The following is a 72,089-nucleotide window of genomic DNA, read 5'->3' as shown; positions in this document are numbered from 1 at the left end:
TACGACCCCGGCTCGCATCGTTCATCGGAGTATTCAGCATATTTCAGCAGCCGCGTTCGCCGAGAAGCTTCGGAAATGGGGCGTCTTTTCGATGGACAAGCCGACTTCATGCACTTCATGAAACGAGTCGAGGAAGGCGCTGCAGAATACAGCGTACGGAACAGCGACATCCCACGGGCCATCGCTGGCTTGCTATCGGGCCGCGCCGAAGGCTGGAACCGAGCCTACCAGATGCACGCCGTGCCCTGGGAAACTTTCAAGCGGGAGTTCTTGGAGTTTTTCCTCCTTCCACGGTATTATCAGCGCCTGGAGGATGCGATAGGGCCCGCCACCAGCAAGGCGGCGAGCCTTTCAATTTCTATGTGGTAGAACTACGCCTGATGAACTGCTCGTTCGAACAGTAGCTCGAAAAGTTCTACGAGAACCTGCTGCCGGAGTATCAACTCTTCATAAGGCGCCATGAATTCTCCTCGCTGGAAGGGCTGACGCAACTAGCAACCGCTTTCGAAGTTACTCGGGACCGAGGACCCAGTAAGACAAGCAGCACTAGTTTCACCCGCCAGTGGTAGCTACACTACGAGGAGCAGCCCTCCACCCAGCCCTCGCCGACGAGAGCCCATACGACCAGCGACGATGCCGTTCGGCACACCGAATCCAGCTATAACAAACCGGATGATCTCCCAGGAGGCGAAAAAGCCCGTCAACGTGGCCCGAGCTTGTAGTCGCTGCGCGGAGGTGGGACACTTCGTTCGTTAATAACAGAACCCACCAGCCCTATACTGCTGGGACTGAGGGAAACGAGGTGTCCGCACCATTGACTGCTGGCGCCAGTCGGGAAACAGCCCTCGCCCACCCAGCGCTCCCCCACCATTAGATCCACCGCTCCGCTTGACGGGAGGCCGGATCATAGCCACGGTTTCCATCGAGCCCCAGTTCCATCGGAGCACTCGCCACCAACGATCCTCCCCGACACTACCACGGAAATCACAAGGGCCGAAGTCACCATCCAGGAAGGCAAGTACAGCCTCCAGCCACAGTGTGTTCATATGTTTTAAGAACTCTGTACACACCCTTTTCGAAGAGCTGAATTCTGTTGGGTTGCCAGAAAATTCCTTTAAGCTTTTTACGATGTCTGGTACCCTATCCAAACCTTCAAGGTTAGCTCGATTTTCATAGGAAATTTCCTGATTTGGAACCCGTTCGAAATCGAATCCTGTGTTTATGAGCCAATATAAATGGCAAATTAAAAGCACTAAACGTAAACCCTAATGTACACAATTCTGAAAAAAAAACACACAAAATGGGTCTAGTAGATGTAAACGAAGTGGACTCAACCGCTAACGTAATCAACAAAATTGAATCAAAAAATATCGATACCGATTTAACAAACATCTTATTATCAATAATTGCTTTCATTATGAGCGGATTCATTTTGTATAAAGGTTATATGTACCACAACAAGTGCATATCAAAAAGGGCTGTAAACAGAAGCCAGGCTAACGATCTGGATAAGATATAAATTAATAAAACGCAAAAATTTGTTATAAAAATATGTTTAAAAAAAAAATACAAATTATATACAAACATGTATATGTTGACAGTGACATATTAAGAAAGAACTAAATGTTATCAAAAAAAAATTTACCTTATCTTGAATTATTATTATTGAAAACGAAATAAAAATAAATAAAAACTAAAAACGAGCGCGCAAAAAACAGCACTCATGTCCCACTGTGCCAAGAGTAATCACTCACCGAGCTTCGAAGAGGCGAGTATTTATCACAAGAACAACACTATGCCAAACGATTCACCATAGAAATGCTACATATCATAAAAACACCTACAGACATACGGATGAACTACAAAACGGACACTGACAATTGCGCTCATTTATATAGACACTTACTAGGGAAAGAAAAAAAATTAGTTAACAACTTTACGTCACCGGACGCAGACGTGTAAATTAAATGTATGTCAAATGTAAATTGTTTTCTGTTTGTTAAAAATATTAAAATCGTTGTAATTATTTTATAGTTGTCCTGAAGACGGTTGCCGAAGAGCAACCGAAATATATTGACAAAATTACAAAAATTTAAATAATTTTGTGTTTTTTTCAACATCCTGACCTCGACCCGGCTAACAATTAATATATTTATCTTATCTATACTTTCTTATCACTTTCTTTTATTTTTTTTTAAAAACTATTTTATGACTTTCTTTTATAGAAATTAAATCTTAATATGATCAACATAGTTATTTTCCCAATTTTGTTGAAATTGAATCGAATTCTTTTTTTACAAGTTTACCATTAAGTTGAATAAACCAACAATGTATAGATATTCTTGATCAGCATCGGTCTAGCCATGTCCGTCTGTCCGTCCGTTTCTACGCAAACTAGTCTCTCAGTTTTAAAGCTATCTGCTTGAAACTTTCCCAAAAGTTGTTTTTCTATTACAGGTAGTACATAAGACGGAACGGGCCGGATCGGAAGACTAACATAAAGCACCCATAGGAACAATCGGAAACATAAATGAAAAAAATTGATAACTTTGCTGTTTTTTAATTTTTTTTTTAGTTCTTAGACATATATTAATGGTTAATTTTTTCAGAGTTTCGGTTTAAATTTCATCAAAATCGGACGACTATAACATAAAGATCCCATAGAAACAATACAAATATTAGAACAAAAATTTTTTTAATTTAACTTTTTTGGTTTGTAATATTTTTTAGAAATTCTTTTTGAATATTGTGGTAGGCGTTTTTCAACTCTTTATTCTATCACGTCTTAATGCTACAACTCGCTCACATCTAAAGTTTCAGAATGACCTCTCAGAGAGATCCTCTTACAGTTAACACTTTTACTTTTAACATAAGTATCGTATTTTGGTGTTGTATAATTATTATTACTGTGTAAGTATCGGTATAATAATATATGTGTGTTAGTGTGTGTATGAGCCTACTACAATTCGGCCATCCTGTAATACGGATCCCCTGATCCTGCTTTCTTTTGGAAACAATTTTGACAAATTACTCTTATATCTAACATATACTTAGATAGTGTTAAGTTAAATGTATTTTCTTCATTTTTTGAGCACTCCCTACACCCTTGTATGGATTTCGAGAAACTTGAAAACTTTCAACATCCTTTATTTGGAACCTGTCATTGCGAAGCACTTGTATATGGGCCTTTGTTTTTTGGGATCAACTTCCTAGCAACTCCCGCAGTGCTGTCAAAATGTATTACCATTACGTAATCTCCTTTCGTGTAATCCTTTGGCGTTTTCTTTGTCTTATCATAATATGTTTCATTGTATTCATGCGCTTGTTTTTGTTTCTCCATTGCCAGTTCTCGAATCTCGTCCCAATTCTCTACTTGAGCTGTGTTGTTAATTTCTTCTAACTTATCCCTAAGTTCATCAATAATCTACACCAAACAGCGTTGTTAAGTGCAGGTTCAACTTGCTCGATTACATTATCCCAATGTACTATGCTCCTGTTTATGCGTTCCACTTGTCCATTTGCTTGTGGAGAACCTGTCGCTATTTTCAAGTGTTTGATGTTTGTTTCTGTTAAAAATTCACCAAATTCATTAGATGTAAAACAACTGCCTCTATCTGAAACTATACATTTTGGTTTGCTATACGGTTATTATCTTAGATTCGAAATAAACGCAGGACATAGATGATAGCTAGGGTTTCCAGCTCGAAGCTGTGGTATTTTGCCTCGGTCTCTGTATTTCGCTTTGAAAAGTAGAATACGGGATGGAGTTTTCCATCTCCCTTCCTTTGCATTAAAACCGCACCGAAACCCAAGCGCTTGCATCGCAATGTAATTCAACCTCATCTTTATGAATATATATGGCTAAATCAGGTGAATCTATCAGTTTTTTTAGGTTCAAGAAACTGTCTAGTTCTGTTTCTAGGAAAGAAAATTCCTAGTCTTTCCTTAAAGTGTCATACAGTGGCTTAGCTAATGTGGAGAAATCTTTTTTAAACCTCCTAAAAAGCTTTGTACGTTATGTACTTTTTCGGGAATTGGGAAGTTTTTAATTGCATCAATCCCTCTGTCGTCTGCTCGGATTCCTTCTATGGTAATAAAAAGTCCTAGGTACTTTATGTTGGATTGCATTAACTCGCGTTTGTCCATACGAAGCTCTAACTTATTGTTAACCATTCTTATTAAAACTTCTTTTAAAGTCCTTAAATTTTCATCCACGTCTTTGCTGGCTATCATAATATAATCCATGTATATGATTACTTTATTTACAAAGCGTTGGAATACTGCTGATGCATTTTCTATGCCCATACATGACAAACGAAGTATATTTTACTGACTCATCGCTAACGAATACGTTAAAATAACCATTTGAAAATACACTTTTGTTCACTAATTTGTCTAGAAGGTCATCTATTAAAGGCAAAATATAATTGTCCTTTATTAGAACTTTGTTCAATTTTCGATAGTCTATTTATAAACGTAAGTCTCCTGTTTTTTTTCTTTACCAATACAATGGGAGAAGCATATTCTGAATCACTGTTTCTTATTATCCCTTTGTCTAATTATTCGTCTAATAATTTTTGGAGCTGATCCTTTTCAGTAAAAGAAAGTCGCCTTGGTGAACACCTGAAAGGTTTGGATTTGTCTAGTCTTATTTTCATTTCGCATCTTGTCAAAGGAGTATCTGGTCTCTTAACGTTGGCATAATATTCTTCAAACATTTTAACAAATTTACATTTCGTTTCATAGCTTACATCGCACACACAGTTGTAGTCTACAAACTGATCATCAGCCACGTTGATATTTAACATATCTCTTTCAAAACTGTCTTCAATATTTTCTGTTTTCTCACCTCGAGGCAGCTCTCTGTAAAATTGAGAGTCTTTTAAATACGATTTGCATGTTTTCATTTGCCTGTATGTTGACTCATTTATACTAGTTTGCTTATCTCTTTGTTGATCATTTTCCGGTATTACTTGTCTTTTCTAGCAAACTTCTCTCAATAGTTGCCTCTTCTTATAGTTTATTTTCATTAAAATATTCATTTCCTGTCAATTTTTCATTAATCGATTCATTTCCTAAACATTATTCATTAATATTTGCATTTCCTTACCATTTTTCATTATAAATTCATTTTCTAAAAATTTTGCATTAACAGTTGTATTTCCTTAAAATTTTCAATAACAGTTTCGTTTTCTAAAAATTTCTTACTACTAGTTTGCTTATCTCTTTGTTGATCATTTTCCGGTATTACTTGTCTTTTCTAGCAAACTTCTCTCAATAGTTGCCTCTTCTTATAGTTTATTTTCATTAAAATATTCATTTCCTGTCAATTTTTCATTAATCGATTCATTTCCTAAACATTATTCATTAATATTTGCATTTCCTTACCATTTTTCATTATAAATTCATTTTCTAAAAACTTTGCATTAACAGTTGTATTTCCTTACAATTTTTCAATAACAGTTTCGTTTTCTAAACATTTCTTACTACCAGTTTCGTTTCCTAACAGTTTTTCATTAACAGTTGCCTTTCCTAACAGTTTTTCATTAACGATTGCCTTTCCTAACAGTTTTTCATTAACGATTGCATTTCCAAACAGTTTTTCATTGTTAAAAAAATTTTCGCCAGCCGTTTCATTTTGTAAAGATTTTTCCCTAACAGTCTCGCTAAAATTCTCGTTGAAATCGCAGTTGGCTTTTACGGTAGTTGCTAGTTGTTGATCCTTTTTCCCAGGTGGTAGGTTCTAGCCATGGGCATGCAGCCAACGATGAGAATTACCTTTTAATTCGGTAACGAGTAGCATTCGTAGGCAGTCATTATCTAAGTTGTAGATTTGGCCTATGTTCTTATGTTTCCGTCGAAGTCGATAACAGCTTCTTTGGCAAACGAGAGTGAAGCTGCTGATCCAGCCCTGGACGATGGAACTCCCTGTGTGTCATTCCGTGCACCTTCTAGTCAACTTCTGCCTCTGGTACTTGGCCTCGTTGTTCAGGCGGTATCTGCCCTAGACGAGCCATCAACTCGGTTTTAATACCTTGGATTGATAAACCCAATGCTGAAAGCCATCTTTTCAGCTGGACGACTGTAAATGGGTTTAAATTTTCCTCGTTCATGGCGTAGATTTGACCACTTCTGAATTTGTGGTAGGCGTTTATCAACTGATTCTTTATTCTTTTCTTCTCTTTATTCTTACACGTTCACATCTAAAGTTTCAGAATGACCTCTCAGAGAGATCCTCTTACAGTTAGTGTTACTTAACATAGGTTTTACATAACTTTTAACATAAGTATCGTATTTTGGTGTTGTATAATTATTATTACTGTGTAAGTATCGGTATAATAATATATGTGTGTTAGTGTGTGTATGAGCCTACTACAAAATTAAAAAATTAATTCAATTCTTTCGCTAGCATCGAACCGACCTCGAATCCAGTTGTGAGGACGCTTAAGGCGCCTCACATCTTCCACACTTGAATCCCACCATCTTAGCCTTTGAAGGAATTATTATGTTCCAGCCATTTCTCTACGCAATACGAACGCTTACCAGACCGGAGAAAAGCGCGGGAAACTACAGGCGGCCTTTTCTACTCACGTCCAGGTTAGGGACAGGCTTGTAAAATTTAATGATTTTCACGAAGGGGCTTTTCGGGCCAGTGAGGCTTCTGAGTTGCGTTTCCGAGATTTGTTTTCTCTAAGCAACACGGACGACGAGGCCGGCTACGTGTCCTAGCAGCTTGGCGCCCGAACAGGGACGACTCAGGGACGACCTAGGTATCCTGTAGGTAATGCGTTTTTTTTATATCAACCGCATGGCTTAACCGTGGGATTTTGTTTTGATTAGGAGCACCCAAGATTTAAAAACCCTATTTTAAGATTAAAAAGTTCAAATCTGTACTGCCACAACGCCAATCTACTCCGCAACTGCGCCGCCCACCACGAGCATCCCAGCGACCAACTGCGCCATACCCCGAGCCCTTACCCAGCCCGCTCACACCAGGAGCACCCCGGAGGCCAGCTTCGCCGCCCGACTTGCGCCCCCAGCCGCGCCATCTACAGCACTCACCGCGACGAGGACACCATCGCCACGCTCACCGTGGACACCGGATCACCCGCCGCCAGTCGGGAGACCCAGCCACTCCCTCATAATCCAACAGCATCCGCGCGACGCCCACTCAGAGGCCCTACAGCAGCGGACACCCAGCCGCACCGTACACCGGGTCGACCGATGAAAACGTACCTGGAACGGAAAGCGCCGGACGACGCTGAAGACAAATCAGCTTCGTCAACCGCCGGACAGATCGAGGAGGGGAGCTTCTCTGAATCCTACGACGCATCCGCGACCCAAGCCATGGGGGTCAGGTGGATTTCTTACCGGCGAAAGGATGAACTCCAAGCTGTACTCAAGGAGTTCGGCCTGGACACCCACAGCCAGGTGTACGAACTACGACCCCGGCTCGCATCGTTCATCGGAGTATTCAGCATATTTCAGCAGCCGCGTTCGCCGAGAAGCTTCGGAAATGGGGCGTCTTTTTCGATGGACAAGCCGACTTCATGCACTTCATGAAACGAGTCGAGGAAGGCGCTGCAGAATACAGCGTACGGAACAGCGACATCCCACGGGCCATCGCTGGCTTGCTATCGGGCCGCGCCGAAGGCTGGAACCGAGCCTACCAGATGCACGCCGTGCCCTGGGAAACTTTCAAGCGGGAGTTCTTGGAGTTTTTCCTCCTTCCACGGTATTATCAGCGCCTGGAGGATGCGATAGGGCCCGCCACCAGCAAGGCGGCGAGCCTTTCAATTTCTATGTGGTAGAACTACGCCTGATGAACTGCTCGTTCGAACAGTAGCTCGAAAAGTTCTACGAGAACCTGCTGCCGGAGTATCAACTCTTCATAAGGCGCCATGAATTCTCCTCGCTGGAAGGGCTGACGCAACTAGCAACCGCTTTCGAAGTTACTCGGGACCGAGACCCAGTAAGACAAGCAGCACTAGTTTCACCCGCCAGTGGTAGCTACACTACGAGGAGCAGCCCTCCACCCAGCCCTCGCCGACGAGAGCCCATACGACCAGCGACGATGCCGTTCGGCACACCGAATCCAGCTATAACAAACCGGATGATCTCCCAGGAGGCGAAAAAGCCCGTCAACGTGGCCCGAGCTTGTAGTCGCTGCGCGGAGGTGGGACACTTCGTTCGTTAATACCAGAACCCTCCAGTCCTATACTGCTGGGACTGAGGGAAACGAGGTTCCCGCACCATTGACTGCTAGCGCCAGTCGGGAAACAGCCCTCGCCCACCCAGCTCTCCCCCACCATTAGATCCACCGCTCCGCTTGACGGGAGGCCGGATCGTAGCCACGGTTTCCATCGAGCCCCAGGAAAAAGGAACCCTTTTCGGAAGTATCTCGCGGGTCAGGAACGCTTAGCCAGCAATCTTCCCCGGGAATCCCGCAGGGAATCGGGAAGTACCAGCTACCCGCCCAACCGGATACAGAGGACGCTCAGAGGCGTAAGCATTGCCCTCACGGACACCTGGCACAGTCGCGAGTCCTTGCCGGGAAAACCTCTCGACGCGGAAACCCTCCGGTTCCTTCAAGAGGAGCTAAGGCACTTCGACCATCTACTAGGAGCAAAGAATATAGCCGAGCACACCATCGCTCTTCGAGAAGATAAACCGCTGAAACAGCGGTATTATCCCAAGAACCCGGCCATGCAGCGTATCATTAACGAGCAAGTAGACGAACTGCTGCAGGACGGACGAATCGAACCCTCTCGAAGTAGACACAGCGCACCGGTGGTGATGGTCCGAAAGAAGACAGTGGACATGCGGATGTGCGTTGACTATCGTCAACTCAAGCACACTCCATACCCGACGCGTACCCGCTTTCGCGCATCAACCATATCCTGGAACGTCTACGGAACGTCCGGTTCATCTCTACGTTGGACCTCAAAAACGGGTATCGGAAGCCAGTCGGGAATGCACCGCATTCACTGTCCCCGGACGTTGACTCTTCCACTGGAAAGTCATGCCATTTTGACTTCACTCCGCCCCAGCGACATTTCAACGAGCCCTGGACAGCGTCATCAGCCCGATGTGGAGACCCACGCCTTCGCTTATTTAGACGACATCATCGTCATCGGGGCAACGTGGGAGGACCATGCGCGCAATCTGAGGGAAGTCTTCCGGCGCCTTCGAGAAGCGAAAATCGGGGAAACTGCAAGTTCTTTCAAAGGTGATTAGTGTATTTGGGTCACCTGAGGAAGGCTTCAGGACAGACCCCGACAAAATAGCGGCAATCCAGGGGCTGCATCCCCCGACTAACAACAAGGAACTTCGACGCCATCTCGGAATCGCATCTTGGTACAGACGTTTTGTCCAAGTCTTTGCCTCCCTAGAGGACCCGGGAAGAACCCCAACAGTAAGCATTCGATTCACTTAAGGCGCGACTGACGTCCGCCCCTGTATTGGGCTGCCCAAATTTTTTTCCAAACTACAGACGAACGCCAGCGACAAAGGACTTGGCGCGGTCCTCATTCAGAACATTGAGGGCGACGAACGAGTAATCGCCTACGTGAGCCGTCGACTCGAGCGAGCTGAAGAGAACTACTCGACCACTTAAAGGAGTGCCTCGCCATTGTGTGGGCCACCCGAGAGATACGTTGCTATTTGGAGGGTTATAAGTTCAACGTGATCACAGATCACCTGGCTCTCAAATGGTTGAATTCCATTAACAATCCCACGGGACGGATGGCCCGGTGGGCATTGGAACTCCAACAGTACCAGTTCGACGTACTTTACCGGAAGGGTAAATACAACCTAGTCGCCGACGCCCTCTACCGTCAAACACTCGGAAGACTCCAGTTACTCGCGGAACTTAAGTGCCACTGCAAATGGGTACGAAAGATGCAGGAGCAGATCCAAAGACGTCCTGAGAAATTTCGGGAATACTCCCTGTATAATGGACAGCTCTATAGACACATAGGGCATCCCACAGGCGTCAGGGTAGGCAACCCCTGGATGCTGTGCGTACCCCGAGAACAGCGTCAACGCGTACTAGGAGAATGCCACGACCATCCCTCCGCCGGGTTCGCCCAGCATTACTTCTGGCCTGGACTTCATCGGGACGTGGTACGGTATGTCACTAGCTGTCTGACCTGCCAACAGTACAAGGTTAGTCAGCGTAAACCAACCGGCAAGATGCTCACTCGGACTTCCTTGGACCCCTTCACCGGACCCGGCAGGGAAACACCATGCTCCTGGTTTTCATCGATATATTCTCCAAGTGGGTAGAGCACATCCCATTGAAGAAGTCCACTGCCGCCCAACTGGAGCTCAGATTCCGAGAAAGAATCCTCTCTCGCATTGGAGCCCCCAGGAGGTTAATTTGCGACAACGGCACGCAATTCACCAGCCGAAGCTTCCGGGCGTTCTGCCGGAACAACGGTATTCAACTGGAATACACCGCTCCGTACCCCCCCAGCAAAATCCGACGGATTATCAAGATAATGATAGCACAGTATGTGAATCAGGATCATCGGACATGGGACCAGCTACTGCCCGAGATCTCCCTCGCCATCAATCCCAACATCTCAGATAGCACGAAGTTTAGTCCGGCTTACCTAGTACAAGGTCGGGAGCCTAGGTTGCCAGGTGCCCTCTCCGATGCGGTCGCATCCGACTTACATGCGAGCGAGCCAAAAGGCTTCAGGAAGCGTTCCGCACCGCCCTCGAAACCAACCAGATAGCTTCTCAGGAACAAAGTCGACACTAAAACCTAAGGCGACGCGGGTGGCGACCCCAAATAGGTTCACAGGTGCTAGTCCGTCTTCACCATCAGTCCAAGGCCAGCGAGGGCTTTAACGCAAAACTTGCACCGAAGTACGCAGGTCCGTTTAAGGTGGTGAAGTTTCTATCATCGAATGTCGTGCGGCTACAGCAGGTTGACGGCCGGAAGAGGCGTACAGCTGGCATAGACAATCTGAAGGAATATCATCCGCGTGAAGAACAACAAGTCGACTCTACAGAAGGGACGATTCTCAACCCACACTTGATGACATGCCCGATACAACTCTTCCACGGTAGACGTAATTGGCGAACCCATCAACAAGATACCTTTGAGCGGGAAAATTGTATCGAATGGGCTAGTTAAAGATAGTTTGATCTTCGCACTCAGGCTAGGCAAGTTAAGTAACGTAGTACTAGGCTAACTATTTGGGCACCTTTCAGGGACAACCACATTCAAGTGGGAGGACTACGCTGGCGACATCGCCCCAGCTCCAGAGGAAACCGAGCCCGAAAGTGGCCTCAGTGACGACGAAAGAGATGACGTGCTGGACATCCATGCAGGGGACGGCCCAGTCGCCCCCGACTTAGAAGTCCTAAAAAAACACGAACCCGCTGTTGCTGAGGACCCGCAAGACCCAACCCCACCCGGGACTCCAGCACGCACCACCTCACAGTCCACGCCAAAACGCGGCCAAGCAGAGTCCCCGCGGACACCTACCAGTACTGGCCCCTGGAACTGTCGCCACTCGCACTGTCACCCGGGCTCGGACCTTCTCAACGGGAAGCCTCACTCACACCCGGCCGATCCATCCCCTCCGCGGTTTTGGACCGATGCTTGGGACCCCCAGCGCAGGCGGCATCACAAAGCGGGGACGAGGGGATAGACCTCCAGCTATTTCTAACCGGCGGGGAGCGACATGAAGTACTCCAGGCTCTCCAGGAGAACCCAGCGGAGGACCCAGTCCGGGGTGATTCACACTGGATCGAGGCCCCAGCGGACTGCAGGGTGGACACCCCGGATCGCCGTCTGCCCCCCGCTCTCGTCACATCCATCCAGGCTCAGAATCGCCGGCGCGTACGTTATCTTCGCCACATAGACGCCGTTAAATTTGGGGTCAACGTGACCGCTCGTAGAGAAGTCACCGTGGCCCTCCGCCCACTTCTTTAACCACCCCGAAGTAAAAGGTGGGTGTGAGTACGCTTAAGGTGCCTCACATCTTCTCCACTTGAAACCCAGCATCTAAGCCATTGAAGGCATTATTATGTGCCAGCCATTGGAGATCTCACTATATGCTAAGTTTTCAAATATAGATTTAAGCTTAAAACCTAAGTTATCCTAGTTTCAAATACAGGCGCGCGAGGTTGCCAGTGTTGATCAGCAAGATCGGTCAGCTGGCCAGTCGGGTCGAATGCCGACAGTTTCGATAAGTTATTGCAATCACCCGTGAACGAGCGATCGTGCTGTTAAGGGCAAGCTTAGTGCTGTTAATGGCGCGAGCGTGCTGTAAAGCGCAATAGCGTGACGACGTGGAACAGCGATCGGCTGAGATCGCTCTCATTCTTTTGCGGCAGCCGAGCTGAACGGACCACGAGAAAAATAAGCGGAAGGAACCAGCGGGCGGCGACATCAGACCAAGCTCCGAAGTAAGATAAAAAGCAGAGATCAGAGACAGACAATACTGAGTGCGAAGGTTAGGGAGAATAAAAGAGTAAATAAAAGGAAGATAAATTTGTGAAATTAAACCCCCAAGTGCTGGTAATAAAATTCGCGGAGTGTTTTTTCGGGTTGGCCAGGTTGCCGTATTGCGTTCCGAGGTTTATTTTCTCTACGCAACGCGGACCCCACGTGCTACTCCAGGTCGGACAAGTTCTCGTGTTGCGTTTCCGAGGTTTCTTTTCTCTACGCAATACGAACGCTGACCAGACCGGAGAAAAGCGCGGGAAACTATCGCCGGCCTTTTCTACTCACGTCCAGGTTAGGGACAGGCTAGCAAAATTTAGTGAATTTCACGGAGGGGCTTTTCGGGTCAGTGAGGCTTCGCCTTACTCAATTCATCAAATTGATTGAAAACAAGAAAGGAAGCAAACTTCGGCAAGCCGAAGTTCATATACCCTTGCAGCTATTGCAAAAATTCAATATTCTTCAAAACATTAAAATTATGATTGACTTGCGTGTATGTTTACATTGAAGCTATTTGGAGCTTGTTTGATAGTTCCTATGGCAGCTATATGATATCGTTTTTCGATTTTAATAAAATTAAAAGCATAATTCTGAACTGTCAAACTATTAATTAATCATAAAGAATTTCTAAAAAAATATTACAAAATAAGAAAGTTAAATTTTTAAAAAATTTTGTTTTAATATTTTTTGTTTTTCCCATGGGAGCTTTTAGTTATAGTAATCCGATTTCGATGAAATTTAAACCGTAATTCTGAACTATTTAACCATAACTATGTCTCGAAGAACTACAAAAAAAAATAAAAAACACCAAAGTTATACTTTTTTTTATTTTTTTTTCGATTGTTCCTATGGGAGCTATATGCTATAGTCGTCCGATTTTGACGAAATGTAAACCGTAATTCTGAAATATTTAACCATTACTATATGTCAAAGAACTTAAAAAACATATGAAACAGGGCAATTGGTCTGTACGAAGCTCGTTGTATATGATCTTTGTTAGGATTCGGTATCATTACGATTACGAATTTTTTCCAATTTTTGGAGAAAAGCCAAGTGTTATGGTCCCGTTTTACATTTTACAAACGGTTTAAACTGCAAAGTCTGGGAGTTCAATTGGCATTTTTAAAATATTCAAGTCATCGCCTGGAGACTTTTTAGGTTTCAAATACGACTCACGTATGCGCCCGTCGGTCGGTTGGGCGAGTGGTAGACCGTGGGACTTCGCGCAAAACAATATTAGTAAAAATATAAACATATTAAAGGAGAGAGACAAGTTTGCGGAGAAACGGACGGACGGACAGGCGAACGGACAGAAAGACAGGGCTAGGTCGACTCTCCTAGTGATGCTGATCAAGAATCGAAATGTCGAAAAGTCGAAATGTCGAAATGTCTCATTGACTGTGCTGCCTACTTCTGCCTGGAAAAATGTACAGCCTAAATAGTTTACTCAAAAAAAAACACTTTCGATAGCCTTGGACACTTATATGAAATTGCATTACAAAACGTTGACCAGTTTAATGTAGCTATTTCGCCTAATCAGTTGTACTGTGCCGCGTCCTATTGCTTCTATGTTGCTGTTTCCAGCCAATGCAATTCGCTCGTTATACGTATTGGATCGTTCATATAATTAATATATAATATAACTAATATGTATGGTCATGTCAATGTCAATGGGTTCTGGTCGTGGTTGTGGCTTTACAGCCAAAGGTCGAGCCGGAGGAAAGTTTCCTGAAGGTCGTACTGCAGTATATTGTGGGACTGGTGGAGTTTGTTTGTTATTGTAGAACTTGGGTCGTGTTTGATTAAACATATTATTATTTTGTATGGTTGGAACTAAAGGATTTTGATGCTGGTTATTAATGGGGAATGACCACTGTGGCCTGATTGGCTGTGTCTGGTTGCTTGTAAATTTGGTATGTTTTGGGAAGGCACTTTTCTAAATCCGGATTGTTCCCCCTATTAACTGCATGGTTTGCACGGAAAGCTTGGTTCTCTAACTTAAGACAAAGATGTAAAGCTGAATGAAGACCGGTTGCTTCCTGCATACCGAGAATACGAGATAAATCTCCGCGAAGTCCACGCACAAAAGTGTTTAAGGCTTTGCCCCTATACATTTTCATCATGAGTTGTTCTGTTTCCATTCCTAATTCCATACATCCAACCTTATTAAAGATAAGCGAAAGGTGTTTTCAGACTGACTGATGAAATTCCTCTACCGACTGGTAAGCACCCTGGCATAGAGTTGTCATTTGGTATTCAAGAGTGCCTGAATCCCGCTTATCTGCGTAGTGCAAAGTTAGACATTATTTGGGTTGTTGTCGGGGTTGTTGGGTTGCCAGAAAATTCCTTTAAGCTTTTTACGATGTCTGGTACCCTATCCAAACCTTCAAGGTTAGCTCTATTATCATAGGAAATTTCCTGATTTGGAACCCGTGCAAAATCGAATCCTGTGTTTTGAGCTGGTCGAGATACCTGGAGGCAGAACAAGGGCAACGAGGACCCCGGGACGACGAACAACGAGCGTCGAGCGAGCAGCCTATAAGTCGAATTCTTAAGCCTGCGGCAGAGAGGGTAGGGTGGAAGCGTTCGTCTAGAACCTGGCGTTTGACCCAGGGACTGCGTTGGCGGCTTCCGGCGTACGCCTGAACCGTCAAGTAGAACCTGAGCCGACGTCCGTTGCGACCGGCCGGGACAGAGCAAGGGACAGGAGGCAGCGGCTGCGAAAGGCGTACGCCTTGAGAGCACAGTGTCTGTTCACCCTAGTCTGGGAACGGTGACGCATCCCTAATCCCTGTAACCCAGCCGAGCCAAGGGCAGCAGAAGACATCGCAAGCCAAACCGGCGAGGGAGATACCACTTTGCAGCCAGCACGATCCAGCGAGGTGTTCAACGTGGGATGGCGATGACGGAAGAACGTAGTTCTACATTATCAGTACATCACCCCGGCCGAGGGTCAAGTCGGCGAATAAAAGATCACTGTGTACTCCCAATCTTCTGTGCGCTTTTCACTGATCAACAGGGCGGTCACGTATATATAAATTTGGTGGGACGAACACTTACATCTTCTGAGCTAGCCGCACGACATTCGTAGCGAGCAGATAATAAAGAAAACCAGTTCGTTACACAATACTAGTAAAAATATAAACATATTAAAGGAGAGAGACAAGTTTGCGGAGAAACGGACGGACGGACAGACGGACGGACAGAAAGACAGGGCTAGGTCGACTCTCCTAATGATGCTGATCAAGAATCCAAATGTCGAAATGTCGAAATGTCTCATTGACTGTGCTGCCTACTTCTGCCTGGAAAAATGTACAGCCTAAATAGTTTTACTCAAAAAAAAAAACACTTTCGATAGCCTCGGACACTGATATGAAATTGCATTACAAAACGTTGCCCAGTTTAATGTAGCTATTTCGCCTAATCAGTTGTACTGTGCCGCGTCCTATTGCTTCTATGTTGCTGTTTCCAGCCAATGCAATTCGCTCGTTATACGTATTGGATCGTTCATATAATTAATATATAATATAACTAATATGTATGGTCATGTCAATGTCAATGGGTTCTGGTCGTGGTTGTGGCTTTACAGCCAAAGGTCGAGCCGGAGGAAAGTTTCCTGAAGGTCGTACTGCAGTATATTGTGGGACTGGTGGAGTTTGTTTGTTATTGTAGAACTTGGGTCGTGTTTGATTAAACATATTATTATTTTGTATGGTTGGAACTAAAGGATTTTGATGCTGGTTATTAATGGGGAATGACCACTGTGGCCTGATTGGCTGTGTCTGGTTGCTTGTAAATTTGGTATGTTTTGGGAAGGCACTATTCTAAATCCGGATTGTTCCCTCTATTAACTGCATGGTTTGCACGGAAAGCTTGGTTCTCTAACTTAAGACAGAGATGTAAAGCTGAATGAAGACCGGTTGCTTCCTGCATACCGAGAATACGAGATAAATCTCCGCGAAGTCCACGCACAAAAGTGTTTAAGGCTTTGCCCCTATACATTTTCATCATGAGTTGTTCTGTTTCCATTCCTAATTCCATACATCCAACCTTATTAAAGATAAGCGAAAGGTGTTTCAGACTGACTGATGAAATTCCTCTACCGACTGGTATAGAGTTGTCATTTGGTATTCAAGAGTGCCTGAATCCCGCTTATCTGCGTAGTGCAAAGTTAGACATTATTTGGGTTGTTGTCGGGGTTGTTGGGTTGCCAGAAAATTCCTTTAAGCTTTTTACGATGTCTGGTACCCTATCCAAACCTTCAAGGTTAGCTCTATTATCATAGGAAATTTCCTGATTTGGAACCCGTGCAAAATCGAATCCTGTGTTTTGAGATTGTTGTAATAGGATCGGTAATTGCTAAGCAATTGTTGTTAAGAATAACTCTTCTGAAGTTCATATACCCTTGCAGCTGTTGCAAAAATTAAATATTCTTCAAAACACTAAAATTATGATTGACTTGCGTGTAAATTAACCAGCCCGTGAAACCGGCCGCTTATGGAATTAATAAACATTTTTTTCAAAATTCAATTTAAACAATCTTTGCCTTTGCATTTGCCTTTGTCTTTGCCCATGCCTTTGGCTTTGGGGTCCGCTCTTGGTTTCCCTACCAAAATAAACAAACAAAACTTAAAGTAATCATAAGTTTCCACTCGAAGCACAATCAATTGCGTTCTAAGTTCAAACTATTGCGATCCAAGCCCAAACAAATTGCATCGGTAAGCATTTTTGATTTTCAGAATAGGATGCAATGATTTCATCCTAAGCTTATATTCTAAACAAAAGGAAAAGTTCCAGAAGCTCAAGAAAAGCTTCTGGCCGAGGTTCGTTGGATAAGATTTTAGAATTAAGCGGACAGTCCATCTTTGATCAAGAAACAGTTCGGAAGTAAGAAATTCGAATGTGAAAAATAAAGTGTATTGTACTTGTGAAATTAAATAAAAGGTTTAACACCAAGTTACAAAAAATAAAAAATATATTTTTTAACAAATTTAATAGTGATAAAAAAAGTTCTAAAAATTATTAATTATAACAAATTAATATAAAAAAGAAACTGGCGCCGCAAAAACCCAACCATTTTTAGTGGAAAAATGAAAACATCCACAACAAACCGACGACATCGAATGTTGTGAAAGTGATCGTGATTTAAAAATTTAAATGGAAATCAAATGAAATGAAAAAAATTAATTCACAGTACAAGAACACACAACAAAAAACAAATAAATAAAGAACAATAAATCAAAAATAATAATTAAAGAATAATAAACAAAAACACAATTAGTAAAGAAAGTTAAGTAAAACACAAATATATCAACTGGGAAATCCAAGAAGAATAAAAAGAGAAATATTTCATTTAAACAAAGAAGGAAGAAAGCGCTGAAGGGCATTCCCTCGCCAAAATTCAACACGATTACAACTAAAATAACAAAGAAGGAAGGAAGCTGAAGGGCATTCCCTCGCCATCATCAAAGACGACAAGCTTAAAAATTACAAGATCGTAAGAAATAAGAACAATTATATTTTAAGTAAAAATTTAATTTGAAAGATAAATTATATAATACATCCTGGAAGATCTAGAAGATTTGTTGAATCTATTTAATAAATTAGAAATGACCGATACGCCAAGCACAAGTAAAATGGCGAACCAAAAATTAGAAAAGCAAGCCTTTTTGACCAAACAGAGGTAAATTCTATAAAAACGAAATAGAAACACTAAAAGCAGAACTTCAAACGAATGTCAACAAAGTAGAAGATTATAAAGTTGAAGAAGTTGACAATTTGATAAAATGTGAAGAATCCTATGAAATCATTAAATCAGTTTCAGAATTTAAGGGGGAACTTGCAAATTATGTGAGTTGGAGGGAAGCAGCAGAAAACGCTCTGAGTCAGTATATTCGAAAAAGTAAGCGATATTTCGCAGCACTATCTATATTAAGGAACAAGATAACACGAACAGCAAACGATGCTCTAACCATCCACGGAACAGTCCTAAATTTTGATGCTATTTTAGCCACGTTACACGTTTTCGAACAAGAATTAAGTGTTCTTACACAAGAAAAACTAAGTGTACTGGAATATTATAACCAAGTGTACAGGAAACTAACATTACTGACTAACAAAACTATAATGACATATGGGCGTAACAAGCCAATCACTTCAGAAATTAATGATAGACATAGACAGAGTTTTCGTAACTGGCCTTAACGGCCCAATATCATCGACTCTTTATTCCATGATTCCAATTGACTTGCCTAATGCAATGGCGTTTGTACAGGAGATGGAAAGTAATAAAATGAGAGCAAAATTCGCTCACAATTTAATTGGAATGAGTTATAGAAAATATAACTCAAATTATACTAATGGCCCAGAAAAAAATAATAATTCTTTTAATCAAAAGACCACTAATTACAATAATTCAAACTTTTTGAGATACAATCAAAGATCTCCACAAAAATTTAAAATAATCAATGAATCAGAGTTAGAATAATAATAATCAGTGGGGACAAAATAATAATTGGAAGTTTAATAACAATTAGGTACAGCCTGCTCCTGAACCCATGGAGATAGATGAATCAATCCAGTATCAACTTCGTCCTAATAATAATTTTAACAGGGGTAATAACAACAGACAAAATTATAATAATTATTATAATCAAACCATTTGAATTACATCCACAGTTAAAGCGGGAACCAACTGGCTCAATTAACTATGAGAGTAAATAATATAGAAGAGAATAATTTTTTAGATCAGAATCCGGAGTAGGATTACCCTATTTAATGAGAACAGAAAAAAAAATCGAAAGGGAACTTAAAGTTTTAATTGACACAGGAGCAACATCTTGTTACATAAAAAGGAAAATTTATCAAAATAAAAAGAGCTCCCAACATACAAAAGAGTTTTAACCATTAATGGGTTTACAATAGTAAAATATTATCATTTAATAACGACATTTAACACAAGAAATAGAAAGGTTGGAGTCCGACCTACATATAGGTTTTAATCTTTAAAAAAAAAATAGAAGCGGTAATTGATATTCAAAAAGGTACCATTAATTATAACGGAGAAAAAGAAAAATTACTTTACGATGAGGATAATTCATTCAACCAATCCTTCCTTCAAATTATCCTTCCATTGAAAGAATACTTATAAAAAAATACTTTGAAGAGCAAAGTGGAAATAAAACAGATTCACAAATGGTGGAAAAAAGTTTATTTAGTTTGGGATCCAAAAATCCTGAACACTCCGACGTAGAAAAATCCGTCGGCAAAAAATTATATAGTTTTGGAAAAAAAATCCTGAACACGCCGACGAAGAATTTCCGTCAACAAAAAGTTAAAACGTTTGGGAACACAAAACTCTCAACGTGCCGACGTCGAATTATCAGTCAATAAAAAAGTAACAACTTTGGGATCAAAGGATTCCGAAAGAAATAAAATAAATAATATTAAATGTTAAATTCAAATCAAGTAGAAGATTTGGAGAAAATAATAATTGACATAATTAAGAAGGAACACTCTAAAATAAACCTACAAATTCCTTTTAGAACTGATAATCGGGGCGAAATAAATACAAATAACGACAGGGCCATTTATAGTAAACAATATCCCTATGCTTTATCAGTTTCAGATTTCGTTAACAATGAAATCAATAGAATGATAAATGAAAATACTATAAGGCCGAGTAGAAGTCCTTACAATTCACCAGTACTGGTGGTACCCAAAAAAGGTCCAAACGAAGACGGTAGCCCTAAACACAGACTTGTAATAGACTACAAAAAATTAAACCGGATAGATACCCGATGCAAGACCCATCTGTTATATTAGCCAACTTAGGAAAGGCAAAATTTTTTTCCGCAATTGATTTGGAATCAGGATACCATCAAATTCTAATGAAAACTCAGATATTGATAAAACATCTTTTTCTATTAAAAGCGGAAAATTTGAATTTTTACGCATGCCTTTCGGGTTAACCAATGCACCCAAAATTTTCCAGAGAGCAATGGATGATATTCTCAGAGAACAAGTAGGAAAAACATGCCACGTCTACATGAACGATATTATAATTTTTTCAACACACAATCGAGCAACATTTCTCAGATTTAACTGAAATATTAGGCATTTTACAAAGAGCAAATATGAAAATTTCTCTAGAAAAATATAAATTCTTTAAATTAGAAACCTCCTTTCTCGGTTAAATTGTTTCTTTTAATGTAATCAAAACAGATCCTGAAAAAATTTCCACAATTTCAAGGTATCCGTTACCAAAAAATATTAGAGAACTTCGAAGTTTTCTAGGCCTAACTGGCTATTACCAAAAATTTGTCCGTAATTATGCAAAAATTGCAAAACCTCTTACAAAATATTTAGGAGGAGAAAATGGAAATGTTTCTAAAAGAATATCTACAAAAGTTTTAATACAATTAGTTAGACGATTCAGCTATACAAGCTTTTAACGAACTAAAAGAAAATCTAATAGCACAAGTTGAACTAGTTCAACCAGATTATAGTAAAAAGTTCACTTTGACAACAGACGCATCAGACGTAGCTATCGGGGCGGTATTATCACACGATAACAAACCAATTACTTTCATTTCTAAGACACTTAATAAAACCGACCAACTTTATGCCACAAACAAAAAGGAACTGCTAGCTATAGTATGGGCCTTAAAAAATTTGAGAAACTATTTGTACGGAGTAGTTGGTATAGAAATCCAAACGGACCATCAATCTTTGTCTTTCACGATTTCGGACAAAATTATCGAATACAAATAAATAACATTACAAGCAGTGATATAAAACAAACAGAACAGTCAGACTCAGATCACAACACACAGCATTCTGCTGACAGTAGTTTTAAAAATGTAATACAAGAGACCCGTAAACCGTTAAATCAGTTTAAACAACAACTGTAATTAACAACGGGGAGGTTTACAATACATGAGTCATTGGAAGTTTTTGGCAGGACACGACACATAATTGAATATGATACACCTGAAAATTTAATAACTATACTAAAACACCAAACATTACGGTAGGAATTCATTGAACATTAGAGGACTTATATCACATTCAATTACCATTAAAAAATAATTTCACTAACCCATTTCTTTAAGACATAGAAAACAATGAAGATAAAGCCATAATTATAGAAGAAACACACAGTCGAGCTCATAGGGGTCTAGATGAAAATTATAAGCAAATCAGTAGGTTATATTATTGGCCAAACTTATTTAAAAAATTGAAAGAATTTATAAAAAATTGTGTGATTTGTAATGAAAATAAATATAACAGGCACCCCATAAAAATTCCAATCGGGGAAGCCCCTATTCCAACTAATAAAGGAGAAAATTTACATATAGATATTGTTTATGGGGAAAACACCCAAATTGCCACCCTTTAGTTTAGAAATATAAATTAAACGCACGATAGGTTCAATTGAAATTATTTCTTGATTTTTTTAGCTGTGCTCGGAGTTGCAGCGATTTTGTATAACTGACTTGCCGAAAGCTTGACTTCAAATTTGTGTACATGTTTTCGCTGTAGCTCAGCTGAATAGATAACGCAACAAATATAGCGAGATACGAAAAACGAAGAACAAAGCTGCATAACAGCCCTGCGTTTGCAGCGCACACCTATGAGCATTTGACTAGGTGCTGGCGGTCTGCTCTAAACATACTCCCCCCGTTGGAAGAGGCACGGTTTCAACCAAATGGGATTCGATGGGCAGAGCTGCTAGTTTGGTGACGGCCCTTTTGGTAAGACTTGTAGCTGTCCGGACCACAGCTACTCTGACGACGCCGTCCTTTCCGGGTATGACTTCATGGATGCACCCAAGCTGCCATTTCATCGGTGGAAGGTTGTCCTCCTGAAGCAATACAACACGACCGATTTGGATGTTGGATGTTTTGATCCGCCATTTGCTTCGTTCTTGCAACAGGGACAAATACTTTATGCTCCAACAAAGTTTGTCGCATTATCACTCCAATTAGTACGTGGACCGTCTCTGAGGCTAATGAATCTTCTCAAAGCTGCAATGAAAGAATCCGTTGTGAGATCCTGGACGACTTCCAAGTGCGCAGCCTTCGTCGAAAAGCAGACAAAGACGGCGATTTAGCACTTGTGGGGTGCTTTGTTCCGAGCCTCTGACTTGTGATAGAACGGTCCACAATAGTCCACTCCTGTGGTGTGTAAAGCTGGGTTAGGCTGAACTCGATCTGCTGGCAGGCTACCCATCACGGGTTCCCAAGCCACAGGCTTCATCCGAAAGCATCTGACGCATTTGTTGATGACGCTAGCCAATACCTTTGCCGTAAAGCAGTGAGCAACGCCTGTGGCCCTGCGTGGAAGTATTTCTCATGATAATATACAATATCGGATGCTTAGCCTCGTAGTCCAAGCTCGCGTTTTGAAGCCTTCCACCAACACGAAGTAAACCCTCAGAGCAAAGTATTGGCCTCAGAGAAATCAACTTGCTCTTCGGAGGATAAGGCTTGCCTTGGCTAGAACCTCATACTCCACCGCTATGTGAACCTGTTGAATGCTCCTTAGAAGCAGAACGGTTCCGAAGCTGATCTCGTCAACGGTAAGATAGAAAGTTGAAGGTAATGATTTGGCTCTGCAATTTGAAATGAATCGATAAATGTACGTGAAAACACGCTGCAACTTGTCGAATGAGTTGAGAAACTTGCATCCACGCGATACCACATCCGACGGATTCAAGTCTGTTGGAACATGATGCCAAGCCATTCCTTTCGTCATTTCCTGGATTTTCGCGATTCTATTAGACACAAATATGTTGAACGCCCTCGGAGGTTACCGAATCCAAGCCAACACTACAGACAAGTCCGACCAGCAGTGAAAGCTGCAATCAAAACCTATCTCGACGGAAGCCTGCGATTGCATTACGAATCGAGGAAATTTTAGGTTCTGGACGATCGACAAATGAGAGATCACTCCCCCCATGACGAAAGAAGGGGCTCTGGCAGTGTGTCGTCTCAATCCAATCCATTTTAGTGCTCCATAGCTTTTGCAAAAAAATTTTGATTTTGTAACAATGGGTGCTATTAAACCAAGCGCATCATAAAATTTCGCAATTGTTGACAACACAATCTGTTTAGTTGCCCGTTAACTTGATAAAATTTGTGCAAAGTTAAAGCTTTGGCGATAGATGACCCGTCGTGGAATTTAATCAATTGCTCTTTATCGCGATCAGACTCTCCTTCGAGAGCTCTTGCTTCATTCGAACACCATTTTCGGATCGGAAAGTGGCCGCGCGCCAGTAGCTCCTTTACCTGATGACGAATTTCTTTCTTTTGGCTCCTATAGCCAAGATGGCAGCCGACTTGGTTCCATAAGTTACCGTGTTTAGTTTATAAACACTCAATTTATCTGTGGAGTTCTCTCGCCAAATTATACATTGCAAAAAGTCATCAGGGTACGAAACACGAACGCACCGCTGGCATCCCTGAATGCGAGAGACATGTGGCCTAAGTTGAGGTATTCCTGTAAAAATGCCGAATGCTTTCAGATTGGGGTTTTTATTTAGTTTTGATTCCAAACTTTTAAAACGACGACGGGTCAGACAGTAGGGGAATAAAGGCGAACCGAATATGACCATTCTCCAGCCTAATGCAATTTTCTTTGAAATGCTGCTAGCATCGTAAGTCCTCGGCCAGCATCGATGGTTTTTCTGAACTAATGTCTTCAATCTCTTTTTTTTACGTAGATTATAGCAGTTGGAAGCAGCACGTAATTCATTGGCATTGCATTTAAGGTTTGTGGTGCAGAGTGCGTTAGTGGTGATTATGGTGATTAGGTTGTGATAAAGGAGAGCAAGACACTAGTGATGATGAAGTCGATGGTAATGGCTTAGAGCTTATAGATGGGTCGGATGATGGAGATGAAACTGAGGTCGATGGTATGGATGACTCTAGGATAATGTGCAGTAATGCCAACGACAATGTTTACAATGAGTTGACTTACATTGCTGCAAGCTATGGCCTTTGCGTAAACAGTTGAGGCAAAGGTGCATTTTCTTTGATTCCCTATATCGAAGATTGGGACTCAAGCTAAAAAATCGGGAGTATTTTGGGAAATAATGATCTCTAGCATCGCAAAATAGGCAAATTGGATGGCTTGAGTTAGTTATCAGTACAGCTCGTCATCATTACTAATGACCGTGGTAAAAGTTGCAATAAAGTCCGGCCATTCTGAGTACGATCCTTGAAAACGAGCAATCTCTAGATTTGGCAGTCGAGGTTTCCTAAATCTGAAAGAAAGATCCGCATTGTTTATAATATCAAAGGATGTAGAATTGGCAGCTGTGGAACCCGGCAAATGCAGTTTGCGCAGAGCTGCAAGGGCCCGATTTAGTTTCGCCTTTAAATCCATTAAGATTGCGGAAAATTCAAACCGCGTATCTTTACTAAACTCCGAAAGTCCAGTTTTTCCAGCAAAGTCTGTGCAGAATCGAATTTCAAGTTCATAGAGTTTACCGATTCCAGCCGCGCGAGGACATCAGATTCATCAAACTGCTCAGTAGCTCCAGCAGTTAAGTAATCTTTCATTGCGTTTAACTGCCGCAAAGCGGAACGCACTTTGGCTCGGTAAAACTCGATGTCTCTGGGAGCATCATTTTGAGGCTGAATCGCGTCTCCTGGGTTAACCATTTTTTTTTAATGGTCTGACCGGATTTAGAGGGCAGGAAACACGTTATGCCTATTGCCGTGCAAATGTTAATGCACCGAGCGTCGCCAACAACGTAACGGAACCTTTGACTTTTTTTGTTCTTTTTACCGAAATTTTTAGCCTAGCAACAGCGCATTGACTTGGCAAGGTAATGTATGTGACCATACACATACACGGCTATTTACACATATATGTATGCAATATACGCGTTTAACAACAATTAATTGCGTTTCCTTTTATTTTTAATGTTTGCAGCACAACACAGTTTTGCTTCTTTCACAGCGCGAAAATGCTCAAAAAAAAAAAAACGGCCGGCAGCGCGCACATAAAGTGTTCGTGTGTTTGTGACTGAGATGCAGCAAACGACAGCGAAAATAAGTTATTGCTTAAACGACAATAAACAATGTTAAAAACCGACATGCAGACTCCGATTAAATGAATATCACGTCGGGGTCACCAAAATGTTTATGGGAAAAACAACCAAAATGCCACCCTTAGTTTTGAAATATAAACGCACGATAGGTTCAATTGAAGTTATTTCTTGATTTTATTAGCTGTTTATTAGCTCAGCTGAATAGATACCGCGACAAATGTGGCGAGATAAGAAAAACGAAGAACAAAGCTGCGTAACAGTCCTGCGTTTGCAGCGCACACCTATGAGCATTTGACTAGGTGCTGGCGGTCTGCTCTAAACAGATATATACTACGCGCAAAATTTAACATTTAGTACTTGTATAGACACGTATTCAAAATACCTTGTTGTAAAAGAAATTCAAAATAAGTTAAACATTGAAATTAAGGTAATGGAACTACTTCAACAATTTCCCCAAGCAAAAGTAATTATGACCGATAACGAACCTAGTTTTACCTCAGCCCAATTTAAATCCTTTGCACAAAGCTGTGGAATTACTTTGCATTACGCAGACCCAAGACACAGTACTTCAAACGGACAAGTAGAAAGAGCACACTCGAATCTAACAGAAATAGCTCGCTGCACAAAAGAGGAGTTTAATTTAACTAATTTTTCCGAAATAGTTATTAGAGCCGCTCAAACGAAAAACCATTTGATTTCCTATATAATAAAATTGATCATGAGAATATTCCCATTATCTTGAAAAATACACAATCTAGAATGTTAGAAACACATAATGAGAACAGAAAAGAAAAAGATTATCATGTAGGACAAGTTTTTTATGAAAAGAAACATGGGGAGCAAAACAAACTGAAATCCATAAATAAAAAAAAAATTGGAAAGGAAAATTTGCCTGACAAAATAATAATCAACAATAGAAATAGGATTATTCCTAAAGATAATATAAATATTTAACCATTACTATATGTCAAAGAACTAAACAAAAAATATGAAACAGGGCATTTTTCGAATAGTTTTGTGAGACACGAGTCTTAATTAATTGGTCTGTACGAAGCTCGTTGTTTATGATCTTTGTTAGGTTTCGGTATCATTACGATTACGATTTTTTTTAAAATTTTTGGGAAAAAGCCAAGTGTTATGGTCCCGTTTTACATTTTACAAACGGTTTAAACTGCAAAGTCTGGGAGTTCAATTGGCATTTTTAAAGTATTCAAGTCACCGCCTGGAGACTTTTTAGGTTTCAACTACGACTCACGTAGCGCCCGAGGGGCGCCGTCGGTTGGGCGAGTGGTAGACCGTGGGACTTCGCGCAAAACAATTGTGAGGAGTTGAATAACTCCCCACAAGTTAAGAAGCAAGCAGGGTAAGCGCATGCAAGCAGTGGCCTACCAGTTACCAGTTACGCGGCGAATTCGCCCGTAGTAACGGTTGTGCGGCGAGAGAGAGTGGTGCACTGAGCACTAGACAAGAACAAGGAGAGTCCGAGAGGGACAGCAATACAAGAGAGCGGCGAAGGGCCGTGGACAGAAGGAAGTAACGGGACGGCACCGGACTTTGGACCCTGATATTGGTGCCGTGCGCAGAGGGCGAAAGGTCAAACGGTAAAACCGTGGACTTTGGACCAGGAGGCAAGGAGACGCCGATAATTAGCGGTAAATGGAGGCCTATATAAACCGGCCGAGCGCAGAAAGCTGGATCAGTCGATTTCAACCAAGTCAACAAGTAACAGTCATCAAGTGAACCAGTAACCAGTGGAACAACGTGTAGGAGCAAGTAAAGCCGTGCGGAGTCATCAGGGAAACAAGATCGCTACGTTGAGACGTTCGGGACTTAGAGCTAAAGTCCCCGAATTGAGACACCGGTAGCTGAGGTCCTTACGGCATCACACGGCTAAGTCCAGGCGCTTTGTCACAACTTCTGTCGCGATTTGAGCTTGGCATCCCACCCGGCGTGTCCGGCAGAGTTGAACAAATAGAGTCCTTCGGCAAAGAACCGTGGGTTCAGAAGGAAAGTTGTCTAGAAGTAGCTGGTTGCCTACAAGGACTGCATTGGCGAACTCCGGCGTATGCCTGATCGCCCTGCAGGAGCTGAACAAGGTCCTGGTGCGACTGGCCCGGAAGGACGCGCGTTTGTTCAGCTGGTGTCTCAAAAGGCGTATGCGTTGAGAGCACAGCGGTCCACCGCTAGAGTCCCAGACGGCAGCTTACCGAGTCGCCGACAAGGAGCGGAGCTGGTCGAGATACCTGGAGGCAGAACAAGGGCAACGAGGACCCCAGGACGACGAACAACGAGCGTCGAGCGAGCAGCCTATAAGTCGAATTCTTAAGCCTGCGGCAGAGAGGGTAGGGTGGAAGCGTTCGTCTAGAACCTGGCGTTTGACCCAGGGACTGCGTTGGCGGCTTCCGGCGTACGCCTGAACCGTCAAGTAGAAACTGAGCCGACGTCCGGTGCGACCGGCCGGGACAGAGCAAGGGGCAGGAGGCTGCGGCTGCGAAAGGCGTACGCCTTGAGAGCACAAAGCCTGTTCACCCTAGTCTGGGAACGGTGACGCATCCCTAATCCCTGTAACCCAGCCGAGCCAAGGGCAGCAGAAGACATCGCAAGCCAAACCGGCGAGGGAGACACCCGCTCTCGCCGTACAACTAGGGACTTAAGACACTTTCAAACCTTCAGCAGTTTGAGTACGAACGTAGATGCACGCTCCACACGCTCGCATGGAAGCGTCAGCGAAACCATGAATTTTAATCGGGACTTGTGGATCTGTGTCGACGAATCGGGAAACCTTAATTTTAGGCAGCTGCAGAAGCGTCGCTTTAAACGTCTCCCACGATGTAAGCACCTGCATCGGTAGCGACTCGTCCCAATCTAATTTTCGAAGCCACGGTTCCTGCAACAACATCTTTGCCTTTGTGACCAAAGGACACAAGATGCCAAGTGGATCGAAAAGTCGAGCAGTCTCCGAGAAAATTTTTCGCTTTGTCGCGCGAAGATCCAGGAAAGAGTCATCCAACCGAAATTGAAAGTAATCTTTAACCGGTAACCTAACCACGCCAAGGGTCTTAGTTAGGTCTGAGTCTGCCATAAGTGGCATTACAGCGCTATGAGATGCGGATAACTATGGGCAGTTTGAAAACCACTTTGTCAATTCAAAGCCTGCCTCTTGCAAGACCTGAGAAATTTCGTCTCGAAGGCTTTACGTCTTTTGGATGAGTTGCTTGCGCCATCTCTCCTAGCCGCATATGTAACTATGTTTAACTTTAAGATTTTCAGGGACTCAGAGGGATCTCGTCTCCATACTATGAGCTGGAAGTTTCGGTAAGCTTCGTCCACCATCTCTTGGCGATACATCTTTTTGACGTGTGGCAAACTTATGCATTCTAAGCCAAAGCAGAGTCGAGTACAGCTCCTCTTGGATAGATGCAACTATCCAGCCGAGAACTGTCTTTTGTAAAATGGAGAATTCAGTACCCTGCTTTATCTGGCCAATAGATAAAAGTTCAAAGAACGTATCAGCGCCGATTAGAATGTCTATTTTTTTGGCTTGAAGAAGAATGGATCTGCCAACTGAATATTTTCAGGCACGTCGGGGTCACCATGAAAATTTAATACTATTTTGTATTCACGAACGCGAAACTTATGTGACTGCAGTAGGATTCGGCTGATTTATTTGCGTTTATGGGCCAAAGCGTTTCACATATATTTCGAAATATATTATGTTTATTGCACAATTTTGGTTGTTAGTACATGCAAATTTTTATTTCTTGGATAGAATGCTCACCGATTTTTACACGAATGCAAAAAGTTGAAACAAAACACAATTAACAAAACTCCACAGATTAACCTTCAACTTTTAGCACTCTATACCTGGATGGCCGACTCGACAATTGCAACTTCCTTTTTTAAAACCATGTTCCAGCGACAGCAGCAAATTAGGCAATTAAAGTTGCAGCGGCGAAAGAAACGTCTTGGGCAACAGACAAAGGAACCGCGAGCTCTACTGTGATCACGTCGGGGTCACGATGAAAATTTAATACTAGTTTGTTTTAACGGACGCGAAACTTGTGTGACTGCAGAAGGATTCGGATTATTTATTTGCGATAATATCTTGTGTGAAATTTAGCGAAAATGCGACGACGAAAGGGAGTGGTTTCGATAAAGTTCAAATGATCACTAAATTTAATGTTCCAATAATTTCTCTTAGAACCTAACTTATGCGAAGGTGACGAGAGACGGAGAGAATTCGCAAGAGCGAACGGACGAAAGCTTTATTGGCTTTATTATTAAAATAAACGCCTTAAGTGCACAAACAGAAACATTCATTCCTTATCTTAAGAAAATTAAATTATTTTTGAAACGTAATATTCAGAAGAGTTATTCTTAACAACAATTGCTTAGCAATTACCGATCCTATTACAACAATCTCAAAACACAGGATTCGATTTTGCACGGGTTCCAAATCAGGAAATATCCTATGATAATAGAGCTAACCTTGAAGGTTTGGATAGGGTACCAGACATCGTAAAAAGCTTAAAGGAATTTTCTGGCAACCCAACAACCCCGACAACAACCCAAATAATGTCTAACTTTGCACTACGCAGATAAGCGGGATTCAGGCACTCTTGAATACCAAATGACAACTCTATGCCAGGGTGCTTACCAGTCGGTAGAGGAATTTCATCAGTCAGTCTGAAAACACCTTTCGCTTATCTTTAATAAGGTTGGATGTATGGAATTAGGAATGGAAACAGAACAACTCATGATGAAAATGTATAGGGGCAAAGCCTTAAACACTTTTGTGCGTGGACTTCGCGGAGATTTATCTCGTATTCTCGGTATGCAGGAAGCAACCGGTCTTCATTCAGCTTTACATCTTTGTCTTAAGTTAGAGAACCAAGCTTTCCGTGCAAACCATGCAGTTAATAGAGGGAACAATCCGGATTTAGAAAAGTGCCTTCCCAAAACATACCAAATTTACAAGCAACCAGACACAGCCAATCAGGCCACAGTGGTCATTCCCCATTAATAACCAGCATCAAAATCCTTTAGTTCCAACCATACAAAATAATAATATGTTTAATCAAACACGACCCAAGTTCTACAATAACAAACAAACTCCACCAGTCCCACAATATACTGCAGTACGACCTTCAGGAAACTTTCCTCCGGCTCGACCTTTGGCTGTAAAGCCACAACCACGACCAGAACCCATTGACATTGACATGACCATACATATTAGTTATATTATATATTAATTATATGAACGATCCAATACGTATAACGAGCGAATTGCATTGGCTGGAAACAGCAACATAGAAGCAATGGGACGCGGCACAGTACAACTGATTAGGCGAAATAGCTACATTAAACTGGTCAACGTTTTGTAATGCAATTTCATATCAGTGTCCGAGGCTATCGAAAGTGTTTTTTTTTTTTGAGTAAAACTATTTAGGCTGTACATTTTTCCAGGCAGAAGTAGGCAGCACAGTCAATGAGACATTTCGACATTTCGACATTTGGATTCTTGATCAGCATCATTAGGAGAGTCGACCTAGCCCTGTCTTTCTGTCCGTTCGTCTGTCCGTCCGTCCGTTTCTCCGCAAACTTGTCTCTCTCCTTTAATATGTTTATATTTTTACTAGTATTGTGTAACGAACTGGTTTTCTTTATTATCTGCTCGCTACGAATGTCGTGCGGCTAGCTCAGAAGATGTAAGTGTTCGTCCCACCAAATTTATATATACGTGACCGCCCTGTTGATCAGTGAAAAGCGCACAGAAGATTGGGAGTACACAGTGATCTTTTATTCGCCGACTTGACCCTCGGCCGGGGTGATGTACTGATAATGTAGAACTACGTTCTTCCGTCATCGCCTTCCCACGTTGAACGCCTCGCTGGATCGTGCTGGCTGCAAAGTGGTGTCTCCCTCGCCGGTTTGGCTTGCGATGTCTTCTGGTGCCCTTGGCTCGGCTGGGTTACAGGGATTAGGGATGCGTCACCGTTCCCAGACTAGGGTGAACAGACACTGTGCTCTCAAGGCGTACGCCTTTCGCAGCCGCAGCCTCCTGTCCCTTGCTCTGTCCCGGCCGGTCGCACCGGACGTCGGCTCAGTTTCTATTTGACGGTTCAGGCGTACGCCGGAAGCCGCCAACGCAGTCCCTGGGTGAAACGCCAGGTTCTAGACGAACGCTTCCACCCTACCCTCTCTGCCGCAGGCTTAAGAATTCGACGTAAAGGCTGCTCGCTCGACGCTCGTTGTTCGTCATCCTGGGGTCCTCGTTGTCCTTGTTCTGCCTCCAGGTATCTCGACCAGCTCCGCTCCTTGTTGGCGACTCGGTAAGCTGCCGTTCTGGGACTCTAACGGTGGACCGCTGTGCTCTCAACGCATACGCCTTTCAAGACACCAGCTGAACAAACGCGCGTCCTTCCGGGCTATTCGCAGCAGGACCTTGTACAGTTCCTGCAGGACGATGAGGCATACGCCGGAGTTCGCCAATGCAGTCCTTGTAGGCAGGCTCCCCTCCTTGTTGGCGACTCTGTAAGCTGCCGTTCTGGGACTCTAGCGGTGGACTGCTGTGCTCTCAACACATACGCAGCGATCTTGTTTCCTTGATGACTCCGCACGGCTTTACTTGCTCCTTCACGTTGTTCCACTGGTTACTGGTAGAAATCGACTGATCCAGCTTCCTGCGCTCGGCCGGTTTATATAGGCCTCCATTTACCGCTAATTATCAGCGTCTCCTTGTCTCCTGGTCCAAAGTCCACGGTTTTACCGTTCGACCTTTCGCCCTCTGCGCACGGCACCAATATCAGGGTCCAAAGTCCGGTGCCGTCCCGTTACTTCCTTCTGCCCACGGCCCTTCGCCGCTCTCTTGTATTGCTGTCCCTCTCGGACTTTCCTTGTTCTTGTCTGGTGCTCCGTGCACCACTTTCTCTCGCCGCACTACCGTTACTGCGGGCGAATTCGCCGCGCAACTGGTAACTGGTAGGCCACTGCTTGCATGCGCTTACTCTGCTTACTTCTTAATTTGTGGGGAGTTATTCAACTCCTCCCATTCTCCCCCTGGTCACTCTACGTCGTGCTGATCGGTCTCCAGTCGTTATCGGTGTTATCGAAATTCCCTCGTGTGGTCAATCTCCGCCAAATCGATCGGTCTCCAGTGGTTATCGGTTCCGTGACCCAACGTGGCGTTGCCACTTAATGTATCGATGTTCCACGGTGTGACTCCTTGTGCCGATATTTACAGTATTTTGTGACCACCGATCGACACTATCGTCTAGTGCCAATCGGCCGCCATGAATCGAAGTGCCCCCATCCCTTGTTTATAGTGACTTCGCACAATGGTAAGCGCAATTTCCTATCTATTTCATGTTTACTTATTTTTTTTTCCCCCAAAGCTTGGCCCAGTATTGCAGAGTTGACCTTTCCTGCCCTTGGGGCCGGGGTCAATGACCCTGCTCGGCCTGCATTTAGTTGGCAAGTGGTTTGTTTCCCTGCGACCCCGGTTTTCATGTATATCTCTCATTTCAGATTGCCGGATCATCCGTAGTGCATTTCATGTGTGTGTATTTTCCCTTTTTTTTTTTTTTTTAATCGTGGCCGTTTTTGTGTGTGCGCGTCATTTTCGTGTTTTTCCGGCTTGGCATGCTTCTTAATTTAACTACGGCCGTTTATGTGTGTGCGCGTTATTTTCGTGTTTTCCCGGCTTGGCATGCTACGGTAAAGCTCTCGAGCTGTACCGTCTCCCCTCTTTCCTCGGGAAGACAAAGATCTGGTCGTGGTCTTCCTCGATTCGTACAGAGTCTGCCGACGCTACGGATTGTTGTTGGCCTGCGGTCTTTTCGGTTTCTTGTCCTGTGCATCACCTTATTCTTCGCGGCGTATTAACGGATGACTCTGGCTTCATGCCCGACGCAGAATCTGTTTGCCTCGTTGTCTGGGTCACTGTGCCTCCCTGTTTCCTGCGTTCTATATAGACTCTGGTACTTGTGCCCGACGATATAGTCCGCACTTTTTGTCGTTGAATGCTCGTGTGTTCCTGCGGTCTATATAGACTCTGGCTTATGCCTGACGCTATAGGCTGTGCTTTTTGTCGTTGCATGCTCGTGCTACCCTGCGGTCTATATAGACTCTGCCTTATGCCGTTGCATGCTCGTGTTGTCTGTACCGAGTTCTTGTGTTTGTTGCTTAAGATCACTGACGTGGACGGTTCGTTCTTTTTGTGTATCCTTGTGGCGGATTTTACAAATGACCGGTGAGACGAAATCTATTACCGTGTACGGTCCGTCATATTTCGGCGCTAGCTTTGCCGAGAAACCCTCGGCTGCCTTTGACAAATGGTGCTCCTTCGCCCAGACCGTGTCCCCTATTGTTGGATTCCATTGCCTTCTTCGTAGATTGTAATGCCTGACTTGGTCCTGAGCAGCCTTCTCCATGTTCCTGCGCACAATTTCGAAGATCTCCTTCATCTTATTGGCCTTATCTTCAGGTGTTTCCGTCTGTTTTCCTGTGCCTATGGTTTCCCTGTCGTACAGGGCGCTGGGCAGTCGAGGCTCTCGAGCCTGCGTGAGGAAACACGGGGAGTACCCTGTTGACTCCGACGTACTTGAATTTACCGCTAGCATAATCTCCGGCCACTTCTCGTCCCAATTCCTCTGGTTCTGTCCCGCAAACTGCGCTATCATGGTTTTAACTGTCCGGTTTGCTCTTTCCGTCGGATTCTCCTGCGGTGTATATGGTGCTGTGAATTGTTGCTTAATGCCCATTTCGCTGAGAAATTTTTTGAATGCGCGGCTGGCAAACTGAACTCCATTGTCCGTTATTACCACCTTCGGGTCTCCGAACCTAGCGATGACTCTTTCTCGGAACGCCTTTTGAAGTGTTTCTGCCGTTGCTGCTCGCAGTGGCACCAATTCTGTCCACTTTGAGAACCTATCTATCAGCACTAGCAGCATCTGGTTGCCATCTTCGACCTGGGCAATGGTCCGACAAAGTCTGCACATACCGTTGCCCATGGTTTTTCGGGTATTTGCGTCAGCATTTTCCCGGCTGCCTGCATCTGGCCTAGGATTGCAGAGTTGACCTTTCCTGCCCTTGGGGTCGGGGTCAACGACCCTGCTCGGCTCATCGCTTTCTTGCGTCGTTCTGCATTTAGTTGGCAAGTGGTTTGTTTCCCTGCGACCCCGGTTTTCATGTATATCTCTCATTTCAGATTGCCGGATCATCCGTAGTGCATTTCATGTGTGTGTATTTTCCTTCCTTTTTTTTTTTTAATCGTGGCCGTTTATGTGTGTGCGCGTTATTTTCGTGTTTTTCCGGCTTGGCATGCTACGGTAAAGCTCTCAAGCTGTACCGTCTCCCCTCTTACCTCGGGAAAACAAAGATCTGGTCGTGGTCTTCCTCGATTCGTACAGAGTCTGCCGACGCTACGGATTGTTGTTGGCCTGCGGTCTTTTCGGTTTCTTGTCCTGTGCATCAGCTTATTCTTCGCGGCGTATTAACGGATGACTCTGGCTTCATGCCCGACGCAGAATCTGTTTGCCTCGTTGTCTGGGTCACTGTGCCTCCCTGTTTCCTGCGTTCTATATAGACTCTGGTACTTGTGCCCGACGATATAGTCCGCACTTTTTGTCGTTGAATGCTCGTGTGTTCCTGCGGTCTATATAGACTCTGGCTTATGCCTGACGCTATAGGCTGTGCTTTTTGTCGTTGCATGCTCGTGCTACCCTGCGGTCTATATAGACTCTGGCTTATGCCGTTGCATGCTCGTGTTGTCCTTGCTTGTCTGTACCGAGTTCTTTTGTTTGTTGCTTAAGATCACTGACGTGGACGGTTCGTTCTTTTTGTGTATCCTTGTGGCGGATTTTACAAATGACCGGTGAGACGAAATCTATTACCGTGTACGGTCCGTCATATTTCGGCGCTAGCTTTGCCGCGAAACCCTCGGCTGCCTTTGACAAATGGTGCTCCTTCGCCCAGACCGTGTCCCCTATTGTTGGATTCCATTGCCTTCTTCGTAGATTGTAATGCCTGACTTGGTCCTGAGCAGCCTTCTCCATGTTCCTGCGCACAATTTTGAAGATCTCCTTCATCTTATTGGCCTTATCTTCAGGTGTTTCCGTCTGTTTTCCTGGGCCTATGGTTTCCCTGTCGTACAGGGCGCTGGGCAGTCGAGGCTCTCGAGCCTGCGTGAGGAAACACGGGGAGTACTTTGTTGACTCCTACGTACTTGAATTTACCGCTAGCATAATCACCGGCCACTTCTCGTCCCAATTCCTCTGGTTCTGTCCCGCAAACTGCGCTATCATGGTTTTAACTGTCCGGTTTGCTCTTTCCGTCGGATTCTCCTGCAGTGTATATGGTGCTGTGAATTGTTGCTTAATGCCCACTTCGCTGAGGAATTTTTTGAATGCGCGGCTGGCAAACTGAACTCCATTGTCCGTTATTACCACCTTCGGGACTCGGAACGCCTTTTGAAGTGTTTCTGCCGTTGCTGCTCGCAGTGGCACCAATTCTGTCCACTTTGAGAACCTATCTATCAGCACTAGCAGCATCTGGTTGCCATGCTTCGACCTGGGCAATGGTCCGACAAAGTCTGCACATACCGTTGCCCATGGTTCTTCGGGTATTTGCGTCAGCATTTTCCCGGCTGCCTGCATCTGGTTGGGCTTGTATTTGAGGCATGTTTCGCATTTCCGTACGTGTGCTCGGGCGTCCCTATGCATTCCTGGCCAGTAATATCGAGCCGCCAGCCTTGCAATCGTTTTCCGACTTCCCACGTGTCCAGCAGCAGGTGAGTCGTGATTCTCCTTCAGGACTGTTTCCATGCTGCCACGTCTTCGCTGCCTGCTCTGTGCGGGATATGCCTGTACAACGCGCCTCCCTCCATGATGTAGTCCGGAATTTTCTGTGGCTGTTTGTTAATTTCTCACACATATCCTTGATCCAGCTGCATGTTCCCTGCGTGTCCTCCGGAGTTTTTTTAGCTAGCCTAAAGGCTTCTGGTAGAGGCTGTCTTGACAGTGCATCAGCGACCACGTTAAGCTGCCCCTTCCTGTATGATATTTCAAAATCATACTGCTGCAGCTCCAGGGCCCACTTCGCTATTCTTCCTGAGGGACTTTCGATGCTGTTCAACCATTTAAGCGCCATATGGTCCGTCACCACCTTGAAGTTGTCTCCTTCCAAGTATGGTTTGAGCTTCCGGATTGCCCACACGATTGCCAGGCATTCCTTTTCGCTGGTTGAATAGTTCTTTTCCGCGCCATTCAGGGTCCGGCTTGAATATGAAATGACCTTTTCGCCGCTTTCAGTTTCCTGCGTCAGGACTGCCCCTATACCATAATCGCTTGCGTCCGTCTGCAGTACGAATGGTTTATCGAAATCTGGGCATGCCAGCACAGGATCGGCCACTAGCCTTGCCTTCACCTCCTCGAATGCTTGCTGGTGCTCTGAAGTCCATGTCCATTTCGTGCCTTTCCGCAATAGATCATTTAGTGGTTTTACTATTCGCGCAAAGTCGGGCACGAATCGCCTGTACCACGATGCTACGCCCAAGTATTGGCGCAATTCCCGGATGGTTGTGGGTGGTTCCAGCTCGGCTATGGCTGCTACTTTTTCGGGATCAGTGCCGATTCCTTGGTCCGTAACGCGGTGTCCCAGGTAAAGCAGTTCGCTTTTGAAGAAATGACATGACAAATGACATCTGTGAACGCCGTGAATGGCCTGCTATTTTCCTCCAGAGGAATTTGCCAGTATCAATCTTTCAAATCCAGACTGCTTATGTATCTCGCCTCCCTCAACTGGTCCAATATGTAATTTATCCTTGGCATCGGATAAGCATCTTTGATGGATTTTGCATTGATCTGTCTAAAGTCGACACAAAGCCTCCACTGACCTGTCTTTTTCTTCACCATGACTATCGGGGAGCTGTACGGGCTATTCGAGTGTTCTATGCATCCCTTCTCCAGCAACTCGTCGACTTTCGCATTGATTTCCCTTTGAACCTTTGGATTTTTCGGATAGTATCTCTGTTTGATTGGTTTGTCGTCCTTCATGGTGATTCGGTGCTCGGCTATGTTGGACGATCCACTCATTGTTTGAAATTCCGCGAGCTCCTGCTCTAGGAATTTTTCAACGTTGTATTCCTCAGAGTTGTTTTGCACCACCGCCACGGACAATTTTTCCTCTAACCACCCGTTGTGCCTTCTTCTTCCTGGGATCACTACCGTATGTCCGGCACACCTTATTTCGGCGCCGACTCATGTGGGGAAATTCCATCCTTGCACCAGCGAGTCTACCACTCCTGGTAGGATCAGCAGGCTCATGGGCAATCGCTTATTGCCGAATTCGATTTCCACCTCGAGCTGCGTGTTTATCCCGCTGCAGCTGCCATCTGCCAACCTAACTTGCCTTCTCATCCTTGTAATCTTTCCATAAGCAGCCAGTGTATCCGCCAGCTCCTCGCTTATAAAGCTCGCTGTTGCCCCGGTGTCGATTGTGGCTTTGTGTGAGGTTCTGCCAATCTGTACCGCTGCGGATAACTGCTGCTCTTCTTCGATTAATTCGCCAGTTAGTTTGGAGAGACAACACCATGCGACCCCTGCTCGCCTCTCTGCGGCTGGGATCGCGGGCCATTTCCCGACCTCTGGCAGCACTCTACACTCCTAACCCCCACCTTGCCGCAAGTCCAGCAGAAAAGCAGCCGCTGGGTTTGGCATCCTCTTGCCCAATGTCCGTGACCGCCACACCGTCTACAAGCTTCGTGTGGGTTCACGATGTGTGTCTGTGACCTGTGGGCTCTTGGTGCTGCGCTGGGTGGTTGTAGGTGTTTGGAGTCCATTGGCTTGGACCGTCGATAGGTGCTTGGTGTCCGCCTTCTTCTTCGCACCTTATACACGTGACTTGTTGTGGTGCTGTTGCTTTGCTTCGCGAGAGGATTTGTTTTCTTGAATGAATGCTTCTCGCTCTTTCTAGAGTTCTTCATACTCGTCAGCCAGCACCATTAGAGACTCTAGGTCGTCTATCTTATACGTCCTCAAAGAAATCCTCAGGTCCGGCGTGCAGTTTTCCTTTATCTGCTCTAGTAGTTCCTTTGGGGAGTAGCCGAGTGGTCTCATCATGGTCTGCATGTCAACCATATAGTCCTTGAACGACTCTCTAAAGCCCTGTTTTCTTTGTTTGACCTGATCTGCGAGCTTTGAGAAGAAACCCCTTGGCAGGAAATACGTTTGAAAACTGTCGCTGAACTCTCCCCATGTCCTCCAGTGTTTATTGTTTGATATGAACCATTTTAGGGCCTTGCCTTGCAGTAATTCACCATGGCTGGGGGAATGAGGTACAGGTTCAAACCGTATGTGTTTGCTGACCATTCCACTTGTTCTAGAAACTCCAGTGGTTTCTCCGTGCCGTCAAGCTTGAACGACCATTCCCTGACTTGCTTTGCGACTTTTGCATAGTCTGGTGCGCTAGGCCTTTGCTGTTCTGTTCTTCTTTCTTGGCTTGGGCCCCTGGATCTTCCTGCCTCCTTCATGCTCTCCACGCCCAGGCTAGCTATGAGCTGTTCGGCGTCTGGGACTTGTAACTTGCCGCTCGAGCCTGGTTTGTCGTACAATTCCTCCAGCTCAGCCCAAATTTCCGCCATTTGTGTCTTCGTAACATACTCTGAAAGGGCTTTTCGCATGTCGTCCGACTTGCCCTCCAGGATAATGCCAAGCTTGGCTGCCACCTTTGGGAAATCCTCTTTCTTGAGAAGATAAATCCAATTTTTCCCCATTTCTGTTTATTGCTGTATTTTCACTGTCAGGACAATCACGTTGGGCGCCAGATGTAACGAACTGATTTCTTAATTATCTGCTCGCTACGAATGTCGTGCGACTAGCTCAGAAGATGTAAGTGTTCGTCCCACCAAATTTATATATACGTGACCGACCTGTTGATCAGTGAAAAACGCACAGAAGATTGGGAGTACACAGTGATCTTTTATTCGCCGACTTGACCCTCGGCCGGGGTGATGTAATGATAATGTAGAACTACGTTCTTCCGTCGTCACCTTCCCACGTTAAACGCCTCGCTGGATCTTGCTGGCTGCGAAGTGGTGTCTCCCTCGCCGGTTTGGCTTGCGATGTCTTCTGCTGCCCTTGGCTCGGCTGGGTTACAGGGATTAGGGATGCGTCACCGGTCCCAGACTAGGAACAGGCACTGTGCTCTCAAGGCGTACGCCTTTCGCAGCCGCAGCCTCCTGTCCCTTGCTCTGTCCCGGTCGGTCGCACCGGACGTCGGCTCAGTTTCTACTTGACGGTTCAGGCGTACGCCGGAAGCCGCCAACGCAGTCCCTGGGTGAAACGCCAGGTTCTAGACGAACGCTTCCACCCTACCCTCTCTGCCGCAGGCTTAAGAATTCGACGTAAAGGCTGCTCGCTGGACGCTCGTTGTTCGTCGTCCTGGGGTCCTCGTTGTGCTTGTTCTGCCTCCAGGTATCTCGACCAGCTCCGCTCCTTGTTGGCGACTCGGTAAGCTGCCGTTCTGGGACTCTAGCGGTGGACTGCTGTGCTCTCAACGCATACGCCTTTCAAGACACCAGCTGAACAAACGCGCGTCCTTCCGGGTCAGTCGCACCAGGACCTTGTTCAGCTCCTGCAGGGCGATCAGGCATACGCCGGAGTTCACCAATGCAGTCCTTGTAGGCAGGCAGCTAGTTCTAGACAACTTTCCTTCTGAGCCCACGGTTCTGTCGCCGGGTGAGATGCCAAGCTCAAATCGCGACAGAAGTTGTGACAAAGCGCCTGGACTTAGCCGTGTGATGCCGTAAGGACCTCAGCTACCTGTGTCTCAATTCGGAGACTTTAGCTCTAAGTCCCGAACGTCTCGACGTAGCGATCTTGTTTCCTTGATGACTACGCACTGCTTTACTTGCTTCTTCACGTTGTTCCACTGGTTACTGGTTCACTTGATGACTGTTACTTGTTGACTTGGTAGAAATCGACTGATCCAGCTTCCTGCGCTCGGCCGGTTTATATAGGCCTCCATTTACCGCTAATTATCGGCGTCTCCTTGTCTCCTTCTGCCCACGGCCCTTCGCCGCTCTCTTGTTCTTGTATGGTGCTCCGTGCACCACTCTCTCTCGCCGCACTACCGTTACTACGGCCGAATTCGCCGCGCAACTGGTAACTGGTAGGCCACTGCTTGCATGCGCTTACTCTGCTTGCTTCATAACTTGTGGGGAGTTATTCAACTCCTCACAGTGCATCTACATTCGTACCTAGTTGTAGGGCGAGAGCGGGAGCCAATAAAGCTTTCGTCCGTTCGCTCTTGCGAATTCGCCCCGTCTCTCGCCACCTTAGCATAAGTAAGGTTCTAATAGAAATTAGAAACCACTCCCTCTAAAGTTATTATCGCAAATAAATTATCCGAATCCTACAGCTGCCACACAGTTAATTTCCAGGATAATTAAAACCCAAAAAAATAAGTTTTAAATAACAGTTGTTTTATGAATTTTATAATAAAAATCAAAAACATAATAAAAATGGAAATAACTTTTAAACCACGTAAAACATAAAAAAAGTACTTCAGTACATTTCATTTTGTCCTAATATGAACAATATAATAACACTGTTTCATATGTAAAAAATTAATAATATTAATAAATAATAAATTAATAAAACCAAACGCAAGCTAAACCCTCAAAAAAAAAAATGGAGGGCAATAAACCACGAATTATCCGAGGCATTTAATAACAAAAGATTTTCCCTCTTAGCGGAGTCAGAAACCAATCAAACTTGTAGAATTAGCTTCAAGAAAATCAAAAAAATTCGATTGTTATTTCCCTTTCCAAAGGAAGTATAAGTGAAACTAAAATAGAAGAATATTACCGAGTCGTTTCACAATTACTAATCGATTTAAGAAAGAATTACAATACGTATCAGCTTAAAAGTAGCAAAGTATTGGAAGTTGTTCCCAAAAAAATATAGTCCTAGGCAGCCCCCACCGAAATCACACTGGCCTTCATGAAAAAAAAGATTCCTTGCGAAAAACGTGATAAACATAATGCCAGACAGCAGAACTTTTAAGAAAAACGAAGTGCACCGATCTACAAGTTGCAGTACCTTCTGCACCGTACGATCACCGTAGAAGAGCCACGCAAATGCAATGCACAATCTGCCAGGGATATGGCCACCCTAGGACCTACTGATAATGGTAACTACACCTAAAGTGTTCTTTGGTAGAGCAGCCAGATCCTCGTTTGGCTCTCCAATCACCACCAATGCCATCTCCTATACCAGTGCTTTAAGAACAGGAACATCTCACGATGAGCCGAGAATCGAAAACGTACAGCATGCCTTTGGACACCCACATAGCAACAACCACAATGCCAATCCTGATACAAAATCAAAATATATTGAGGCAGATGCTTCAATCTCAGCAGTCCAATTAAACCATGTCTTGCCTACGAATATTTATGTGGCATGCCAACGGCCCTTACCAACATACATTTAAAATTTTGCAGTTCCTGAACGCAAATCACATCGACGTTATGTTGCTAGCATAAACGCTATTAACAAGCAAATAAAACTTTCAAATAGGAGATGACAAGTTCTTAATAAAAGACCGCATCAAACCCCACTTTCACCAAAAGTTTGCACAAAATTATTTGCAAGCTACATCGATAAAGTTACAACTGGGCAACTATACAACGCAATCATCAAAACATGCAAAAAACTTGGAGGCTATTCTCAGACATAGAAAGCTGAAAAATCGGCAAGCGACAGCGGAGGCTTAAAAATTATCTACAACGGCGTGTGAGGTCCACGAACAAAAAATAATACAATAATAAAAATGTTTAATAAAATTTAAATCAACTAAATACTTTTATAATTTTAATTAAATTTGTTTTTTTCTAAATGGTTATTAATTAAACATTTTATATGAATAATATTTTAATAACTCAAAATAATTAAATTCAATTTGAATTTTAGATTCAATTCAAATTTAAATGGAATTTAAATTTTAGAATTTTAACTTTATAGTTTTTATTTTAAATTTCAAATTTTAAATTACGTTTTTATTTTTATTAAAATTTGTATTTTTAGTGTAGAAATTTTTTACTTTTGTTTGGGTTTAACTTTAGGTTTTGTTGCTTTCACTTATTCACTAATTCACTTAACTTAACATGATGTGGCTAACCCTCCTGGTGATCCGGATGTCTTCCTTTTTGTTTCCTACTGAGGATCCTGCGATTCACACTCAAGTAGAGGTTGTCCTGTGGCCGTACCTGACAGTACTTGAAGTCCACCGATCGATCAGTAAACTTCTTTTCCACCGACCGATTACCGTCTTCAGCTTGCAAAATAAATTGCCAAGGAGTCTGTCTGAATTCAGGTTTTATGCTTAAGGCAACGGAGTCGTACAAAACAAAATATTTTAATTACTTGCACTAAAAGGAACTTAATCGATTTCACTCGCGTTGGCGCCTGTTCGGGCGCCAGTTAATTTCCAGGATAATTAAAACCCAAAAAAAAAGTTTTAAATAACAGTTGTTTTATGAATTTAATAATAAAAATCAAAAACATAATAAAAATGGAAATAACTTTTAAACTACGTAAAACATAAAAAAAGTACTTCAGTACATTTCATTTTGTCCTAATATGAACAATATAATAACATGTTTCATATGTAAAAAATTAATAATATTAATAAATAATAAATTAATAAAACCAAACGCAAGCTAAACCCTCCAAAAAAATAAACGGATGGCAATAAACCTAAATAAACCGTACCACGAATTATCCGAGGCATTTAATAACAAAAGATTTTCCCTCTTAGCGGAGTCAGAAACCAATCAAAACTTGTAGAATTAGCTTCAAGAAAATCAAAAAAATTCGATTGTTATTTCCCTTTCCAAAGGAAGTATAAGTGAAACTAAAATAGAAGAATATTACCGAGTCGTTTCACAATTACTAATCGATTTAAGAAAGAATTACAATACGTATCAGCTTAAAAGTAGCAAAGTATTGCAAGTTGTTCCCAAAAAAATATAGCCCTAGGCAGCCCTCACCGAAATCACACTGGCCTTCATGAAAAAAAAGATTCCTTGCGAAAAACGTGATAAACATAATGCCAGACAGCAGAACTTTTAAGAAAAACGAAGTGCACCGATCTACAAGATGCAGTACCTTCTGCACCGTACGATCACCGTAGAAGAGCCACGCAAATGCAATGCACAATCTGCCAGGGATATGGCCACCCTAGGACCTACTGATAATGGTAACTACACCTAAAGTGTTCTTTGGTAGAGCAGCCAGATCCTCGTTTGGCTCTCCAATCACCACCAATGGCATCTCCTATACCAGTGCTTTAAGAACAGGAACATCGCACGATGAGCCGAGAATCGAAAACGTACAGCAAGCCTTTGGACACCCACATAGCAACAACCACAATGCCAATCCTGATACAAAATCAAAATATATTGAGGCAGGTGCTTGAATCTCAGCAGTCCAATTAAACCATGTCTTGCCTACGAATATTTCTGTGGCATGCCAACGGCCCTTACCAACATACATTTAAAATTTTGCAGTTCCTGAACGCAAATCACATCGACGTTATGTTGCTAGCATAAACGCTATTAACAAGCAAATAAAACTTTCAAATAGGAGATGACAAGTTCTTAATAAAAGACCGCATCAAACCCCACTTTCACCAAAAGTTTGCACAAAATTATTTGCAAGCTACATCGATAAAGTTACAACTGGGCAACTATATAACGCAAGCATCAAAACATGCAAAAAACTTGGAGGCTATTCTCAGACATAGAAAGCTGAAAAATCGGCAAGCGACAGCGGAGGCTTAAAAATTATCTACAACGGCGTGTGAGGTCCTCGAACAAAAATAATACAATAATAAAATTAAGTAGACGCTTGATAGGCTAATAGGATAGCGACAGTGGACTCTTGGTACGAGAAAAATAAACATCAGATCGGTAGAGTCTGAATTAGATGGACGAATTTCGTAAAAAATTTAACCGAGTATTGAGCAGGACACACAATCATTGACAATCGAGGAATACACGGCCCAATAAAAGAAGTCCCAACCAACTCAGGAGAAGTAGAAGAAAATATCTAAAAGATCTAAAAAAAATAATTAGAAATATTAGGAAATAACTCCTCTAATAAATAAAAACAAATTATAATAAAATGGTACACATAAGAGAAACCTTAATGCTCTGGCTGCTAGTAAATTAGCCGTATATAGCCAGATGAAGTAATGGGAAGAAGAATTGGGTCAAATAGATAAGACAAATTTGATATTCCCAGAATCAGTGGGAATTATTTATAAGTCAGCATCAGGAGTTGTTGTCTAACGCATCGGCATTTTCAGGTGACTACTTTTCCAAAGATGGGTATGGAAAAACACAAGCCCTAAAAAACAACATTTTGGTGGAATTCAATAAGAAGTCGGCCGTGGAAACGATGAACAGCTCGATACAGCAATTCCATTAACACGAATACATTCAATACAGCCGAATACAGGAGTTGTTGTCTAACTCATCGGCGTTTTCAGGTGACTACTTTTCCAAGGATGGGTATGGAAAAACACAAGCCATAAAAAAAAACATTTTGGTGGAATTCAATAAGAAGTCGGCCGTGGAAACGATGAACAGCTCGATACAGCAATTCCATTAACACGAATACAGCCAACTAAACTAGAACTAATAACATAAAAAAATTTGAAAGAATTGAAAATAAATGGACAAATTAACGATTTTAGAGGCGTGTGAGAAGATTAAAATGGAAAAAAGATATAAAGAAATTTGGACGCAACAGAATAAATTCGAAGAACGTCGAATTTTCCGCATGGTCCGGTTTCTTTGACGTGTTTAAGGATATGGTTGACAGCGATGAAATGATGAAGCCTAAGATGAAACTAATGCGACTGAAGGAAGTTGTAAAGGGTGAAGCGTCATGTTATGAGAGTTATAAAATAGCTTTGGACATATAAAAAAAAGATATGAGAACAGATGTCAGTTGTTATGAAAAATTTCGTCAAGGACAACAACAATATGAGCATTCTTCGGAAACAACAAAACAGGTTAACACGTTTAAAGATGTGTTGGAATTGGTGGAGAAAACATCTGAAAGCCATAAACGCAGTAAGGCATTCCAGACACATAATTTTAGAAACTCCGAAAGTATTGGCTGCGGTTATGAGTGGCAACTGCCTATACTGTAAAACTCCAGGGCATTAGTTACAAAACTAAATTAAATTTAGTCAATTTGTTATCACGTATAAGTGAAATTATGTGGCATTGTGGTCCAAATGCCCATACTGGAATACCGAAAAAAAGCAATGGCGCAATTCATTAATTTGGAATAGAAGTTTGGTAAAGATAAAAAAATTAAGGCAACAGTATTCGGAATTCATGGATGATTATATACGACAAGGACACTTGGAGGAAGCAGAGGTCAATGATGCAAACCAACCAGTTATAAGAGAGAATAGTCTTAGTAAAAAGCTTCGGGTGGTGTTTGACGCATCGTCCAAAACGACAAATGGAAAAAGTCTAAATGATGTTCAATTGCTTGGGCCACACATTCAGAAGGCTATACTGGAAATAATTATGAAACGGAGAAATGTGAAATATTTTAAAACAGCTGATTTTGAAAAAATACACATACAACGGAGGCTTGAGAGTTAGCTACAACGGCGTGGAAGGTCCACGAACCAAGTAACGGACCGCGGCTTACACATCGGCAAGCAACAGCGGAGGCTGATAATACGTCAAGCGTCGGACCACGGCTTATAGGATAGCGTCAGTGAAGGCTTGGTGCAAAGAAAAAATCACAACATCGGCTAGGCGACAGCGGACACGTAAGAAGCGTAATCGACGGCAGAGTCACCATTAAATGTAAGAGTTGCATCAGAAATTTACTCGAGTATTGGATAAGGCACAGGATTTCTGGAATTCAGCGGCGAAGAAATGAGCAGGATCACAACCATTGACGATCGAGGAGTACGAGGCCCGCCAAAAGAAGTCCCGACTAACTCAGGAGAAGAAGAAAAAAGTCCAGGAGATCTAAAAAAAAAGAAGCAGAAAGGGCGAAAAATAAAATAATTGTTTAGTGTTATCATCCTTTCAACAGGGGAATATAAGAAACAATTGTTCAAAGAATTAGAATTGTTAAGAAAAAAATCCACTTATAAATAAATAGTAAAATGATATACACAAGAGAAACGCTTAATGCTTTAGAGGCTTGTCAATCAGCCATATATAGCCAGATGATGAAATGGGAAGATGTCAGTCAAATAAAAATGTCTGTTTTGAAATTCCTATCTGAAGTACAGAGACAATGAAAACTATTCAAAAGTCAGCATCAGGAGCTGTTGGCAAGCGCATCAGCGTTCACAGGGGACTACTTCTCAAAAAATGGGTAAGAGAAAACACAAGCCCTAAAAAACAACACTTTGGCGGAATTTAATAAGAAGTCGGCCGAGGAAACAATCGACAACTCGATGCAACAATTGGTTGGGGATCAGGAAATGCGCTTACCCGAGTACAACCAAGCAAGACATGCGCTTCATGAAACCTTGCAACTGGAACTACAACTAATATATATGAAATATATTGAGGGAGATTTTCAGCGGCTTACTGAAAATCTAAAAGAATTAAAAATAAATTACTCTAACGATTTTAGAGGTGTTTGAGAAGATAAAAATGGAAAAAAGATATAAAGAAATTTTGATGCAAAAGAATAAATTCAAAGACATCGAAAGCTGTATTAAAATTTAGAACAAAATATCAACAGAAAATTTAGCAGAAACTTCAATGGAGACGAGGTTTGAAGTAAACACTGAAGAGACAGTGAAGACACTGGGATTAATTTAATAACCATAGCAAGAATTTTGATCCAATGGGATGGTTGGCACTATCGACCATCATAGCAAAATGATTTATCCAAAGGCTGTGGATATCTAAAGTTGGATGGGATGAAGTGGATACATTTTAATGCAAATTAAAAGCAATAGAGAACATAAGGATTTCACGATGGACTGGAGGATCGGAAAATGAACGTATAGAAATACAAATCACCAATTGCGTTAAGTTGGATAAACAATTGAGGAAACCAAGATACGATCAAAAATAGAACAAATCAAGCAACTGGCACCAACGATTGGCTTTAGAAAAAGGTTACAGTAGTAGAAAATTTAATCAGGAAAATTTTCTGCGAAAATGGAAAATAAATTCAGTGATATGGTGATGTAAGATATCAAATTGGAACAAACAGAAAAAATTTTAAAGCTACATCAAAATTTAAAAGTAAAAAAGAAGATGGACTCAATTTTTGGATAATTATGAAATTTTAAGAGTTCGGTGGCAATCGGATAATAGAAGCACGGATCCGAAAAAGTTCTGGATAATAAAAATACAGCTCAAACCGTCGTGCATCAATGTGCACGGTGCACCAGATTTCGACAGCAATGTGCACAGCAATTAATGGGGCAGATTCCGGAACAAAGAGTAACTACACAACAACGGTATACCCATTTAGGGGTAGACTACGGCGGACCTATGTATAAGGTTAACAGATAATATAGGTAGTTATAAGTTAAATGTTATTTTCTATATGCCATAGGAAATATAAATAAAAATATAACAATTAATAAATAAACTACTTTGAAGATCAATACACGATGAGATACTAAATTGGGAATTCTTAAATTGTTAGAACATTATGATTTGACTAAAGAAAATTCTGATAAGTTGTTGAAAATTAAAACATCTATTTGGCTCAAAACCAATACCAATGAAGTTTTGATACTTTTTCACATTGTTAGCGAAAGAGTCAAACTAATATTTGAAATAATTCCTTTTTTAACAGAAAAAATTTTCGACAAATTTTACCTTTTCGGAGAAAAAGTATTTAATAAGGAAACCGAACAAATAGTAATTGACAAATATATAAATGGTACAAGAAGCTTCCGAATGTAAATATACTAAATACTAAACTACTTATAAAAATTTTCAAATTAATTACATTAAACCAAATATTTTATTAACCAAAAAATTTGTACACTGGTTATCACAATAAGTTTTGTTTATTTAAGCGTAAGTAGATTTTTATTTCAAAAACGTGTTGTTATACCATTCATTGTGGAGGTTTATTTAAAATGGGAAGATAGCCTAAATATATTAATAAACTTTACATATGTTTTTAAGATTTGGACACCTGGCTAGATACAAAAACATTATACTCAGAGAACGTGACCGACTTGCTGGAGAAGTTGTGGATCTAGATAAACGATTAGCTACAAACCGATACTACTCTGAGAATTTGGAATACATTATTCGAAACAACGAAGATGCTATGAGTAAAATGGCTTCCCGAGCCAAGTTCGCTGAGGGGGAACGCTTAAACGTAGAGTCAAAACTTCGAGCTCTTATGAAGACAATGGAAGAACAAAAAGAGGCTCATGGTAAGACTATGATGAAACTAGACATAGCAAATAGAGACTTATCCGAGACGACGCGAAAACTATTTCAAAAAATGTCCGACTACGATCGGCAGCGAGTACATTTAGATAAATATAGAAGTGAAGTTAACGCATTAATAAAGCATTGCACAAATATGAAGATGACATTACCGACTTAAACAAAATCAAAAAAATAACGAAGAAATGATAAAGCAATTAAGGCTAATAGAAAAAGAAAAATCAAATGCGGTTTCCCAATTAACTAGCAGGCTTAAAAAATCAATTGAAGATCAAAATAACGCAACATCTCGATTGTACAATTTGAATAGAAAGGTTATGATTTTAAACAGCGACATTTTAAGGCTTAAGTATAATAATTTTAGCTTTTTAAAATTCTTGTTTTATAAATACATTATTTCAGAAACAATATAAATTCTCTAGAGAAGGATGTTTTAAACGCGAATGGGCGAACTGATGATATTCGTCGTATTAAGGAGACATTACAACGTGAACGTGACAGTCTAAGAAGCGATATTATTAAATTAAACAACGCCATGGCGGATTTAAAACATGATATGATGTTAAAGGCCAATATGATCAGTTCTTTAAATTTAGATATGAACAAGCTTAATGTAAAACTCGATGAAGCTTATATACTTAAATCAAAAGCAGAGAAAGAGAGAGACGAAATGGCACAAGAAATGGAAACTCTTCATGAACGCATTGAGAACTACCAAGGTAAGATTTATTTTATTTTTTTTTTTAATAGAGAGATACGAATCTGAATATTTAGTTTCGATCTAAAACTAGTGTTATAGACTATGTTCTGGGTGACACAAAAATCTCTTCCAACCATATTGTTGAAAATCAAATTGACAACATACTTCTTACGGTGTCATGTCTATCATCGATGAACTCAAACTGTCATCGCTATAATACTATTCATCCAGAGTCTCTACGAACAAGTCGCATCATTCAACATCCGAGACTCTGTATCATATTCCATTTATTAAACTAAATTATATAAACCAAGTCAGGTTATGACCACCTGCACGCTTCCACTGCGACAGTAAACAGTTGCAAAATTATTAATGGAATATCATATTAGAAAACGAAGAACAAGAGAACAAAAAAGGAAACAGAAGACTGTGAAATTCGCTTGATCGTTGCTTACCGTTGCTTGTGTAGCTTTGTGGTTCTTTTGCTTGTGTAGCATCACAGAAACAACATTAAAATGAATATTGCTGGTGTACGCATAGAGCCTTTAGGCAAAGACAATTTTGACACATGAAAAATACAAATGCAAGCACTGCTGATCAAAAACGATTCGTGGAAATGCGTGAACGGGACGCAAAAGCCAAATCTGACTTAATTTTGTCCATGTCCACACCAGAGTAGAAGCAAATAAAAAACTGTGAAAGCTCTAACGATATATGGAAAAAGCTTCATAACATATATCAATCTACTGGACCAGCTCGTAAGGCTGCTCTTTTAAAATCACTGATTCTTTTAAGAATGAGTGCAAGCGGTGACATGAGAAGTCACGTTGATAAATTTTTTGATATTGAGGACAAAATAAATTAAGTGGAACTTGTTGGGCACGCAACAGAAATAAGAGCGAACCGATATTATATTTTGCAAATAAAAAATCAAAGCAAACAAACCCAAATCAAAAATGTAATTTTAAGTGCTTTAATTGCGAAAAATTGGTCACCGACCAGCGGATTGTATGTCAAAACAGAAAAGGAGTGAAAGCGAAACCATGTACGTAACGGAGGCAAATTCGATAAGAGGCAACTGGTGTCTTGACTCTGGAGCAACATCTAACATGTGCTCGCAGAGAAATAAATTTAAAAGTTTAGCAATCGCAGAAGGCTCAAAGTTAAAACTAGCATACAATGAGTTTACAGAGATCAAAGGAAGTGGTTCCAAGCAATAAATTTATATCAAGCCCTATAAACACACTTAATGTGGCAGATTTAGGAACAAATCTGTTATCAGTTTCTAAAATATGTGACCATGGATTTAACGTAGTTTTTAAAAAGGACATTTGTATCATATCCAAGAAGTTCACGAAAGCAGTAAAATTGCCCTAATAAAACAAACAAACCGACTTGAAGGACATCATAGAAAAGGAATAGTGCACGGAGTTAGCCTAAACTTGAAGGAAAACCTCCCAATTTGTGAAGTATGCATCAAGGGAAAGCAGTCTCAAAAACCATTCCCAAAATCACTAACCATACAACATATAGACTGGTCATTTCATACAACGCATTTGGACACAAAAAAAAAAACGGATCGCGGGAGGTCCCCCGTGCTCACAGCAGCAGGTCCCTGCACTTCGTGTGCGTTCTTATTCTCATTTTTATGCTCGCGCACTCATTGCACGAGTTTAGTCGTTCAATCGCAGAGAGGCGCTTTTTGAAGAAGGCTGCCCTGCGCTTGAATTCGTCTTTGTATGTATGCGTGATCATGCATTCTCTTACACGGGAGCATGTGTGGGTTTATTTCATTTCGGCGCATCAAGAATATTTTGTCTTTTGCCACTTTTCAAACTTGGTACACTAGGAATATGGGCGTATTTACTATTGGGTTATGATAAAAATATGAATATATTGAATAATATATTTTTTTTTTAATATTTCAGCACACATTTTATTATTGTTTACAAATTAAATTAAATTCTTTAAACAAGTAAAAATAATAAAATTCTTTTTATATTTTTGTAAAGGTAAATGGAACAAATATAAAAATCCACATTTTTTTAATGATAATAATTTATTTTAATGATAATAATTTTAGATTTTATTTGTACCAATATCTTGGATTATAACGAATTGTTTAAAGACAATTAAAATAACACTGCAATTGTCATCCGACAGAAAATTTAAAGATCATCGAAACGAAGTGGGACTTAGGTAAACTGTCGCATTGCTTGAAAATTGAGTTTAAGCAGAGCAAGGATAAGACACAATTTTCCATGGGCCAATCACAGTATATTGCAGACATTTTAAAACCATTTGACATGGAGAACCAGTAAATACGCCAGTAAACACAAGTGAGAAATTGTCTACCGAAAAAGATGAAGTTTCAAAAATGCCTTATCAAAGTTTAGTTGGCTCGCTTACTGTATCAACACGCCCCAATATCGCATATGCAAGTGACCTAAGTCAATACAACACCAATTATGGAAGGAAGGCAGCACTGGATCGCTGCTTAAAGGGTACTCCGTCATTTGAAAGGCACACACAATTATTGTTTAACATACAAACGAAGCGTTAAAGAACTTGTGGGATACGCTGAGGCTGATTGGGCTGCCAATATTGACGATCGCAGATCTTTTACAGGATATGTATTCAAACTTTCGGGTGCAGCAGTATTTTTGGAATGTCGGAAGCAGCGCACTATCTGGTCACCTCCGAAGCTTCTTGCAAGAAGTTTTGGGTAATCTTAAAACCACTGTAATTTACAACGATAATCAAGGAGATGGCCAACTGTTCCTTATTTGTGAGGGGACAAAGTGTGGACAAACTTTTGCATTTTTTATACACGTTACTATTATAATTTTAAATAACTTTATAAAAAAAATTATCTCGGCGCCACTTTGAAAAAAGGTGGCTTGCGGTAAACATCATAGCGCTTCCCAGCGGTATCTCAAAATTAGAAATCATATTGAATTTTGAAGGTATTTGCCTTGTTGTCTTATTATACCCTTGCAGAGGGTATTATAATTTCAGTCAGAAGTTTGCAACGCAGTGAAGGAGACGTTTCCGACCCTATAAAGTATATATATTCTTGATCAGCATCACTAGTAGAGTCGATCTAGCCATGTCCGTCTGTCCGTCCGTCTGTCCGTCTGTCCGTCCGTTTATATGCAAACTAGTCTCTCAGTTTTAAAGCTATCTGCATGAAACTTTCCCAAAAGTTGTCTTTCTATTGCAGGTAGTATATAAGTCGGAACGAGCCGGATCGGACGACTATAGCATATAGCTCCCATAGGAACAATCGGAAAAATAAATGAAAAAAAATTATAACTTTGCTGTTTTTCAATTTTTTGTTTAGTTCTTCGACATTTAGTAATGGTTAAATACTTCCGATTTACGGTTTAAATTTCATCAAAATCGGACGACTATAGCATATAGCTCCCATAGGAACAATCGGAAAAATAAATGAAAAAAAATTATAACTTTGCTGTTTTTCAATTTTTTGTTTAGTTCTTCGACATTTAGTAATAGTTACATATTTCCGATTTACGGTTTAAATTTCATCAAAGTCGGACGACTATATCATATAGCTCCCATAGGAACAATCGGAAAAATAAATCAAAAAAAATTATAACTTTTCTGTTTTTATTTTTTGTTTAGTTCTTCGACATTTAGTAATGGTTAAATATTTCCGATTTACGGATTAAATTTCATCAAAGTCGGACGACTATATCATATAGCTCTCATAGGAACAATCGGAAAAATAAATGAAAAAAATTATAACTTTTCTGTTTTTTAATTTTTTGTTTAGTTCTTCGACATATAGCAATGGTTAAATATTTCAGAATTATGGTTTAAATTTTATCAAAATCGGACGTCTATATCATATAGCTCCCTTAGAAATAATAAAAATATATAAAATAACTATCAAATAATTGAGCTGCAAATCATCATAGCTTCAATGTTTTAAACATATACGAAAGTAAATCATAATTTTAATGTTTTCAAAAATGTTTAATTCTTGCAATAGCTGCAAGGGTATATGAACTTCGGCTTGCCGAAGTTTGCTTTCTTTCTTGTTTTAATATAAAATACAAAACAACTTTCGTAGAGAGGGAAATCGTAAAATTTTATTTTGTACCCTTGCTGAGTTTGCAACGCAGTGAAGGAGACATTTCTGACCCTATAATTGTCTTCGACTTTAAAACAATACAAATATATAAAAAAAAAAAATGTTAAAAAATGTATATTTTCCATTTTGTAATTTTTTTTTTAATTCTTTTTGACTTATTTAAGAATTGACAGTTAACAATTACGCTGCCATAGAAACTACCGAATAATTGAATAATTTGAGCTGCAAATCATCATAGCTTAAATGTTTTTAAACATATACGCAAGTAAATCATAATTTTAATGTTTTCTAAAATATTTGATTTGGCTTGCCGAAGTTTGCTTAATTTCTTGTTTTTTAAATACATTAGATATTGTGAATAATAACTTTATCGAAAGGAGTCAGAAATAAAAATGAAAACATAACGTATTATCTTTTATTTTCACTTTCTAATCACCAAATAAAAAATCTAAGGAAAATATAAAATAATTATTTTAAAGTTCACTTACAAATGTTCTCCAAGTTTTATGAAGTTAAAAAAAAAAAAATACATTTTTTTAAAAAACTAAACTTATAGTCTAAGTTTTTTTAATTGGTGCTTAAAATGTTTACGGGTATTGATCACTTACAAGAGTAAAAACTGTACGACTAGTTTTATCCCGATCAACGTTAAACATACAAGATCCGCAAAAGTAAAATCCGCAAAAGATTACTACAGTTTCCACAGACCAACCATAAAAACCAATTCGGTCAAAAACTACACTTTTTAAAAAAAAAAAATCCAATTCGGTCAGATTTATTCTGTGAAAAACAATAAAATTTAAAATGGCAGTTGCACAATTCTCAGAGGCCCACCTCAACCAAATTTTGAGCCAAATTAAAGAGTTGCCTTACTTCAATGGATCCCCAGGAGATCTAAGCCGCTTTGTAACAAGAATCGAATGTATCAGACAGATACATGTTATATTCGGAGCCAAAATGAAGCCCAAGATGTCGTCGCCAGATCCGGAGCCAACAACTGGAAGGAGATGAAAGTTATCATGGCATTTAAGGACCGCAGGCCATATGAAGATAAAATTAACAATTAAAATTTTCTGAAAAAAAAAACATTCTATTAAAGAAAACTCCCTGATAGATTGTATAAATCCTTGGCTAAAAAAGATATAACAACTATTGAAAAATTAAAGATTGCTTCTATAGAATTGGGATACTATGATGCCGTATGAAACATTTTCCGAAAATAATTATCGTAGGAAGTCGGGAATTTTTCATAAAAATAAATTTGTCGGAGAGTATGTAGTGCAGCATCTCGACAGGTATGAACATGGGTTGAGCTGGTATTGTAGATATACTAGATCTTAGTTTTGGTATAATGGGGACTCAGTTTGCGAGCTGAGGCCGAGTGTGGCTTCGTATGCGTTGCTATTTCAGGTCTTTCTTTTTCTTCTTCTTCTAGCTTGGCGTGAGATATACGCGTGATTGATCCTTAAGAGACAATTCTGAGCAACAAAGGCATCGAAGACTCGCTGCACTTGCCAGAATTAAGTTCAGACAATCAAGAACCAGCAACGATGACTTTCAATGGGATGACTTTAGTTCTCCGACATCAGAAGTGGGATTCGGCCCTAACCAAACTTTTTCAAGGGATGTCTTCGCGTTTGGAAACATTTGGAATTGGTGCTTAAAATGTTTACGGGTATTGATCACTTACAAGAGTAAAAACTGTACGACTAGTTTTATCCCGATCAACGTTAAACATACAAGATCCGCAAAAGTAAAATCCGCAAAAGATCACTACAGTTTCCACAGACCAACCATAAAAACCAATTCGGTCAAAAACTACACTTTTTAAAAAAAAAAATCCAATTCGGTCAGATTTATTCTGTGAAAAACAATAAAATTTAAAATGGCAGTTGCACAATTCTCAGAGGCCCACCTCAACCAAATTTTGAGCCAAATTAGAGAGTTGCCTTACTTCAATGGATCCCCAGGAGATCTAAGCCGCTTTGTAACAAGAATCGAGAATCTACAACAACTATACCCGACTCAGGATGTCAGACAGATACATGTTGTTTTCGGAGCCAAAATGAAGCCCAAGATGTCGTCGCCAGATCCGGAGCCAACAACTGGAAGGAGATGAAAGTTATCATGGCATTTAAGGACCACAGGCCATATGAAGATAAAATTAACAATTAAAATTTTCTGAAAAAAAATACATTCTATTAAAGAAAACTCCCTGATAGATTGTATAAATCCTTGGCTAAAAAAGATATAACAACTATTGAAAAATTAAAGATTGCTTCTATAGAATTGGGATACTATGATGCCGTATGAAACATTTTCCGAAAATAATTATCGTAGGAAGTCGGGAATTTTTCATAAAAATAAATTTGTCGGAGAGTATGTAGTGCAGCATCTCGACAGGTATGAACATGGGTTGTGCTGGTATTGTAGATATACTAGATCTTAGTTTTGGTATAATGGGGACTCAGTTTGCGAGCTGAGGCCGAGTGTGGCTTCGTATGCGTTGCTAGGTCAGGTCTTTCTTTTTCTTCTTCTTCTAGCTTGGCGTGAGATATACGCGTGATTGATCCTTAAGAGACAATTCTGAGCAACAAAGGCATCGAAGACTCGCTGCACTTGCCAGAATTAAGTTCAGACAATCAAGAACCAGCAACGATGACTTTCAATGGGATGACTTTAGTTCTCCGACATCAGAAGTGGGATTCGGCCCTAACCAAACTTTTTCAAGGGATGTCTTCGCGTTGTTGGAGCAACAAAACCGGAATTTTCTGGAACTGGTTAAGACGCTACAGATGCCGGCGAGCACAGTACAACAGACTAGCGAGATTTGCTTGCCGAAATATAGTCCGGATATTGCTGGTGTGGATGCCATTTTACGAACGAAACCGCTAAGTGACAGTGCTCTTATATTAGCGCTGAGTAAAGCTTTGGAAGGCACAGCGGCCCAGTGGTTATCACAAATATGCTACCCAGGAATATCTTGGCAACAGTTCCGGCAATTGTTTAAGCAGCGTTTCAAGACTTGAGAGACGCCAGCCGCTGTTATTTTTAATCTTCTGAATAGACGCCCAAGGAACGTTGAGAGCTTGCCTGTTTTTGCGAGTCGCAGCGTGACGTCACTGTGCACAAAACTGCATTTTTAAATTGTGAACAAATTTCCATCGCTTTGGTTCTTAGGCATATGGCTAATTTCGACCGAATTTTACAACGGATGATACACACAACGCATGTCAGCAATCGACGTGAGCTGCAAGCGGAGCTGCATGTATTCTCTGCGCTGAAGGAGCTTCCTATTGCATCAAAATGGGAACCGGAGACCAAGCAGGCTAAAACTTCGGAACTAAAATGTAATCAGTTTTGAAAACCAGGACATAAAAAGCAAGTCGTTAGATCTTTCAGTTTTTATCAACTGAAAAGAAGCGGCGTTCTGGGAAGTCTCATCATAAAAGGACAACTGTAACTTGTTACAGACGCCAGGAGCCGGGTCACATTGCCACTAAATGTCAAAAAAAGTGCAGAATACCAGACTGAGAGCAAGATCGGAAAAGAGAGTGGAACTGTGCACTGTGGTGGAGCCTTAATCGAGTATGCTGGTTAATGGTGTGATACAATAAGTTGATTGTTAATTATAAGGTAAAGAACGATATATAAATTATGTATGAATAAGCTATGTTCGAAACTAATCGAAAGCACCTTAAGCGTTACACAACTCTAGAAATGTATCGATACTTTCAGACACTGAAGGAACGAAGCCGAATAGGAACACGTGTGCGAGGAGAAATTAAAATAAAGAAATAAATGTAAAAGATTAAGAAAATCTGAAAAGAGAACAACGACTTAACAGCTCAGAAATGGGATTGCCCAACCGCCTTCAAGGAATTACTAAGTTTCAATCAATTAAATTTTTTTTCTCGGAAAAAAAATAGAGCTGATAACTGGCTTACTGCGCACGAGGTGCCATTCGATAAAAACGCTACATACAGGCAGCTGTGAAAATTGGCCAGCGATGCTCTTGGCGATGCCAATTTCGATGACCAGGAAGAGAACACCATTCTGCAAACGAATCCGGCTTAATCGTCTAACGCCCAGGTGCACAACGCTGATATAATTTAATTTTTTTGCAAAAGAAAATTCTGTTGATCGAGCTTCGTGAACGTGAAAAGAAGATGTGTTCAGAGTTTAGTGACGTCACTCAATCAATGAAACCCTTTAGTGGACCCGGTTCCAGCGATGCATTTAGGTGGATCAAAGACTTTGAGCGAAACTGCGATTCTGATGACGACGCGTACAAGCTTAAGTGTGTACGTCGTCTTATGAAGCCCGACTACGAATTATGCCGCATTCAAGGAAAATTTTCTCAAGACTCTTGGACGGTCGCACTCTGAGGTGGACGTAGTAAATCGACTGAAATCGACAAAATGAGCCCTTAAAAATGTCCATACTAGGATATATCCTGAAAATGCAGGAAATCGCCGAGCGAGCTGCAATTGAGGAGGAGCAAACCGTTCACATGATGGCTTGTGCGACAAATCCGCTGACATTGGTGTCTTCTATTCGGCCAACAGTTAATCAAACGATCTCATCGTTACACTCAACTACGTATGAAACTCTGTGCTGAGGGAATCGCCCCTTCTGCTATTAAAGACTCAGGTCGAGTATGCTCTATAACTGTTCAGGATATGGGCATTTTGCCAGTGCTTGCTCGGAACCAAAGCGCGCCAGGGGATCTTGTTTTCGCTGCGGTTCGACACAACATAAGATCAAGGAGTGCAAGATGAAGACGACAACCGGAGGCAGATCCGTGGCTATCGCAAGCGAGGACTGAATCGGGAATAGAGGGATTACCTGAACTTAAAATGGTAAGAATCACTTTTAGCACTGCCAACTCGCCAGTTTCTGATTCCTATTTTTGATAAAGGTAGCGCTATTCCGCACTGCCAAAAAATCTGGTCAAGAATTGCCTTACAAACACAGGGTTCAGAGGACTTGGAAATTTTCGTTTATGCACATTTGGAAAAAAATTAATTAGTATCACATTTCTCAAAGGAACTGAAGAATTAATCGTTTACGTTGTTCCGTATCCTCTCCTACTTGGAAGAGAAAAAAAAATTGAAAAAATTTAATTTAAAATTATGTATTGTAAGCGAAAATGTAAGACCCAATATCGAAATTGAGGTAATTAAAGATAGTCTTCGAATCTCAAATCAGGTTTTACATTGCGTCTATAGCACATTAGAAGATGACCTAACAAAAGATACGTGTACCCTTTGCGATCAGATTGAAGAAAATGGTGTTGATGTGCCTCATTACGAACCGAGTCAAATATTTCATATAAATTCCTGAACCTTCCGACAAATACTGTCTTATTAGTTACAACCCTTCCGATAGTCGTGGAAGTGTGGTTCAGATTTACGTTGTACTTGTGAAAGCTCAGTCAGCAAAAAGGAATGCGATACAATTATAAGCGATTTTTTATTTTTAAGATAGATTTGTTTGAGGGAGAAAAATTCTTGATTAACCCAAAACTTAGCCAATGTAGACATGAAGCGTGTTTGCGCACTCGGCGCTTGTATTTAAATCACTAGTTGTAGGGCGAGAGCGGGAGCCAATAAAACTTTCGTCTGTTCGCTCTTGCGAATTCGCCCCGTCTCTCGCCACCGTAGCATAAGTTAGGTTCTAAGAGAAATTATTGAAATATAATTGTTAGTGATCCATCGAACAACATCGTAGCCACACCTTTTCGTCGCGCTTTCGACATAGTTTCACAATTTTTCGCAAATTAAAATCGTCTCGAACTACTGCGTTCACAAAGTTTTCGCGTTGTTAATACAAAATAGTATTAAATTTTTCATGGTGACCCCGACGTGATCAGCAGTAGAGTTCGCGAGTTTTAATTTTTTTTGTCGGTGAAAACTATAAACAATACCAACAACAACCAATTTATTCGTGTCGGTTCGGCCAACAAATTAAATTCAATAATTTCGTCGCTGGAAATTTTCTGCCGTTCTTGAAGTTGCGCCTGACGTTTCGGCAATTTTAATTGCTCAATTTGCTGCTGCCGCCAAATGGAAGACAAAAAGGAAGTTGCAATTATCAAGTCGGCCATCCAGGTATAGAGTGCCAAAAGTTGAAAGTTTTGGCGTTTTGTCAATTGTGTTTTGGCCCATCTTTCAACTTTTTGCATTCGTGTAAAAATCGGTAGATAGTGAGCATTCTAACCAAGAAATAAAAATTTGCATGTACTAACAACCAAAATTCTACAATAAACATAATCTATTTCGAATTATATGTGAATCGCTTTGGCCAAAGAACAAGCAATAAAATACTCGTCGTCGACCCAATTAGTGCGAACTTAATTCCCCCAACTTTCGTCGTAGTGAGCACCAATTTAGGGTATAAATAAAAATAGCTGGAAAAAAAAGAGCAAATTGTGAAAATTGGAGCTCTCAGAAAATTAGCGGCAATAACTTTCGCTGCAGTTTGTCCGAACATTTCCCGCGCTTTTCGGAATTTTCCCGCGCTTTTCATAATTTTGCGCGCATTTTGGCAAAATCAATCTAATATCTGCAAAATCGCTTTTGGATCTATCATCGGACCACTCACCAGTGCTAATAACTCTTCTTCAAAGCCCGGAATTAATCGAGCACCCTTGCAGGCTGACGTCGCATCGAACCAACTGGCTGAAGTTCAAAAGTACGTAAGTTCCCACATCGAACTAACTCCACAGCTCAACTTCAAGGAGGACATCGACTGCTATGCCAATGCACTGGAGTCTGTACTCGTCGCAGCAGCCAAAGTCTCTACACCGCAAGGGAGGGATGGGCACACACACCAACACAAAACTAACCTTGAAATCGAACAGCTTGTTTTGGAGAAAAGACGTTTGAGGCGTGCTTGGCAAACCAGCAGATCGCCATCCTCAAAGCATAGTCTTAAGGAAGCTGGTCGCAGACTTACCAGGGCTCTAAGGCACGAAGAAGAAAAAGCACAACGCCAGTACATTGAGAAACTTTCACCCACCAGCACCAAGCATCCCCTGTGGAGGGCCCACCCAAATCTAAATGCGCCGGCCGAAACAGTAATTCCCGTAAGAGACTCTTCAGGCAGCTGGGCCAGAAGCGACAAAGACAGAGCCTGTACATTTGCTTTACACCTTCGAAATGTTTTTCAGCCAAACCCTGCAAATAATTCATTCACACTACCGTCGCCGCCAATTCGAGGTGGAACTGAGACGGCGCCTATTCTGTTCCAAACAAACGAAGTTGCAAAAGTCATCAGCGAGCGATTAAAAACAAAAAAGGCCCCAGGTGGTGATCTAATAACTCCTAAGATGCTAATTGAACTCCCAAACTGTGCAGTTGAGGTAATTTGTAAACTATTTAACGGGATTACACGACTTGGCTACTTCCCAAAAAAATGGAAAAAGTCGGTAATCATAATGATCCCAAAGCCAGGAAAAGATCACACAATACCTGCCTCATATAGACCGATAAGTTTACTCTCGTGTCTGTCAAAACTGTTCGAAAAATGCCTTTTGACACGCATAATCCCATATCTGGAAGAGCACAACATTATTCCGGCGCATCAATTTGGCTTTCGAGAAAGCCATGGAACAATAGAGCAAGTTAACAGATTAACAACAGAAATACGAACAGCATTCGAGTCTCGGGAATACTGCAGTGCGGTATTCCTTGACGTTGCGCAGGCTTTCGACCGAGTCTGGCTCGATGGCCTTATGCATAAAATCAGAACGTTACTACCGGAAAACACTCACAGGATACTTGAATCGTACCTTTACAACAGAGCCTTCGCCGTGAGATGCAACACTACAATATCCGACGATTACACGATAGAGGCTGGAGTTCCTCAAGGTAGCGCCCTTGGTCCAACTCTATTTCTCCTTTACACCGCAGATATTCCCACGAACGAGCGGCTAACTACTTCTACATTCGCAGACGATACCGCGATCCTAAGTCGGTCCAAATGCCCAATTCAGGCAACAGCACAACTAGCTGATCATCTCGTTGTAGTGGAGAGGTGGTTATCAGACTGGCGTATAAAAATAAATGCGCAAAAGTGTAAACACATAACGTTTACTCTTAACAGACAAACGTGTCCCCCGCTAACTCTGAATAACACGCCACTTCCACAAGCTGACGATGTAACGTACCTTGGCGTCCACCTTGACAGAAGACTTACATGGCGGAGACATATCGAAGCTAAGAAAATTCATCTAAAACTAAAATCCAATAACCTCCATTGGCTCATAAACGCTCGCTCCCCCCTCTGCCTGGACTTCAAGGTTCTGCTCTACAATTCAACGCTTAAGCCAGTCTGGACTTACGGCTCCCAATTGTGGGGAAACGCGAGCAGCAGTAACATCGACATTATCCAGCGAGCACAATCAAAAATCCTGAGAACTATCACTGGGGCACCTTGGTATGTTCGGAACGACAACATCCACAGAGATCTGGGCATTCTACCCGTAAAAGATGAAATTTCAAAACAAAAGGCGTCCTACCACACCAAGCTAACTTCTCATCCAAACCAGCTCGCCAGGGGCCTAGCCAGGGTTTCCAACCGGACCCGATTGCAACGAAATGACCTTCCAGCTCAGCAATAGTTATTAGAGCCCTTACATCCCGCGTCAGTCAACTTGACTGTCAGATATAGCTTTTTAATTTAAGATTTTATATACTTATTGTTAGTCTCAATTCAGAGAAGATTCAATAAATAAAATGCATAAGTAAAATAAAAAAAAAAAAAAAAAAAAAAAATTTGGCATCAGGCTTATATATTCGTTGCCCTTAATTATCGGTCAGTGTATCATTCTCCGTTAGCATCTGCATAGGAAGAGCCGCTAGCCGCGTACACATACACACGCACACCGACACCGCTGCCGCTACTTCGAGTTATCTTTTGTCGTTTTCGTTCTCGATCGCTGCAGCAGTGCAAGTTTCGGTCTGCCTAAACGTTTGTTCGTTTTTTTCGGTACCCTTGAGCTTGAGCGGTAACTCCCCTACAGTGCGTGCGTGCGGCATATACTGTCGCAGGGTTTATATAAAAATATAAAAACCCTATTTAGATTTTTCGCTGTAATTCTCTCGGCACTTAGCTCCCTTACACCGTGTGCGATCGGTATAGTACTCGTTGATTTTTTATTATTATTTAACAAAAAAAAAAAAAATAATTTAATAAAAATAAATATTTAACACCTCTTCGATACCAACCAAATAAATACAAATAAACGCAATGGCAACTAAGGATATCGAAGAGCTTAAACATCAACGAGATGTTTGCATGAAAAGTATTAACCGAACTTATCGCCACTTAAAAGAAGCTAAATTATCTATAAATCCGGTCGAGCTTGAGTGTCGATTAGAGATTCTAAATACGCACATTGAAAATGCTTCACTTTTGCAAAACCAAATAGAAGTGAAAGATACAAAAGATGTATACCGCGAAGAGTTGGAAGAGAGGGCCGTAATGACAAAGTCATTGCTGATTTCAATTTAAATAAGTCCAAACAAAATAATATCGAGAAATCCGCTCCGCCAGCAAATCGCCCGCCTCAATGCCGTCTGCCGAGCGTTGCACTCCCAACTTTTAGCGGAAAACACTCCGAATTTAAAAATTTTATAAGCCTTTTCGAAACTTTCGTTGACAAAGATGACACTTTACACGATATTGAAAAATTCAATCATTTAATTTCGTGTTTAGCTGGAGACGCTTTAGGAACAGTTAGGGCCTTCCAAGTCACTGCGGAAAATTATCCCAAAGCCCTTGCTAGCCTGAAGCGGGTGTACGATAATGATTGTCTTATTTTTTTTGACAACATATCGACACTTTTTAATTTGCAAAAAATTTCCCAGCCTTCAGCTACAGCCTTGAGAACCCTCATCGACACGGTCACAGCCTTGTATGACTCCTTGCTGTCTATTGGGGATGATAGACGCATTACTAATGCCATTTAATACATCTGGTAATGAGCAAGGTCGATGCAGGAACTAAAAGAAAATGGGAAGAACAGTTGGATTATACTTCGCTTCCACTTTAGAGCGAATGTGAGGCGGCCCTCAACAGGCGATACCAACACATGGTAGCAGAAGAGGCTTCCAAGCCCAAAACTGTTCAGCAGGCCCAATCTAACCCTAAGAAGAATGGAAATAGGAGTTTTTCGTTTGTAGCTGCCAGGAACGACTCTGTTCAATGCATGTATTGCAACTCAGCTGAACATCAGATTGGAAACTGCGCTTCCTTCGCAGCCCTGACAGTTCAGCAAAGATTCGATTTCGCTAAAAGAGCACCCTTATGCATTAACTGTTTAAGAAAGGGTCACACTGTCAAAAAATGGAAATCGAACAGATGTAGAGTGTGCAATTCCTCACATCACACTTTGCTACATATATATGCCCTAAACACAAATCTCGCGTTGCCACCTCCTTCTCAGCCCACGCTCATGCAGGAGTCTCCATCCACTTCGCATGTTTTGCATGCGAATGCATCGGATCGAGTCATTCTTGCAACTGCTGTTGTGAGCGTCCAAACAAAAAGCGGCGAGTTTGTATTAGCTCGAGCGTTGCTCGACTCTGGTTCACAATTAAACTTTGTAACCGACGAGCTCGCTCAGAGGCTCAAAATTACAAGAGAGGACGTGTGCATGAGCTTGCGAGGCATTGGTGGAACTAATGCCCAAGCCACAAAAAAAATACACACGATTGTGAAGTCGCGAGTAGGGAATAGCCAATTGTCGTCCGATTTTGGATTATGAAAAATATTTCTGGTTATCATCCGGATCAAGCGGTGAACACCAGCGGGTGGAGGGTGCCTGAAAATATTCAGTTGGCAGATCCATTCTTCTTCAAGCCCCAAAAAATAGATATGCTTATCGGCGCTGAAACATTTTTTGAACTTTTATCTATTGGCCAGATAAAGCAGGGGCCTGAATTCCCCATCCTACAAAAGACAGTTCTCGGCTGGATAGTGTCAGGCAGATGTGCCTCTGAAAATAATAAAAACGCTGAAAAAATGGTACATCTCAGCTGCCAGGAGGAAGCGTTGGAGTCAATTGACACAACCCTGCAGAAATTTTGGTCTGTGGAGGACTTGCCGCCCAAGGCTAAAGTCCATACTCCTGAGCAACAACTCTGTCAACAACACTTTGAGAAAAATACTCAAAGATTGTCGTCCGGTAGATTTTCGGTTCGTTTGCCGTTTAAATCTGACCCAAATACTCTTGGTTAGTCATACGAAGTTGCGAAACGTAGATATTTGTCGCTAGAAAGGAAATTGTCAAAGGACCCTTCGCTGAAGAAGATGTATATTGAATTCATGGAGGAATATGTTTCACTGGGCCACATGTCTTCCACCAATGACAAAATTCCGAATACTCCGCACTATTTCATTCCGCACCAATGCGTTTTACGGCCACAAAGTACTTCAACTAAGTTGAGAGTAGTTTTCGATGCATCGAGCCGTACTTCTACGCAGGTAGCGTTGAATGACATCTTGCCAACTATCCAAGAGGAGCTGTACTCGACTCTGCTTCGGCTTAGATTGCATAAGTTTGCCCTTGCGGCCGACGTCAAAAAGATGTATCGCCAAGTGATGGTGGACGAAGCTGATCGTAACTTCCAGCTCATAGTATGGAGACGAGATCCTTCTGAGTCCCTGAAAATCTTTAAGTTGAACACCGTTACATATGGAACTTCGCCAGCACCCTTTTTGGCGATTCGGTGTTTAATGCGGCTAGGAGAGATGGCGCAAGCAACTCATCCAAAAGCCGCAAAGGTTATTCAGAATGATTTTTATGTTGACGATTTGTTGACTGGCGCCGGATGCGTTGAGGACCTGCAAAGCCTTCGAGACGAAGTTTCTCAGGTCTTGCAAGAGGCAGGCTTTGAATTGGCAAAGTGGTTTTCAAACTGCCCAGAGTTATCCGCATCTGATAGCGCTGTAATGCCACTTATGGCAGACTCAGACGTAACCATGACCCTTGGCGTGGTTTGGTTACCGGTTAAAGATTACTTTCAATTTCGGTTGGATGACTCTTTCCTGGATCTTCGCGCGACAAAACGAAATATTTTGTCGGTGACTGCTCGACTTTTCGACCCACTTGGCCTCTTGTGCCCTTTGGTCACAAAGGCAAAGATGTTGTTGCAGGAACTGTGGCTTCGAAAATTAGATTGGGACGAGTCGCTACCGATGCAGTTGCTCACGTCGTGGGAGACGTTTAAAGCGACGCTTCTGCAGCTGCCTAAAATTAAGGTATCGCGATTCGTCAACACAGATCCACAAGTCCCGATTCAAATACATGGTTTCGCTGACGCTTCCATGCGAGCGTATGGAGCGTGCATCTACATTCGGACTCAAACTGCTGAAGGTTTGAAAGTGTCTTTATTGACCGCCAAATCGAAAGTAGCTCCCCTCAAGACGAAAACTTTGCCTCGCCTTGAGCTGTGTGCAGCTCACCTTTTAGCAGATCTCTACAATCGTGTCAGGCCATTGCTAAATTCTCCCATTGAGAATGTTTTCCTGTGGACAGACTCCGAGATCACTTTACACTGGATTAAAACCCATCCCTCGTCGTTGTCGGTTTTATTTCGAACCGGGTTGCAGAAATTCAGGAGTGGTCGGAGAAAGCAATTTGGAGACACGTTCCCACGAAAGTCAACCCAGCAGATATAGTGTCCCGAGGATGTGACGTAGAGGAGCTTACAACGTCCATTTGGCTCGGTGGGCCTTCGTTCTTGCTAGACTCAGAAAATAATTGGCCTGTAAATAAACATTTCGAACTGCCGGCTGATGTAATGTCGATGGAGCTACGCAAATCGGCAATAGCTCTCGTAGTCAGCCCAGAGCCAAATTATGTGCTTCAGAAAATAGAGTCTTTTTCGTCGCACCTGAAGCTTCTGAGAGTTTTCGTGTGGGTTTTTCGTTTTATTCAAAGGTGCAGAAAGGTGTCGAAGCCCTTTGAAAAAAGTATTTCGCCAAGAGAACTGGATGTCGCTTTTGATAAAATTGTCGAAGTTGTCCAATTTCACGAGTTCAGGGACGACATAAGTAAAATTCGGAAGAATAAACCGGTAGCAACGAATATTCAAAAGTTAAACCCTTTCCTTCAGGAAAATAAATTGGATTGGTGCTCCTCGACATTGCTACGAGTTGGGGGTCGGTTATTGAATGCTCCTATCCCGTACGAAGCCAAATTCCCGTTGTTGCTGTCTAAAAGCTCACAGTTCGTCAGATCCTATGTGTCATACCTGCACGTTACGAACTGTCACGCTGGCCCACGAGCTCTCGTAAATCGTCTGCGCGAGAAAATCTGGCTAGTTAATGCTCAAAAAGTCTGCCGACGAACAGTTCGGTCGTGCATGCGCTGCTTTCGCTGTAAGCCGCAACTTTTGACGCAAATTATGGGAAACTTGCCAGCAGATAGACTTCGAGCTCTCCGCCCGTTCAATATTTGTGGCGTTGATTTTTGTGGTCCCTTCAGCACAACGTATCGTATCCGTGGTAAGCCACCGTAGAAGTCGTACGTGGCCTTGTTCGTCTGTTTTGCGTCCAAAGCGGTCCACTTAGAATTAGTGTCTGACCTAACCACTGATGCGTTCTTGTTGGCATTTCAAAGGTTCGTGAGTCGTCGCGGGATTCCGGAGAAGGTGTGGTGCGACAACGCCACCAATTTCGTCGGCGCAGATCGCCACATGAGAGAGTTCCGAGCCCGTCTGGAGGAGCAGGGGGGCGGTATCGAAACATTCGCATCAAAAAAAGGATGCGAGTTTGCGTTCATACCGCCCAGAGCACCGCACTTCGGCGGACTATGGGAGGCAGGTGTGAAGTCTGCAAAGCACCTGTTCCTTCGGACGGTAGGCCAAGACCTCTTGACCGCGGAGGAGCTCGGAACTCTGCTCACCAGCGTGGAGGCCGTGCTCAACTCCAGGCCCCTCGGCGCTCTAACGACGGCGAGGCCCTGACCCCCGGGCATCTGCTCATCGGCGGCCCTCTTCTGGCCCCACCATCAGCGGCGCTCCCGGACCAGATCAGCCTGACCTGCTTGCGACGATGGCGAGGTGTCTCGTCTCTCAGACACAGGTTCTGGCAGCGATGGTCCCGGGAGTACATCTCCAGCCTCCAGCAGCGGGCCAAGTGGCACCAGGGGGAGCCCAACCTCGTCGTGGGAGCGCTCGTCGTCGTCGCAGAAGACAATCTTCCGCCCCAGCAGTGGAGGATCGGACGAGTGGTAGCGGTGCACGCCGGCGCCGATAGCAAGGTTCGCGTGGCGGACGTCAGGACGCAGGACGGCGAATATCGGCGAGCTGTCCACCGACTGGCCCTGTTGCCCCTTCTGGGCTGAAGGACGTCGTCCCTTCAGAGGGGGCGGTGTTTGCGCACTCAGCGCTTGTATTTAAATCACTAGTTGTAGGGCGAGAGCGGGAGCCAATAAAGCTTTCGTCTGTTCGCTCTTGCGAATTCGCCCCGTCTCTCGCCACCGTAGCATAAATTAGGTTCTAAGAGAAATTATTGAAATATAATTGTTAGTGATCCATCGAACATCATCGTAGCCACTCCTTTTCGTCGCGCTTTCGACATAGTTTCACAATTTTTCGCAAATTAAAATCGTCTCGAACTACTGCGTTCACAAAGTTTTCGCGTTGTTAATACAAAATAGTAAATGAAAGTTATTGCCGGAAATTTTCTGAGAGCTTCAATTTTCACAATTTGCTCTTTTTTTTCCAGCTGTTTTATTTATACCCTAAATTGGTGCTCACTACGACGAAAGTTGGGGGAATTAAGTTCGCACTAATTGGGTCGACGACGAGTATTTTATTGCTTGTTCTTTGGCCAAAGCGATTCACATATAATTCGAAATAGATTATGTTTATTGTAGAATTTTGGTTGTTAGTACATGCAAATTTTTATTTCTTGGTTAGAATGCTCACTATCTACCGATTTTTACACGAATGCAAAAAGTTGAAAGATGGGCCAAAACACAATTGACAAAACGCCAAAACTTTCAACTTTGGCACTCTATACCTGGATGGCCGACTTGATAATTGCAACTTCCTTTTTGTCTTCCATTTGGCGGCAGCAGCAAATTGAGCAATTAAAATTGCCGAAACGTCAGGCGCAACTTCAAGAACGGCAGAAAATTTCCAGCGACGAAATTATTGAATTTAATTTGTTGGCCGAACCGACACGAATAAATTGGTTGTTGTTGGTATTGTTTATAGTTTTCACCGACAAAAAAAATTAAAACTCGCGAACTCTACTGCTGATCACGTCGGGGTCACCATGAAAAATTTAATACTATTTTGTATTAACAACGCGAAAACTTTGTGACGCAGTAGTTCGAGACGATTTTAATTTGCGAAAAATTGTGAAACTATGGCGAAAGCGCGACGAAAAGGAGTGGCTACGATGTTGTTCGATGGATCACTAACAATTATATTTCAATAATTTCTCTTAGAACCTAACTTATGCTACGGTGGCGAGAGACGGGGCGAATTCGCAAGAGCGAACAGACGAAAGTTTTATTGGCTCCCGCTCTCGCCCTACAACTAGTGATTTAAATACAAGCGCTGAGTGCGCAAACAGCCTGACCTGCTTGCGACGATGGCGAGGTGTCTCGTCTCTCAGGCACAGGTTCTGGCAGCGATGGTCCCGGGAGTACATCTCCAGCCTCCAGCAGCGGTCCAAGTGGCACCAGGGGGAGCCCAACCTCGTCGTGGGAGCGCTCGTCGTCGTCGCAGAAGACAATCTTCCGCCCCAGCAGTGGAGGATCGGACGAGTGGTAGCGGTGCACGCCGGCGAAATACTTTTTTCAAAGGGCTTCGACACCTTTCTGCACCTTTGAATAAAACGAAAAACCCACACGAAAACTCTCAGAAGCTTCAGGTGCGACGAAAAAGACTCTATTTTCTAAAGCACATAATTTGGTTCTGGGCTGACTACGAGAGCTATTGCCGATTGCGTAGCTCCATCGACATTACATCATCCGGCAGTTCGAAATGTTTATTTACAGGCCAATTATTTTCTGAGTCTAGCAAGAACGAAGGCCCACCGAACCAAATGGACGTTGTAAGCTCCTCTACGTCACATCCTCGGGACACTATATCTGCTGGGTTGATATTCGTGGGAACGTGTCTCCAAATTGCTTTCCTCCGACCACTCCTGAATTTCTGCAACCCGGTTCGAAATAAAAACCGACAACGACGAGGGATGGGTTTTAATCCAGTGTAAAGTGATCTCGGAGTCTGTCCACAGGAAAACATTCTCAATGGGAGAATTTAGCAATGGCCTGACACGATTGTAGAGATCTGCTAAAAGGTGAGCTGCACACAGCTCAAGGCGAGGCAAAGTTTTCGCGTTGTTAATACAAAATAGTATTAAATTTTTCAACGACGAGGGATGGGTTTTAATCCAGTGTAAAGTGATCTCGGAGTCTGTCCACAGGAAAACATTCTCAATGGGAGAATTTAGCAATGGCCTGACACGATTATAGAGATCTGCTAAAAGGTGAGCTGCACACAGCTCAAGGCGAGGCAAAGTTTTCGTCTTGAGGGGAGCTACTTTCGATTTGGCGGTCAATAAAGACACTTTCAAACCTTCAGCAGTTTGAGTCCGAATGTAGATGCACGCTCCATACGCTCGCATGGAAGCGTCAGCGAAACCATGTATTTGAATCGGGACTTGTGGATCTGTGTTGACGAATCGCGATACCTTAATTTTAGGCAGCTGCAGAAGCGTCGCTTTAAACGTCTCCCACGACGTGAGCAACTGCATCGGTAGCGACTCGTCCCAATCTTATTTTCGAAGCCACAGTTCCTGCAACAACATCTTTGCCTTTGTGACCAAAGGGCACAAGAGGCCAAGTGGGTCGAAAAGTCGAGCAGTCACCGACAAAATATTTCGTTTTGTCGCGCGAAGATCCAGGAAAGAGTCATCCAACGAAATTGAAAGTAATCTTTAACCGGTAACCAAACCACGCCAAGGGTCTTGGTTACGTATGAGTCTGCCATAAGTGGCATTACAGCGCTATCAGATGCGGATAACTCTGGGCAGTTTGAAAACCACTTTGCCAATTCAAAGCCTGCCTCTTGCAAGACCTGAGAAACTTCGTCTCGAAGGCTTTGCAGGTCCTCAACGCATCCGGCGCCAGTCAACAAATCGTCAACATAAAAATCATTCTGAATAACCTTTGCGGCTTTTGGATGAGTTGCTTGCGCCATCTCTCCTAGCCGCATTAAACACCGAATCGCCAAAAAGGGTGCTGGCGAAGTTCCATATGTAACGGTGTTCAACTTAAAGATTTTCAGGGACTCAGAAGGATCTCGTCTCCATACTATGAGCTGGAAGTTACGATCAGCTTCGTCCACCATCACTTGGCGATACATCTTTTTGACGTCGGCCGCAAGGGCAAACTTATGCAATCTAAACCGAAGCAGAGTCGAGTACAGCTCCTCTTGAATAGTTGGGCCTACCATCAAGATGTCATTCAACGCTACCTGCGTAGAAGTACGGCTCGATGCATCGAAAACTACTCTCAACTTAGTTGAAGTACTTTGTGGCCGTAAAACGCATTGGTGCGGAATGAAATAGTGCGGAGTATTCGGAATTTTGTCATTGGTGGAAGACATGTGGCCCAGTGAAACATATTCCTCCATGAATTCAATATACATCTTCTTCAGCGAAGGGTCCTTTGACAATTTCCTTTCTAGCGACAAAAATCTACGTTTCGCAACTTCGTATGACGAACCAAGAGTATTTGGGTCAGATTTAAACGGCAAACGAACCGAAAATCTACCGGACGACAATCTTTGAGTATTTTTCTCAAAGTGTTGTTGACAGAGTTGTTGCTCAGGAGTATGGACTTTAGCCTTGGGCGGCAAGTCCTCCACAGACCAAAATTTCTGCAGGGTTGTGTCAATTGACTCCAACGCTTCCTCCTGGCAGCTGAGATGTACCATTTTTTCAGCGTTTTTATTATTTTCAGAGGCACATCTGCCTGACACTATCCAGCCGAGAACTGTCTTTTGTAGGATGGGGAATTCAGGCCCCTGCTTTATCTGGCCAATAGATAAAAGTTCAAAGAATGTTTCAGCGCCGATAAGCATATCTATTTTTTGGGGCTTGAAGAAGAATGGATCTGCCAACTGAATATTTTCAGGCACCCTCCACCCGCTGGTGTTCACCGCTTGATCCGGATGATAACCAGAAATATTTTTCATAATCCAAAAATCGGACGACAATTGGCTAGTTCCCTAC

At 42.2% G+C, this 72,089-nt stretch overlaps 1 protein-coding gene across 1 annotated transcript; it reads left to right on the top strand.

The window, feature by feature from the left end:
- Nucleotides 1-47,742: 47,742 nt before the first annotated feature.
- LOC128266000 (zygote defective protein 12-like) lies at nt 47,743-49,768 on the top strand. The gene is given in 5 exon segments (XM_053002262.1): nt 47,743-47,771; nt 48,730-49,112; nt 49,115-49,159; nt 49,162-49,351; nt 49,405-49,768. Coding segments are annotated over 5 exon segments (1,011 nt in total).
- The last annotated feature ends 22,321 nt before the right edge of the window (nt 49,769-72,089 follow it).

This window comes from Drosophila gunungcola, unplaced genomic scaffold (assembly GCF_025200985.1).
Source record: "Drosophila gunungcola strain Sukarami unplaced genomic scaffold, Dgunungcola_SK_2 000218F, whole genome shotgun sequence".
Lineage (NCBI taxonomy): Eukaryota > Metazoa > Arthropoda > Insecta > Diptera > Drosophilidae > Drosophila > Drosophila gunungcola.
This window is presented reverse-complemented; position numbering and strand designations above follow the sequence as displayed.